At 39.8% G+C, this 64130-nt stretch overlaps 1 protein-coding gene across 1 annotated transcript; it reads right to left on the bottom strand.

Moving 5' to 3' along the window:
* Positions 1 to 10524: 10524 nt before the first annotated feature.
* On the bottom strand, positions 10525 to 58367 carry LOC121023329 (pregnancy zone protein-like). The gene is made up of 36 exons (XM_040465147.1): positions 58218 to 58367; positions 55749 to 55932; positions 54886 to 55039; positions 54675 to 54727; positions 53602 to 53622; positions 52960 to 53128; positions 51615 to 51699; positions 49379 to 49502; positions 47078 to 47192; positions 44872 to 44981; positions 42379 to 42540; positions 41099 to 41326; positions 39279 to 39342; positions 34801 to 34943; positions 31190 to 31339; positions 28402 to 28566; positions 26102 to 26201; positions 22701 to 22860; positions 22092 to 22320; positions 21659 to 21785; positions 21351 to 21472; positions 21082 to 21133; positions 18800 to 18883; positions 18101 to 18277; positions 17724 to 17811; positions 16934 to 17090; positions 16474 to 16548; positions 15995 to 16178; positions 15349 to 15572; positions 14294 to 14512; positions 14010 to 14140; positions 13545 to 13635; positions 12792 to 12860; positions 12358 to 12460; positions 11940 to 11981; positions 10525 to 11292 (listed from the first exon to the last, which is right to left on the bottom strand). Exons 1-36 carry the CDS (start codon positions 58298 to 58300, stop codon positions 11270 to 11272), a joined length of 4467 nt encoding a protein of 1488 aa, XP_040321081.1. The 5' UTR covers positions 58301 to 58367; the 3' UTR covers positions 10525 to 11269.
* Between the last annotated feature and the right edge of the window lie 5763 nt (positions 58368 to 64130).

The following is a 64130-nucleotide window of genomic DNA, read 5'->3' as shown; positions in this document are numbered from 1 at the left end:
GGAGGAGAGGGTGGGTGATGGGTATTGAGGAGGGCACCTTTTGGGATGAGCACTGGGTGTTGTATGGAAACCAATTTGACAATAAATTTCATATATAAAAATAAATAAATAAATAAATAAATAAATAATTTCTTATTATCCCAACCCTCTGTTTTTGCTTATAATACTTTATTTTAATTTTTTTTTTAACATTTGTTTATGTTGGAGAGACAGAGAGAGGCAGAGCACAAGTGGGGAAGGGGCAGAGAGAGAAGGAGACACAGAACCTGAAGCAGGCTCCAGGCTCTGAGCTGTCAGCACAGAGCCCAACGCGGGGCTCAAACTCCCGAAACCATGAGATTATGACCTGAGCTGAAACCAAGAGTCAGATGTATAATTGACTGACCCACCCAGGGCCCCAACTTTCATATCTTTTATAGCATACTCTGGTTTACTTCTCTGTTTTGCTTGCAAACTTTTTCTTGAATAGTTTTCAGGGTAGGGCTCTTATCTAGCAAAACTTCCCAGGCTATATACACACCTACAAAGATTTTTATGTTCTCACATTTGAGTCACGATTTTTATGGGCATAAAATTCATGATGTGAAGTTTTTCCTTAGTGGTTTAACCTGTTATCCCATTGTATTCTTGTGTCCAGTGTTGTTGAGAACCTGTACCTAGTCTTTTTCTCCTGAACGATTTAGAATTTTTCTTTATCTTAGATATTTTAAAAGCTTAGTATGTGTCCAAGTTTTTTTTTTTAATCTCTTTTGTGTAGTTATTTACTTTTTTTGATGCTGGGAAATTTATTTTCATTACTTCTTCATATTTTTTTCCTTTTCCTTTTTACTTTCGTCTCATGAAGTTGAAGATGTAAATGTTCAGACTTTTACTTCAATCTTTCGTATTACTTAGCTTTCCGTTTACTTTTTCTATGTGTTTAAACGTTCCTGTTGCTTTCTTGCAAAATTCCTCAACTTCACCTTCAAGCTCATTATTTTTTGCTTCAGTTCTACACATCAGGATAGTAATCTCAGAAATTTCAAATACTATGTAGTCATATCTAATATTTCCACTTTTTTGGTGTTATGATTTCTTGTGTTTAATTTACATTTTGTATACCTTTTATTGTCTACTTCATTAGGCTTATTTTATATTGGTATTTCATTCTGATAACTTTTCTTCAGATAATATATGTTGATCAGTTTGTTGTGTTTCTTTAAAAAATTTTTTTTAATGTTTATTTCAGAGAGAGAGAGAGAGAGAGAGAGAGAGAGAGAGAGAGAATGTGAGCAGGGGAGGGGCAGAGAGAGAGAGGGAGACACAGAATCTGAAGTGCGCTGCACAGGCCCATGTGGGGCTTAAACCCATGAACCCTGAGATCAAGACCTGAGCGGAAGTTGGACGTTTAACCGACTGAGCCACCCAGGCGCCCCTGTTGTGTTTCTTTTATAGGACTTGAACAGCTGAAATCTATTGTTATTTTGGCTGTGAGCCCATTATAAATGGGATACTTCGTCTCGCATCATATATTGGGGAAGAGCCAAGGATCAGATCCTGTGTGTGATCTGGAGAGTGAGTGTAAAGTTTGGGGAGAGAAGGAGTCCTGGGAGGAAATCCCCAGTCATCAAGGACCACCACTGATCACTTTTACTTGTTACATTTTGTAAAAATTTAATTTAATTTTTTTAAAAATTTAAACCCAAGTTGGTTAACACATGGTGTAATAATGATACTTTTTACATTTCTGTATCTTTAAGGAGACAGCAACGAAAACCGATCCTCTCGGGGCGCCTGGGTGGCTCAGTCAGTTAAGCGTCCGACTTGGGCTCAGGTCAAGATCTCGCCGGTTTGTGAGTTCGAGCCCCGCATGGGGCTCTGCGCTGACAGCTCGGAGCCTGGAGCCTGCTTCGGATTCTGTGTCTCCCTCTCCATCTGCCCCTCCCCTGCTCACGCTCTGTGTCTCAAAAATGAATAAACATGAAAGAAAGAAAAGAAAAGGAAGGAAGAAAGAAAGAAGAAGAAAGAAAAGAGATCGTCTCCCTGGAGCTCTGAGGGTTCAAAGGGGGACAAACCGGAAAAGCAAACGCCCGAGGCCGCTGGTTATTCCACATCTGACTTCATCTACTCTTTACACTTGCAGAGCTTTTCGGTGAACAGGATTTCACTCTAGGCTTTTGCTGCCGATTTCTGTGAAGGGATAATGACCATCCCAAACCAACTTGAAAGAAAAGCAAGGGCAGCATTTAAATAACTTTTTCAATTTATCAAGTCAGGCCGTTTCCAGCTTCCTTTCTCCTTGATTACCAACCCCCCCCCCCCGCCCCCCTGCCAGTTCCTCAACAGTTCCGGAGTGCATTCATTTCTCCAGGTTTTTCTGATACTTTGTTGGTTCCTAAAACCCATGTTTCTCTTTTGCTCATATCGTTTGTCCCGGGTTGTTTGGAAGGAGGAAGAAACAGCCTGCGCTAGTGTTTCATCGTGTCGGAAATAAGGGTTGACTCCCCTCGGTGCTTTCTGTCCTTTAACGTGGTTTTGATATTTTGTGTCCCTTTATTAGTCTCTTCTGCCTTGGGAGTGATTTCCGCCCATCTTACTATAAAGTTGTTCGTTTCATTTTATTTCTGTCAGAGCTACGGCTTCAACCATTAGCCGATTTCTTTTGTATTTCCATGAGTTCATTTCGTATTTCTTGAGTTATTTATAGCTGGTCTCTTTTCACATCAGCCACGTTTTCCTTGCCTGTTTCCTATTCCTTGTTTTTACAACTCCAAACTTTGAAACGTTGTAAAAAGGATATGTGTGGCCACAGAAAATTGTATTATATGGTTCTCGAGTGCTTTATTAGCCAGTGAAAATGTGAGATACAGAAGATAACTTAATGATCTCTCTTGCCCGTTGTTTTTCCGTATATAGGGCTAAAAGTCATAATCGGGGATGGTTTTGACTATTGTGGGAACATAACGCAATTATGCAGAGTAATGAGCTGCGTGTTTGTTTTCCGAGGGAAAAAAAGAGAATATTTTTTTGTTTTAAAATGTCTGCTTCTTGGGGCGCCTGGGTGGCTCAGTCCGTTAAGCGTCGACTTCAGCCAGCTCAGGCCATGATCTCGCAGTTCATGAGTTCGAACCCCCGTGTCCGGCTCTGTGCTGACGGCTCAGAGCCCGGAGCCTGCTTCAGATTCTGTGTCTCCCTCTCTCTCTGCCCCTCCCCTGCTTGTACTCTGTCTCTGTCTCTCAAAAATAAATAAAACATCAAAAAAATAAAATAAAATGCCTGGTTCTTTCATAATGTGAAATAGAACAGTGAAAGAAAAAAAATCTCAATGAATGTAGAATAACGTCTGTAGGAAATGATTTTTTTCACCCTCATTTATAACATTGAATCTGGAAAAAAGCAACGTAACTTTTTCCATAGCTGGCACATTTTTTAAAGATTTTTTTATTTAGACGTAACTCGCATAACACAAAAGTCACCATTTTCCAATGTACAGTTAAATGATATTCGTGGTGTTAGGCAATCTTTGCCACTATCTAATTATTGAAGATTCCATTACCCCCAAAAGAAATGTTGGACCTGTTCCCAATTTTTTACTCCTCAGTGTCTGACAACCACTAATCTATTTTCTGTCTCTGTGGATTTGTCTGGACATTTCAAATAAATAAATGGAATAATGCCTTATGTGGCTTTTTGTGTCTGGCTTCTCAGCACAGTATTTTCAAGGTTCGTCCGTGCTGCGGTATATATCAGTATCGTTTCATATGGATGAAAGATACTCTATTGTACAGCTGTACCATCTTTTATTTATTCATCCATCAGTTGATAAGACATTTGGGTCACTTCCACTTTTTAGCTGTTATGAATAATTCTCTGAACAGCTGTGTAAACGTTTTTGTGCAAATATATGTTTTCAATTGCCTCTGGTATGTAAGTAGGAGTAGAATTGCTGGGTCACATGGGAACTCTCTGTTTAACATTTTGGGGAACCGCAGAATTGTTTCCCAGACAGCTGCATGTGGTTTTTTGCCTTGTCTCTTTGATAAATGAGGCTTCCGTTTTCTCCACATCTTTGCCAACACTTGTCATTCTCTGTTTTGTTGTTGTCGTCTTTTTTTTTTTTTTTTTTTATACCTATTCTACCAGGCGTGAAGAGGTATCTCATGGTGGTTTTGATTTGCATTTCCCTAATAACTAATGATGCTGAGTGTATTTTCACGAGCTTATTGACTGTTTGCATATCTTCTTTAGAGATGTTTCTACTTAACTTCTTTATCGTAGTTTAATTTGATAAAATAAATTAAGTAAATCATAGTTTAATTTGTTTTCTTACGGATGAGTTGTAAGAGGTTTTTATGTGTTCGGGATCCTAGACCTAGTTTTGAAAATAGTTTTGAAATAGAGAATTTCAAAGGTCTTTCTTCTTTGTTCTTTTTTTTAGATATTGTTTTGGCTAATTTGGGTTTCTTGCATCTCCAAATGAATTTCAGGGTCAACCTGTCCATTTGTTAAAGAAAAGCAGTTATAGTTTTGGTGGGGATTGCACTGAATCTACAGATCAGTTTGGGGGATATTGCCATCTTAATATCAATAAATTAGTAAAATACAATTTATATGTTAATATTTTAGTACTGTATACCATATATTTTATATTAATATGTAAGTCTTTCAATTCATGAACATTTGATATTTTGGAGTTCCTTCCTCCGCCGTTTTGCTGATGTTATTCTTAGCTCAAGTTTGATGGCTTTATTAGTTTTTAAAAACTTGTAAAACATTTACTGCAAAATTTTAGATCAATGCAAAACTAAAATTAGGTTTTCTCTGTTAATGGTATAGTGGTCCTAGAAATTAAATCGTGATTATTTATTTGGAATATAGTAGGCATTATTTTAAATATTGTGTTTTTAACGAATATAAGAAAAGTTATTTTTATTTCTTTTTATGCTATATCTAACCCTCAATTTAGTAGATTCTGTTTTCAACAATGGTTGAGACTATTACTTATTTTCTGTTGCAACGTGTCTAGATAGCAGTTATCCAGTGTTGCACCGGAATGTTTTTTTCTGTTTTGTGTTGACTTTGCAATCATGTTATCTTTCTTCTTCTATGTTAATTTGAAAATATTTTCACTTTGATTAGGTAATAAGGAATAATGTATTCCTTCCCCTATTTAATTTAGTTTCCCCTATTTAATCAATCTGGCCACTTTCTTTTGCTTGCCTCAGATAGCATCCTGATTTTAAAAGGAAATTATAAAGTCAGGATATTTTTCCTTGTCTTTATTAATTAGCTTAGCAGTGTTGTTGTAAGACCTACTTGAGAAGAATGATCAAATTGGAAGATATCCTCAGCCTTCTCTAGGTTAAATGTGCACAGGCAAGACGTCAATATCAATATTTCAGAAACTGTAGCTTTTATGTGACGATACTGGAGATTTGTCAATGCCTTCATTGTCCGTGTATATTCTCACTTTTATGAAAACATCGAGCAAACCTGTGTGAAATAGCGATGTGAGGTATGCCTATGAGAAATTTTCTCTCCTTCACTATGACATTATAAGTTACTGTAAGAAACTAACTAATCTCACCATCAAACAGTTGTCTGCTGCTTGATGCTTGCCAAATGCTTCTGGAAAGTTCTCTACCAGATACTATGGACATTGGTACTTCAAAGAACAGACTCTTAGATTCAGTTTTCTAAGCTGTTCTTCCTTAGACAACTTTCAGACTGTCCTAATGGATCAGGCAAGATTTCTGGGACTCTTTACTCTTTTCAGTTTAGAAACAAATATACTCCAGGAGAGAACAATGCTTGACTTAAGATCAAGCAGAATGAGAATTACTAGGATTGACTAAACCAAAGAGGGAAATTAAAATGTGGTTATCTCTTTGGAATATGGTAGGTAGGTATTATTTTAATGTTGTATTTTAAACAAATATAGGAAAAGTTTTTTTTTCTCACTCTTTTTACCTTATACCTAACCCCTAATTTAGTAGATTTTATTTCCGTGGATGGAAACAAAACATTTAAAGATGATAGCTGATTCCCACTGATACCCTTAGAATTCAAACGCATACTTTGACTGAATCTTTATACTTTGCACGGCAAACATTGATTGCATAGTTTAATAAGAATCTGCTGTTTTCTTTTAACGTGGCTATAGTTGGACAGGTTGATTGTGTAATCAAGTCATACTTGGAGCAATAATATTTGAAAATAATTCTCATTTAATCAGACATGATACGTTCGCTACTGAGAAATACCAGTGGTGCCTACAAAGTTCTCTCGTGAACCTGACCTGGTACCTGACTTATAGGGCTTCAATCTCACAAGAATAAATAAGATCATTCCCTGGCAAGCCAAAGATCTTGGAATTTGGGGGACTTTTAGGTGAGAGGAATTCATCTAACGTTGTAGGTACGATAGGTGAAATAATAAGTCACGGAGGTTTTTAAAAGTCTAAGCCAAGATTCCTTATGAAAGCTGCTGGACAGAAGTTAGTTATGTGGCCTTAATAGCTGTTTAACACTGAAGGCTCAAGATTTTCAGACAAACCCAAGGAGGCCTACATGGCTCATTAACCTTCCCAGGCACTTGTGAAAACAGAGTACGAACCTGATAAGATGGCCACTTCTTTTTTTTTTTTTTTTTTTTTTAATCAAGAATAATTTTGTAGAGGGGAGACCGTCAGAAAAACTATCAGAAACTCAGCAGCAAGGCAAAAATGGGGAGTAGCACATTCTTTCTATACAACTTGGGGTCAAGGACCACTTAAAGATTATCCAGGGGCATATGCTCAGTTCATTTCATTATTTACTACAAATGAAAGGCTTTAGACTCAGTGAGGTGACTTGTTGATATTTGTTAGGTACACACGCAAATAACTTCTGCCCAGTGGAACAGATAACCCCTAAGATTGTATGGCTTATTGTGCATTATTTAGTCTTGTACGTAACTCATCATTCTTCTCCTGGCAGTTTTTTAAAAATTGTAAGTTTCCTAGCTTTTTGGACTTGTTATAACATTTTACTGGTTACTTAATGAATAGGTTAAATAAGATCTTAGACACTGTGGTCAGTTTATGGTTGTCTCAGAATATAAGTTACAAGTATATGAATATATATTTTCTTTTTGAAAGTTACACTTTGACAGTTTGTAAAATAAGGAGATAGCACAGAGTTAATAATATCCATCTATGAATTTCCAGAGAGGGTGCTGTTTTATTTTACACAAATTGGGAAAAGCATTCCCTTTTATTTTTAATCTTTTCTTTTTCGATAGCTGATAACCAAGAGGCAGTTTAATTTTATATTCGGCTGCTCACTGTCTTGGAAGAGAGAACCTTTAGGCCAAAGGATAGCTAAGCCTGCTGAGGATGAAAGTCTTTTGTGTGGCTTATATATTAACAGAGTTTGGGTAATCAAAGATCGTTTACTGAACACGACAAGTTTCATTTTGTCAGATTAAGTACACATTACATCTTGGTACAGATTTTTTCAGGCAAAGCTGTGTCCAACCGTAACGTGAATCCTTGCAGAGCTTGTGCATTTAGTGGCTTGAGTGTTCTTTAATGTTATCTCATGAATTCGGATTCCTCAATGTTATAAGAAAAATGCCTGAAGGAATTAAGTGAAAAGCATAAGGATATTTTGCACACTATTACCCTTTAAATAACAGTGACTTCTTTATATTTTTAGGATCACGAAGAAGAAAGGTCTACAACAGTACTTCTGTGTTGTATTAAGAACCAATCGAATATTTCTTGAGGGAGTGTACCAGAACTGATTAAAACCTGCCAGCATTTTCACCCAAATGTGCCTTGAAGTCAAGTAATATGAATGACCCATGGGTTCCTTTATTTTTATTTCGGATCATTTTATTTTCCTTATGACCACGGGAGAAATCTACAAGAACTTCCTCCTGGAGAACTTTAATAACAAGAACTGATTCATCTTTTATGAGAGAAGCTGTCAACATGGCAGAAAGCCACACAAACTACCACACACTGGGTGGCTTAAAACAATGGTAATTTGTTCTTTCGTAGTTCTGGAGGCTAGAAGTCACGAATCGAGGTATTGACCGACCGCGGCCATGCACCTTCCAAATGCTTTCGGGGGCAATCTCTTCCATGCCATGGTCTTAGCTTCATTGGTTGCCAGCAGTCCTGGTATTTGTGTCCCTGCTCCATCACCACGTGGCATTTTCCCTGCAAGTCTGGCATCGTCTTCCCTCTGTGCACGTTTGCCTCTGTATATCGTCACCTTTTCTTATGGAACAACAGTAGTATTGGATAAAGGGTCCGTCCTACCACAGTCTGATCTCCTCTTAATTTCCACCTTTCTTTTTTAATGTATGTTTGTTTGTGTATTTCTTTGAGAGAGAGGGAGAGAGACCGCGAGCAAGCAGGGGAGGAGCAGAGAGAGAGGGAGATACAGAATCTGAGGCGGGCTCCGGGCTCCCACCCGTCAGCGCAGAGTCCCATGTGGCGCTCGAACTCACAAACCGCGAGGTCACGACCTGAGCTCAGACGCTTACCCCCGAATGAGCCACCCCGGTGCTCCTCGTCTTAACTTACATCTAAATCACATCTGCAGATGTATTTCCAGATACAGATATTCCCTATTTCCAGATAAGGTCACATTCACAGGTACCGGGGATTGGGACTTCAACGTATCTTCTTGGGGGGACACGATTCAACCCACAACAGAGAGAACGTGTCTTTACCCCTTTGATGATTGCTGACAGCTAGTTTCGTAAGCCAGAGGCGCTAATTTTCCTCTTTGAGCTCAGTGAATGCATAACAAATACTTTTAAGGTGTTCATAAAGTTTGAAGGTGTTCATAAATAAGCCAAATTCCTTGTTCTCCTCATCTACTTGACTTGGGAAAAGTATGAAAATCTTTCCCGTAACACATTTGTGACACATTAAGCAATTCAACTCAGCTTGGGGTGAAATGATCTTTCTAGTGCATTTTCTTTCCTGATGTATTCCAACACCTTTGTGTTACTCCATTCTCTTGCACGTACCCACGTTTGGGAACAGGCTCACTCAGTGACCTGTTCCGTCACACTTTTGTTTTGCTGAGAGCCTACGATATTCACAGCACTGTGTTAAGCGAATAGGCCGCAGGCATGATTAAGATACAGGTTTCGTTTTCAAAGAGATCTGATACGGAGATGAGAGGAAAATAATCTTTTAGTTTGTTTTATATGAAGTGTGTAGAAGTGTGGAAGAGAGATATGTGTGCTAAACCATGTGATTAGGCGTGGAGAAGATAGCCTGGCTGTGCACAATGGCCTGTGTATTTGGACATCAGCAAAAGCTCCTTTCTTCCCTTTGCCAAGGAGGTGAACTCTCAGAATGCAAGTCTGAAATATTCTGTCGCTTTAAAATCTTTCAACGGTTTCTAGTCTTTCATTATCTTGTAATCGTATTCTTTTTTTTAAGTTTATGTATTTTGAGAGAGAGAGAAAGCATGAGCTTGGGGAGGGGAGGGGAGAGAGAGAGTGAGAGAGAGAATCCCAAGCAAGCTCTGCACTCTCAGGTGAGCCCCATGCAGGGCTCGAACCCGCGAGCTGTGAGATGACGACCCCAGCCAGAGTCAGACTTAACCGACCGAGCCACCCGGGAGCCCCTCGTAATCTTATTCTTGCATTTATCTTTTAATTTGTCTCCATGTATATACATTGTTTTATGCTTTTATTTTTTATTTCTATTTTTATTTATTTTTTTTTTAATTTTTTTTTTAACATTTATTGATTTTTGAGACAGAGAGAGACAGAGCATGAACGGGGGAGGGTCAGAGAGAGGGAGATACAGAATCTGAAACAGGCTCCAGGCTCTAAGCTGTCAACACAGAGCCCAACGCGGAGCTTGAACTCACGGACCGTGAGATCATGACCTGAGCTGAAGTCGGCAGCTTAACCGACTGAGCCACCCAGGCGCCCCTATTTTTATTTTTAAAAAATATTTATTTTGAGAGAGAGGGAGAGCACAAGCAGAGGAGGAGCAGAGAGACAGAGGGAGAAGGAGAATCCCAAGCAGGCTTTACTCTGTCAGTGAAGAGCCTGACATGGGGCTGGATCTCACAAACCATGAGATCATGACCTGAGCCAAAATCAAGAGTTGGGTGCTTACCTGATTGAGCCGCCCCGGCGTCCCACTTCATGCTTTTATCTTATCATATATTTATGATATATTTTATGATAAATATATATCTTATATATATTTATGAAGTCAACCTCTAATTTTAACTTTGTAGTTCAGTCCAAAATCAGAGAGTAAATCAAATTCAGACTTCACTTTCTTGTGAATTGAATAAATGAAGACAACCTGCGTCTGAATAGGGAAGGCTAAATACTGTAAAATGTGGACTTTCAGAATCGTTAGAAATCGCTTAATATTCAATGCAACACTAAATGGTACCCAGTAAGACTAGGGAGATAATTAACTTCACAAAGGATTTTAAAGTTTTACCTGGAGTAAATAATAAGCAGTATTGCAAAGAAAAGATGCAAACGGAGAAATGAGACGGACCAGCCGTAATAGTTATTAAAGGCTGTATTTTATTAAGCTCCACAAATTCAAAACTTTTACTTGTGAAGGAAACACACACGGGATGTCATCAACCCAAAGGTGTGTCTAAAGCTAGCCCTTTATAGTCATGCCAATTCTCCCTTGCCTTACCATCCATAACCCCTGGAAACCACTGATTTGTTTTCCATTTCTATCATTTTGTCATTTCAGTAATGTTAGACAAAAGGAAACATGCACTATGACCTTTTGAAATTGCTGTATTTTCATTCAGCGTAATAGTTTTGAGATCCATTCAAATGATTGTGTAAGTCGGTAGTTGGTTCCATTTTATTGCTGAGTAGTGTTCCACGGCATGAATGCACCACAGTTAGTATAACCATTCACCTACTGATGGACGTTTTGGATGTTTTCAATATTTGGAAACATTGCTTTCTTTACCCTACCTTCCTGTGGGTTATCTGAACACTTTTTGGAATTCCATTTTGATTTATCTATAGTGTTTTGAGCGCAGCTTTTTGTAGAGCTTTAATAGTGTTTTTAAAAATGTTATGGGGAATAGATACAGATTTCAGAAGGGAAATGTATCATTGATAAAGAACAAAAGAAATTGTAGATGTGTATATGTCATAAATTTATTCCACATACAAATTTTACGTATTCCGATTCCTGTCCCCTGTTTATATTTTCTGCTGATCATTCTTTGTTCTTCATTGCTAGAGAAGATCATCTGATGAGGTCCACATGTTTCCATTTTTAAGCACTTCCGTGTTCAGATTCTAAACAGTAGAATAAAAGGTAGGAAAATTAGGGAGATTCTGTCATCTACTAAAGGAATAATTTTCATATTTCAATCATAAATATTCAAATGTAATAAATTTTAATTACTTTCAATGATAGGGATGTTCTTGTCCCCCCTCTCCGCCCCCCCCCCACCAATTTTAGAATGGAAAACTGAAGGTCTCAAAGCAAGTGTTATATTGTCAAAGATGAACACCGTTGACCAGCCTAAGGGAAAATCTTGTAGGTCTATCTCTTCTGCTGTGCTATATGGATGGTTACAGGGAAAAATTTCCTGACCTTAAATGGTATAAGTGTAGAAACATCCTAAAAATGTCATAGGTGACAAATATATCACCATTGGGTATACAATGTAAACTAAGTATTAGATGATTTAGTTTTCATCTGTGGCAAATTCCTGGATTCATCTGCAAACAAGTACTCCCAGATTCAGAAATTATACTTTACATGCATGTTTTTCTTACTGAGAAATTCGATAATACATTTGAAACAGTTTGCTTCATAAATGCCACACCATGGACTTTTATAATATAAGGATAGACTCAAGCAACAGCCTTATGCAGACGACAGGTGCTTTTTTTTTTTTTTTTCATGTTGGCACTAGATTTTACTGTTTATACTTTACCAGCACTGCAGGGGTCACTGTACTCTTCAATAGTGAATTCCTCTGAAACACAAAATGGGAAGACAGAAAGAGTGAAGACCTCCAGTAAACAGGCATCTGGGCAGTTACTTATAAATAAGCGGTAAACTAAGAACTTCTGTGCTAAACCATGTAGGATTGGTGGAGAGGGGAGGAAGAAGAAGGTGGGCTTGGATACAGAATTCAGGGCCTGGTTTCACAAACGGAAGGCTGTTTCTCTTTGGACACCGGGTAGCCCTCTTCGCAGCCCTGCTGTTCTTATTGGAGCTGTACCTATCCAATGACCGCACACTCACTTCTTCCTCCAGGGAAAGACTGCGCAGTTTTGTTTCAATTAAAGCGACCCTTTACCAGGTTAGTTCTTTCTTTTTAAGGCTCAGCACGTATGAATCCCACTTACCTGTCTCATAATAATCATAGGCTTTTACAGTAGCCGGTTTTAAATTGTTTACTTGGATGTCTTGTTCCACTGAGAAGGAGAAACTCAGGGTCTGATTGGTTAGCTGGAGAGACAGGAAAACCAAATTGGAATCCAAGATTAACTTAGTTACCAGTTACCATCCTCTCTTCCTACGATATCATCAAATCTTACGGTTACGCTATCCGTCTGTAACAAAACCTTTGGCGAGAATGGCATTTTGGGACTCAGTGACAGATACAGGAAGGACAAAAAAGATGATTCTATGGACAGTGAAATGTAGTGAGCTTGAACTTTGTGGACGGGTTCAGCCTCCTTCACCTGGGTGTCTGAAAAACATTATTCTCTAGGGTCTGGATTGGTGTGTTGGAACCTCTAGTAGTGTTCCCGATCTGGCAGAGTCTACAGAATCTCACCTCTTCAAAGTAAATCAGGACATGGTTGGTGCTCACTTCAGTCCTTTGAATCTGAGGCTTTTCTTGGAGCTGTTGATCAAGACCATAAGGCAGATACATGAGATGAGGAAATTCCAGGCTGAGAGTACTTTTCAGGTATTTATGATCCAATGGGCTGCTCGGAAACATCCAAATTGCTACTTGTGATTTCTTCAGGAATATAGTAATATGTATTAAGCCCTTTCTATATTATCTACCATTATTTATACGTCTGTATCTCTGTATCTATCTGTCTATTACCTACCTGTCAATCTGTCATCTAACTAATCTATCCATAACATACATATTTTCATAATATATGAGAGAGAATTATCCTTTACATATAAAAAGAAAAGGGGAGAGTATCACATTTCTCTCTCTCTCCCTCTCTCTGGCATCTTTTTATATCATATACATGTGTATATATGTGATATATTTTCCCTTTTTAACATACACGATTGGAAGATAATTCAATACCTCTCCACATATCTAGATGTCTCCGGGCCTGCTGGAGCCATGTCTGGGACTTACGTCTTATACCTGATACCACAGAAGAGGGATGATTCACTATTAAAATGACGTAAGCACACTCTAGGGAAGTAAGTTTGAGGGAGTACACCTCTTGAAAATTGAATCAGTAAAATAAAGTAAAACTGAATCAGTAAAATAAAATTGACAAGCACAAATGTCAGTATTTATCATGGCTTTGATATCTGTAAGGGATATAGGGCTTACCCTTTTCACTGATGATTTCACAGGTATGAAGCCTGACATCATCTTCACGTCAACAATGGCCATGTTGGAGCTTGGTCGTTCTCCAGTGTAACTACAAAGTCAAGGCATCGGGAGAAGGCATTCAAACAAAATCCTCTGGAGTTTGTTCAAGACAGAAGTCTCCCCCTCTCTTTTACTTCTGGTGTTTTCTATCCTTAACCACCACGCAGCTTCCCCATCTACTTTATTTGCTTCTGCTATTGTTGTTTGGAAAACCCACCATTATGAACTCACACTCTGCAGGTATGGCAACATCATGTGCTCAGTGTTAAGGCTTTTCAGCAAGAGTGAAGAACATTTTCTCGCTAGTAAATATTGCAAGAATTTCACATTCACAATGTGTGATCTTGGACAACGGAAGTTCCCCGCACAAGAAAATCGGTTTCTCAATATTCTACGAAAGGTCTTACCTACACAAGGATTTACCTAATGTTGATGTGAATCTGCAGCTTCCTGTGAGCTTCTACGCCATCACAATTCTTGGGGAGAGTATCAACCTTCAGAGCGAAGGGAACTTTCCCTTCTTTCTTGGGCAGGACATTATATCTCAGGGATGTCTAGAACAAATTTAAAAACATCCCTTATCTTTGCACTTCAAGAGTCTGTCTCTTCTAGATGATTCATATCTTTCCTTAGCCCACATGCCTTTTTCCATTTGGAGGTTCGTATCTAATTCTTGAGACTTTTCCCTTACGCCCTGGTAGTCTCACCTGGAGGTACACACATCCTGATCCTGACACGGTCGTGCTGTACTCCCCTGGAATCTCTGGCAACCTGATTTCCTGAAGCAACAGGCGGTTGGCATCGTGTACTTGGAATTTTTCCGAGAAGGTCTCCGAAGACTTGACAGTGACTACAGCAGCTTTCTCCATTTTACTGAATGTTGCGGCTCCATATTTGGACAGGGCTTGAAGCGCGACCACCGTGTCCTGAAAAGAGATGGGGCAGAAATCACGGGAGAGAAGGTACCAAAATCATACTGGATGTAAATCATATCAACCCTACTCTCTCTCGGAGTTCTTTAGTGACAAACGCAGACCTGTTATTAATCATAAACTATTCTATGTCCTTGGTGGGGGGGGGGGACATTAAAAAGTTTCCCCATTCAGGTAATTTACACTCAACACATGGAAATTCGACCCAGATATTTGACATAAAGCACAGGTTATCTCGATAATTTATAAATTTATATAATAATACATGTGTACACATTCGAAGAAAGGGGAAGAAATCGGAGCTAGATAGTCAGAGGAGACTGTGAAGAATGTTAGACATAAGAGTATGGATGAATCATGAGAAGGGTTTATATAGACAGAAGCGGGGCATCAGGGACTACCAGGGTGGGAAGACACAGAAAAAGGAGGGAGCCGATTCCAGAAAAAAGCAAAGGGATCAGCCCAAGCGGATAGGGGTCTTCGTGTTTACTGGGGAGAGGAAATGTTTTGAATAAAATATTAGACGATTCTAGTCTTTGGGTGAAAAAAAGATTTACTTTAACGAGGAAGTAATTTCATGAAATACTGCGTTAAAAAGATTGATCTATTTTACAGTTGGGGGTCCACTAAGGAGAGAAGATAAGAAAGACTGTACAAAGGGCAGCGCAGTAATGAATATATTAAGACAGGGGGCTGGAACCCTTCTGCTGATGGAGGAATGGAGAAAGTATGAATTAGAAATATTATCCAATTATCCAACTCCTAGAATATGGTTGTGTCTACATATGTAGTCAGGTATTTATTTTTCTTCCCAGGGTCTCTCCACAGACCTGAGTGGAGGAGAAGCCCCCATTGGGGTTTTGTTGCTTGGTGATCCATTTCACAATACGTGAAGCCACAGACAGATCTTCCGAAGATGGGGTAGGCCGAGCAGTAAGATAGGCAAGGAGCAAGTAAGAGGTCATCTCCACTTCAACAGAAGGAGCCCGGGGTTGATAATAGAGCGACGGAACTTCTTGAACTTTCCCAGGACGCTGCCAGTGGATCGACTCATCTTTGAAAGGGAAGAGTATGATCTTCAACCTAAAGAATGACTTTTACATCTGATTCATGAATATTCGTTAGCGTTAGAGCTCACGTAGTAGTGAGCCGGTGTAAAAATAGTAATCACCAATCAAGCAACGCTTTGCCAATTTACGTTTCCAGTAAATCACAGTTTTTTTTCCTTGTGTCTGTTACATACTGGTGTGATATTAGAGGTCGGGCTGCAGAGTCTATAACGTGTGAACTGAAAGAATATTCCATGTCACCTACAGAATTGAAGCGTTGGATCAATGATAATTATTCTTATCATCATTATAATAATATAATGTGATATATGTGATATACTCTAGTCATGATAGGTTCTCTTCCTTCTTTTGATCACTGGTGATTCCGGAGGTAAATTCTACCTCCTTTCACCGTAGCAGCTCTTACCTTCTTTCACAGCATCTTTGTCCAGTGATTCAAGCAGCTCACTTCGCTTGGCCTGGTTTCCTGCTAGGGCAAAGGCATAGGCCAATAATGCTTTGGTGTAGACAAGATTTCCTTGGGCCTCTGACTCTGAAATGGATCTCCAGGCACTTTCCAGGCAGAATAGAGCGTTGCGGACAACAGGGTGCTGAAACAGAGGAGAAAAGATCTTTATCTAGCACAACCAGGCTAATGAACGGTCTCCAGGCTAACACCGGATTAAAAGGTCTCCATGTGTCACGTGACATCACGGTTCTGACCCGAGAATAATTTCCTCCGCGGCTTCCAAAAGTATCTAGTCTTTTATGTGCCTGTGCCAGTGAAAATATACCAAAATTAAATAACATAAAAACCACAACTCATTGTCCTCAGAGATTCAGAATTTCGTGATTTGTATTCCTTATATTTGTGAGACAGGATATAGGGACTGTGCTGGTACATACAGTGACAGGCAGTGGCACCTCCAGCAGAGCAATGGTGATGTAGGCAGAGAGCGTCACTTCGTCGTCTACCCCGCCCTGTAAAGATCACAGGCAGAGATACTCAAACATTCCAATATTCATTAGCCGGAGTTGGCTAACTCTACTTTTCCTCTTGCTCACTTTTCACCAGAAAGCATCTTTTCTTGTGCAGTATGATTGACTTTCCCCTCTTTCTCCTCCACCCTAAAATTCTTGAATCAGTTCCAAATCACTCACCCTCACTCTTAGTAACATGCTGGGGCGTTTCGCACACTATTTTAATTCCCTAAAAAACTACTGATGTGTTGTCAGGTTGCAGAAACTTTTAGAACCTACCGCCCTACCTCAAATCTATGTCACCGAGACTTGAGGAATCAGTAGGAGTATCTTTGTCTCTACATGTGACTAGTTCCAGGGACCAGAACAAAATTAATGGCACCACCTTCATAGCATTGTTTAGCAGTGATCCGGAGCGTTGGAAGCAACCATTTTCCTTCTGCTTCTGTGAGAGCCAAGTGAGGGCATCCATGATGTGCGAGTTCTCCACAAAAATGTACGACCGGGCTTGAGCAAAGGACTTGAGCACAAATGCAGTAAGCCTGTCCAGCACAGAAGAGACAGACATGAGGACCATCTCACGTTCAAAGCTCATTTTGGGCAACGGCATTCAGACTTTGGTCTTCACAACTCAACCATTGGGGGAATTGGTGGGGACAGGACACGTGCACGCTACATATTCTTTTGTTTGTGCAGCAACTCTCTGAGTTCTTTCTTGAATCTCTCGACTTAACTGGTTTCTTCAGAGTCGATGAAGAACTTTCCACTTTTTTTTTCACTTTTTTTTTTCGTGCAAAATGTTTGCCCGACAACGCTGTCCGTCACCCAAACTGCCATTTCCTAAGTGATTCTTTATCACGTCACAGTCTCTTTCCGTCCTACCCCTCTTCCTTCCCTTAATACACAGTATAGAAGCTTCTTCTCTTACCATTCACATTACAGTGCTTCCTGCCTTATATTTCCATTTGGGGGGATCTTTATTTTACTGCCATTTACTATTGCAACAGGTGAGCGTTCATACATGAATTGGTGAGATCACACGATAGCGATGACAGGCTTGTGGAGTTTTAAAGGATAGCGCATTCCATGAAACAACTCCAGGTATCAGAGAATCAATGTCTCCGATTCCCAAATAGAATGAATCCACAGTGAGCATATGGAAATAATTATCTTACCAAGTGTTTCCCTGACTTCTACTATCATAATCCCCAAAGGTGCTGTATGAACCATCTTTGTGCTTATAATTCAACTGCCTTTGGTACCCTGAAAAGGAAGTATTCGTAGGTTTAGGAAATAGCAGAAACATTGGAGAATTAATCAGTCTTTTCCTCAAAACTTGGTGAGGAATCTTAGGGAAACTACTGTGTTATCAAGATATCTCCAAGACTGGATAATGCCATTGAATTTTCTGGAGGTACAGTGGGACATTTGATTGGTTATCGTAGCAACGGTGATTTTTTTAAATCTTAACCAAGGAGAAACTGATTGGAGTTCAGTGAAAGAACTGTTTAGGGAATCAGTTAAGATTTCTCCTTTCGGGGTAATCTCTCACCACTGACAAGATAGCTGATGGCTTTGGACTTGATATCCTCCGTCAGCTGTCCTGTCTCATTCAGATAGTTCAGAACATAGATGTTAGGGACAAAAAGGACCATATTCTGCTCTCCACAACCATATGGCATCCGGAGAAGATTCTGGAGATTTCGCATTGCAGAACCTAGTATGTCACCTGGGGAATGAGAGACATAAAAAAAAAAAAAATCCGAGGCACTCAGAGCTGGTCTATGTTGGGATAGGAAGATAGATTACTAGCAAAGCGTGAGGTCAAATCACTTCTAGAGAGAAGGACAGGAAAGCATAAGAGACGAAGGAAAACAAGAAATAGAAAGGATAGAGAAAAGTGGGAAAAATAAAGTCAGTGGTTCAAGGATGGAAAAAACTGAATGGCAGGAACCATCTTTTCTGATGAACAACTTGTCCGGTGAAAACCGACTTTTAGGATGCCTCACCCCCTAGTCAGTCTCTTGAATTTGAGGGCACCGAGAGGTGACCCTTGGTACTTTTTAGAGTGTGTCAAGGTAGCACAACATCTGTTCAGCCCCCCTTCTGACTAATACCCAATGCGATTCTGAGCTTAGCACTCTTTCTCTCAAACGAATGCCTACAGCCAATGTCTAAACTGTGGATAGTGAGGCTGCGTGCACGAGAATAGTGAGATGGAAAGCGGTTTGCCTCGGGCTGGCAGACTCACCCAAAACCGAATATGTCGCCCTGGCAGATCCTTCAACCACATCTGAAGGAACTTTGAGTGACAGCTTTTCAGACACTCCAGTTTCTAATGAAAGAAGACAAATGTGTATGAGGGAGGGACCACAAGAGAGCAATGTCCTACTTTTGTTTCAAGTTCTTCCCCTTTTTGATCAAATTCCCACCTGTCCTTTCTCTGGATCACTGTATAATTTCTTTGATGCCGTCCAAGTTTCTCCTAAAGTCATGGTTCATCTCGCAGTGAAGTCCATATTAACTAATATATGTCTGTGCTAAATTTGTACCGATTTCCTTCTGAGCACATGCCTTATGTTATGAATGTTTTCTTCCCCTAACTGTTTATGCTGATATATATGATGAGTGTTTTTTTAAAAATACCTCCATTCCATAAATATGCATTAAGTGCAGGCGATATACCGGCTTCTGCTTCAAGTGCAATGATATAACAATTTTCAAAAAAAAAAAAAAAAAATTCCTGACTTCCCAGAGTTTTCATTTTAACGGGAGGAATCAGATAACAAACCAATATTTAGTATGATAGGCGTTAAGAAGTTCTATAGTGGGGCGCCTGGGTGGCTCAGTCGGTTGAGCGTCCGACTTCGGCTCAGGTCGCGATCTCGTGGTCCATGAGTTCGAGCCCCGCGTCGGGCTCTGGGCTGATGGCTCAGAGCCTGGAGCCTGCTTCCGATTCTGTGTCTCCCTCTCTCTCTGCCCCTCCCCCGTTCATGCTCTGTCTCTCTGTCTCTCTCTGTCTCAAAAATAAATAAATGTTAAAAAAAAATTAAAAAAAGAAAGAAGTTCTATAGAGAAAATTAAAGCAGAATGTTTATATGGGACAGCTGGTAAGACAAAGACAGAGCTGGTGTGAAGTAAGCTCCTCTCTTCAATAAAATCATAGGTGACCGGAGATTTGAAGGATGTCAAGGGATGTTCCTTACACATATCTGGGGGAAGAGACTTCCAGGGAAAAGGAACAAAAAGCGAAAAGACTCCAGAGATTAGAGCATGCTGGCTGTGTTCCGAGACCAGACTGGGAGTCCACTGTGCCCAGAGGAGGGTGAGTGAGGGAGAGAGTCACAGGGTACGAAGTCATGGCAATCGTGAGGGTTTGGAGGGGACATTGGAGGAATAGGCTGTAACTTTCAGGGACATGGGAAATTCTCGGAAGGTCTGAACAGACGGGGCACATGATCTGAAGTGTGCTTTAAATAATCCCTCCTGCTGTCCGGGATCAAGGGCAGGTGGCCAGGCGACCGGTTAGGAGGTTATTGACATGATCCAGGAGAGAAAAGACTAGAGTAGAAGTGCACATGGTGAGAGGTAAGAAGGTTCTGGATAAAATGTCAAGGTGGAGCCGATCATAGTTGAAAACAGATTGGGTGTGGAATGTAATGAAGTGATGGTGAAGGATGATTACGAAATTTGTGCTTCAGGCAAGTAGAAGCATGGGATTTTTATCATCTGAGATGGATAAAAAAAAAAAAAAATGGCAGGAGGAGCAGGTTTGTGGGAACCAGGAGAAGTGTAGTTTTGAACATGCTGGCTTTGAGATACCGATGAGTCCACAGGCCCGTCAGTGGAGTTGATAAGTGGGCAGCTGAATACACGAGTCTGAATTAGGAAGGCAGTGTGGACCCAAGTTGTACATTCTGCTGTCTCCAGTGCAAAGCTGGAGTCATTCAAGCTATTCAAGTTCTGTGACTGAATGAGATTATCAAGGGATGCTCACGTACAGGAGAGATCTGCACACCGAGCACTGTTCTCAAGATGATGCTAGATGGTGCAGAGTTGAACATTTTCATGGTAATTTTTATATCGTTTCGTTGATAGTATTAGTAAGATATTGGTTTTCTATATATGCTAGTGACCTGAAGTTCTTCTTCAAATGACTTACATGAGTAAGTTAAATTTGAGTACACTTAAACCAGTCATTGAATAATGACTACTCTTGCCACACAGGTATTTCGATACTCTGAAAATTATTTAGGGAGAAGTTTGATAAACGCAGGTGCATTGGAAAGAATCCTGTTCTGCGGTCATCAGCTTTGGTTCTCCTTATTAGCCGGAAACTTTTAGGTAAGTCTTTTAACTTCTTTGAGTCTTCATCTGGAAAAGACTGTTCTGAATCAAATGCCCTGAGGTTTGCCCTTGGGAGAGTATGCTATTTTCTTTCTCCAGAGGAAACCATAGCGCATATGGCATTCTACAACCCTACACTTGGGCGAGTGGCTGAAAGTGAGAATTTTGTCTACTTTTGACCCTTACCTGATGCACAGAGGAGTGTGTTGAAAGTTTCCTCCTGTTCTATCCCTTCAGGCTTTTCGTTGGGGAAAAAAAAAGTGAAAAAGTAAAGTCATACTGAGTGTAGAAGGAAAAAGACCCCAATTACTCTAACGGAGAGGGGAAAATGTTAGTAAGACACTGAGCTGCAGATCCATTTCTATTCTTGGGAACGAAATGGCACTCACATACATAGTAGGTAATGCTATATAATATAATAAGGCCTCTGGGACTCCGGAAGTTTACCCACGTACCTCAACTAATAAGGGCTTGACTACAGTGTCCTTCTGCCCAACCACCGGGACTGTAGGCACCTCGTTGCCGCACAATTCTTCAGACTGCAGGGCCTCCACGGTAGCTGTGAAATTCACCTTGCCTGGAAAATAAGATCCTTAAGGAGTTAAACAGTGATTCCATATTGAATATGATGGTTTTCTTTCAGTGCATCATGGTTGAAGGAGGAGGGAAAAACCCCACGTATCCGGGTCAGGGTCAGGGTCAGGGTGGAAAGCAAATCACTACAACGCAGGAAGTGGGAGTTGCCAACAACCTTATCACTCACCCAGTGACTTTGGAGTCACAGTCCAGGACACCGTTTTCTGCCTGCTTCCACAGACGCAGTGATTGGCTTCATTCTTTCTCACTAGGTCGGCCGAGTTGTCAGGGAAGGCTTCTAGCTGCACGCTGACCTGAACCCCGTACCCGCCCACAAGTGTCAGAAAGAACACGGGGCGGGGGGGGGGGGGAGAAGGAATCAGGTGGAAATAATATCTGAATTTAGGAATACACAGAAAATATAGAACCCCAAGCAAATATAACGTTACCACCTTGGACGAGTCAGGTAGCTTTGCTCTTAGCACCTATTCCATTCCAAAATTAGCCTACATCATTATTCAGCTATGATTTGCCGGGGGATTATGTAGGAGACCGGGATAATGAATGGCGATTGGGTGCCTTCCTTGTACGCTTGCTTGCTCCCAGAGAAGGGCCCTTACCCGAATGCAGTGGGACAAATAATTGAACACGGTGGCTTTGAGGGTAAAGTCTTCTCCTCGAACCACGGAGTAGGGGAGAGTGAGTTCCACGAAGAAGGGCTGGAACACTTGAAGAGAGATGATGGGGGAGAGACCCAGCCCTGTGGTTCCAGACAAGCAGAATGCATGGGCCTTCCACTCAGTGATGGTGTCAGGGACCTTCGCTGCCAACTCACTTCTACCCGATAAACTGGAGAAGGAAAAAAGAGGAACGCTGTGAGTCAACACATTTTTTTAACACGGGCCGTAGCTGATTCTAGAGCGGGGCAACTTAGTAACCCAGTGTGGCCAATGCTAAACTTGGGACTCCTCAGGAGGTCTCTGGAAGTTTTTCTTTTCTTTTTAGAGGCAAGGGTAGCTTCCCACTTTCCATTGTTTTAGATATCTCAGGATGAAATTAGAAAAAAATTCGCATTGCTGATCTATGAGATCAATGAACTATGAGCCTAAATGTGTACCGGAAAGAAATGCAACAGCACTGAAGGGCTCAGGAACCAACGCTAACACCAGAATCAAAGAGGAGGAGTCACATCTTTTCCTAAACTAAATTCTGGGCAACACACAACTTACTCGAGGGGTACCAAGTCCCAGATCCAGGTCTCAGGGAAGTACTTTCGGATTGTCTCTTTCATGGGACGTTCTACTATGGCTGGAACATTCTCATTCATTGCTATTGATTGAGCTCTTCCTCCAACACCAGGGGCTACTTGTGGTAAGGCTTGTATACGGGCTGTGGAAAGACAATACGAAGGGCCCAACATAAACCTCATTTTTATCATGAATTTCTTCGCGTTGCCTAGTTTCGCAAGCAGAATGAGGTCGTTTGCTCAGGGAATGTTCATTATCAGAGCAATTTAACTTATCAGCTTGTTACTTTGTTCACTGACCCATTTGTTCTCTAGGAAAGCTAATCCTATCTCCTTCAAAGAGTCTGGAGGTAAATGTATCTGTCTCCAGAAATGAAAACAAATGGAGCTCTCTGTGGATTATTCAACTAGCAACGGGAGGAATAACACACCAACTAGTGCCTTTACACTGAAAGGATGATCACCTGTTCTCCACTGGCAGTGAGAACTGAATGCAAAGAGTGAGTAGTAGCTACAGAAAGGATTTAAGAAACGCTTTTTTTCCTTGACAGTGAACGAGATAGGGACACAAACACTAGAATACAGTAGAGGATGTTATAGACCCCAGAAACTCAATCAAGGACAGAAAATGAACTTTTGAGTGACCAGGAACGACTTTACCAAAGTAGAATTTTAGATGATCACTGAAAGACGAGAAACAAAGGAGAATCGAGGAGATATTTGAAGGAAAGGGCTCTAAAAGTATGTACACAGAGGTCAGAAGGGATGCTCCCCAGGGAAAAGGGAGTGAGATGTCTATTTTGAGGGTTTGTTGAGTAAACAGTAGGTGTAGTTATATAATGAAGTACCAGGAAGATTAGGGCAAATAAAGTAGATCTGTTAATGCAGGAGTTAGCTTGATTTAAATAAAAGTGACACTCTAGAGGGGCGCCTGGGTGGTGCAGTCGGTTAAGCGTCCGACTTCAGCCAGGTCACGATCTCGCGGTCCGGTCCGTGAGTTCGAGCCCTGCGTCGGGCTCTGGGCTGATGGCTCAGAGCCTGGAGCCTGTTTCCGATTCTGTGTCTCCCTCTCTCTCTGCCCCTCCCCCGTTCATGCTCTGTCTCTCTCTGTCCCAAAAATAAATAAACGTTGACAAAAAAAATTAAAAAAAAAAAGTGACACTCTAGAGATCAGAAGATCTAAAGATCACAGGTGTAAATATATAAATATAAATATGATATATATTTTACAGACACATAAAATAATACAGTGGAACATGCCTTTCTAAAGCCTTACGTACAATAATTCTATGAATTCTGGAAATGGTGACCATCTATGGGAAATAAGTGACATGATAAGAGCAACGTTTAAGGGTGATAGTGCCCTTCACAGTATCCAGGATAGACCGACGTGAAGAAGGACCGGAGGCAAGAAAAGTAAATTAGGGTGGTTTGTAAGTAATTTCGTTACGAAATAATGAGGCACAAGAATAAGGTGGTATAACTGAGAAGGAAAAGGAAAGAATGGGTAGGTGACAAATACAAATGCAAAGTTTGCATAGAGTCTTACAGAATATTTGGGGTAAGAATGTAATGACACTACTCTGTTTTTAGGTTTTCTGGATCATTCTATGAGCATGTTTTCTCTTATGTCTGGAAAGAAAATACACACTTGGTATTAAGAGGGATAGGAAAATAAAGTAATAGTGCTTTTCAATTATTATTATTATTATCATTATTATTTTTTAGGTTTATTTCTTTATCTTGAGAGGGGTTGGGTGGCAGAGAGAGAGGGAGAGAGAGAGGAGAGAATCCCAAGCAAGCTGTGTACCGCCAGTGCAGAGCCCGATGCGGGGCTCAAACTTACGAACCGCGAGATCATCAACTGAGCTGAAATCCAGAGTCAGAAGCTTAACTGACTGAGCCACCCAGTCACCCCTCTTTTCAATTACTTTTTTAAACATATACTATGCATGGCAACATGATTATATTTTTTCATTTATGCTCACAACACATGCTCAGTAACTTTGATGTTGTCATTCTGATTTCAGATTTGAAGAAGTTGAGCCTTAGTCTGTGAATTTGGAAAGTCCCATATGACCTACCACACAGATAAGAACACGTCCCTTGGCCCTTAGCACACTGCATTTTTCACGATACAGAATTTTCTTTCTGTTGAGGGAATATTCTGATTTGCTCCTCTGTTGCCAACTAGCACTTTATTCTTTGTCTTCTTAGGTAAATAATGTCTACTGTGGTCAAGTCCGTGTTTATTTTATTTTTAAGGAACACTTTATACTAGAACATCTCTTATTAGAAAGTAGGACTAGTGGATATACAAATGCGTAGAGAAAACTTTCTCTAGACGTGACAGCAATAGAAAAGAATACTCAGCATCTTTTCAAATTTTCCTCTTTGTCAGGTATACTTGAAACACACAAGGAGACCAGTAGTCTAACTGCCAAAAGTCGGGCTATTCTATTTCGTTGGACATATCAAAGTCACTTTGATTTTCATAAAAGAATATGACAGAGACAATTAATGTCCATACGATCTTTCACATTTCTCAGCCTTCCTTGCAGGAAGGGCAGATATCCCACCTCCACAGCAGGACAAAATAATCATTTCCCTCCTTTCCCACGGTAATGGTCTTGGATGGCACAGGGGAAATGGAGTCACAAGATGAAAATAGTACAGGTACCCCTAACGCACTGTTTGGGAGGGAGCCGTTCTGGACAGCTACTGGATGCATACGCAGTTTTGTGTGAGCGAACAAAGAAAAGCAAACTGTTGTCCTCTTAGTTGCTGAGCTGTGGGGGTTTGGTTGTTATTGCAGTAAAATCTGTCTTATGCCGACTAATTGAGGTGTTGAACCCACAGTGGATAGGGAGGATTTGAAATCGCAAGACTACTGAAGGCTAGGACAAAAAAGCAGTCAACTTTGATCTCAGAGACAGAGTAAAAAACATGAAACGACAATTGCTTTAAAAATTGTTTCTTGGGGCGCCTGGGTGGTGCAGTCGGTTGAGCGTCTCACTTCAGTCAGGTCACCATCTCGCGGTCCGTGAGTTCGAGCCCCGCGTCGGGCTCTGGGCTGACGGCTCAGAGCCTGGAACCTGCTTCCGATTCTGTGTCTCCCTCTCTCTCTGCCCCTCCCCCATTCATGCTCTGTCTCTCTCTGTCCCAAATAAATAAATAAACGTTGAAAAAAAATTTAAAAAAAAAATTGTTTCTTTTTGGAGGGGAGGGGGTGTTATTTGAAGAAAAGTCACCAAGAAGTCGCGGCAGATTCACAAGAGTCACAAGATTCAATACTCAGAAAAATAACTTTTCATCCCACCCCACCCCAGCAAAACATCCTTTTTTCCCCTATTATCTTAGCAGGCAAAGGTATCTCCCCCTTACCGTCTTCATAGTCTACAGGATATGGTGGATATGGTGGAGGCAGCCAACAAAAAGACTGACTGTGGAGTTTTGAGTTGGTAAAAATATTTAATCCTGCAGACTGGAAGAAAATGGATTATTAAAGCATATTGGCAATCCAATCCTGAGAATGGAATCTTTTCTTACATTTCTACTGTAGGGGTCAAGAGCAGGCTGCCCAAAGCGAATATAGCATATTGATTATTTTGAATTGAGACTAGTTGGGAAACATTTGGTTCAAGGACACTCAATGCCTCCTCTGTCTTCCTCACAGCGGTAAATAAATCTCCCACATGAAAGGTACCCTTTCATGGAAAGGGTAAGGAAAATAAAAATCCTTATCACCAGAGATAGGAACTTTAAAGCCAAGAATGTTGTAGAAACAAACCCCGTTATTATTTTTTTAATCTATGACCTCAGCCCAAATTCCATTTAGAATTCTAAAGCTCCCGAACATGTTTTCTTTATCCTGTCAGTTTCCCACAAATTTGTCTTCTCTTTGGCTAAAAAGTACAAAAGCTTCCTGTTTGTTCATTCCTTTAGGTCTCCATTTCATTATTGGGCCCCCAGAGCATGTAATAAAACCGTTTTTCTCTCCTGTTAATCTGTCTCATGGAAATCTAATTCTTAGTCCAGCCGGAACACCCCGAGGCGCAGAGGAGGAATTTTTCCTTCCCTACATGATCACACTTTCATTATTATCATGCATATAGCCCATAGGATCATCATGAAAGTGCCACACAAAAAGGAAGAGAGCTATTTCATAAATATGAAAACGGAGTCACAGACAGTCCAGTTCATCCCGTTAGTGACTAGGAGTTGGGATTAGAACCCTGATTCTACTGATTCCTATTTCTGAATTTTGTTGCTATCTGCTGATGCCTCTTTAATTATCTTTTGCATCCAAGAAACTATTTTGCACCTGTATGTTTATCTTCCCTTCCTTTTCTCCAACCAACCAATATTTGTTTCTCCAAACAAATATATATATCTATACACATATATATATATATATATATATATAGTGTGTGTGTGTGTGTGTGTGTGCGCGCGCGCACAGAATAATTGTTTATGTTTCTTTTCATTTGAAATTAGAGGGTTGCACATTGGAGATTTTTCTTCACAGTTAGTTACACTTTGTGTTGTTTAAGTTTTATTGGAAAATGTATCTTTCCCTAAATATCTATGCTCAGCCCATCCCTTTCCTAATTTAGTCTTGCTTCTTTTCTTTCTCATTTTCTTGCAAGTATCTTGAATCTCTGCATCCAAACCATACATGCAGATGCCTACAGTAGTCTGATTCCTCGAGTTCACCTGGTCCCAGTGGCCTCTTTCCTCACTATTAGTCACCAGGAAATATGACTCGCTGTCTTACCTCCGAATACGCGGGAAACTGTGCGAGGCTGAGACACAGTTATCAGTGGTGGCAGTGACATGAAATAGGGAGAAAGAAGTCAGAAGCAAATGTTTAAAGATGAAACAGTTAGCTAATGAGCCCAAAGAGTCCTCTACCTACCCCTCTCTCACCAACTGATTTACGATCCCGGAGGCTCTAGAAGAAGGAGATTTAAATTGCTCTCCGCTACGCTGTGGAAGAAGGGCACGTTTCCTCAAGATACAATAAGGGTTTTAAGCCCTCTTTGGTCGTGTGATAAGACTTCATCTCAAAGCTGGACAAACTCTCCCTTCGTAACACTGTCTAGTTACAGTTAATCTGAAAGCTAGACATTTTATGTAACCTGCCCCAGGCCTGCTCACATTCCGACCCAAGTTTTGTAAATCTTTTCTTTGTGAAAGACTACTTTCAGTTTTCCCGGAAATTTTACTGCAGTAAAGATGATGAAAGCATTATACTTTGTGTATTCAGTCATTTATTTATTCAACATTGTATGTATTGTGCAACAGACTGACAATATGGCCGCCCATAAGGTACTCACCTTTCACTGTGGAAAATGTTTCACTATGCTCACACACTAGAATCTCTGACAATTGCTGAGGGAGCTATGGCAGTCGTAAACAGCTTTGGGATCAACCTGGTTGAGGCTGTGGGCCCTAAAAGCATACCACTTGCACTAAAGAGTGCAAGATACATTGATGATTGAATATCCGTATGTGCACAAAGTTCCCCGTGCTTTTGAGGTTTCAGTGTTTTTCTGTTAAGCTTAGCTTTCTTTTGGGGGGGGGTGCAGGATCAGATTCTAGAGCTTAGAAGCCCATTTGTTCTCCACTTCAACAAAAACTTAAAACTCAATGTTGTTTATACTTTTGGGACGACGAATTACCTCAAAAACACTGTAAACGTCATCCTCTTTTACGGCCCACCTTGGTGTGTAAACAATTCCATTGTGAACTATGTCCACTGCCTCGATACATTTTTCACCATATGCATTCATGGGACCTCCGTGTGCAACGCTAGGGACGCTCTTCGGTGGCAGCAAATCATAGACCTGCAAGATTGAGAGAACAAAGGGAAAATTCTTGTTTTGTCTTGCCTTTTAAGTTCATTTTTAGTGTGATAATGTTCAATCTGGGATTTAAAAGATTGTGGTGTTTACTGAATACTCCCATGCCAATGACACAAAGAACCACAGACAAATCATGGGGAGATAATAAATGTTAGGGATCCTAATCCTGTTGTGGTACAAAAGACATTAATACATAGAGAAATGAAATTAATTGATCAAAGTCTCAGAGCCCATTTTGGTTGAGTAAGAATAAACCTCGTCTCCTGTCTCCTAGACCAAATGCCTATCTTTTTTTTTTAAGTTTATTGATTTATTTTGAGAGAGAGAGAGACAGACAGACAGGCAGAGAGAGAGAGAGAGAGAGAGAGAGAGAGAGAATCCCAAGTAGGCCCCATGCCTAGTGTGTAGCCCAACATGGGGCTTGATCTCACAACCATGAGCTCACAGCCTGAGCCGATATCAAGAGTTGGATGCTTAACCAACTGAGCCACCCACGTGCCCCCCAAATGCCCGCTTTTAAAAGGAAGCCAAAAATGTGGACAGCATAGAGAAGTGTGACAGGAGCACAAAAGCCACTCATAATCCCAACAGTCAGAAATAATTTCCATACATTCCCAATTCATTCCTTTTCCCATTTTCCATGATTAAGTTCTTTTGAACTCTTACTGAGTTTTTTGTTTTTGTTTGTTTTAGTCTACTATTTTAGTTCCAACTCTAGCTTGACCAAAAACTAGGTGCCCAGGCAACCTAGAAATAAATCAATTGCAGTTCAGGTTTTGCCCAGAGCCTGGTGTCAGGCCACCTGCTCAGTCACATAGTACCCAGGCCATTAAATAAACACAGACCTTCTAATGTGGCTGCATTCACCTCTTGCCTATGCTACTGCGATAACCTACTAATTGCTCCCATTTTTTCATTCTTGCTCTCATTCGCTCAGCAGCAAACAGCATCTCCTTAACAGATAAATTGGAATTGGCACTCTTCTGCTTACAACTCTTCAGATTTACCATAGCATTTGCTGTCACCTCCAAACTCCACTCCAGGCTAACAGAGCTCATCACAATCTTCCTTACGTTCCATTTTACCTACAGTCCCTACCATCCTCGTCTCTCCCCATTACTTATTAGGTTATTACCTTTTCGTTTTAGAACACTCCAGTCTTGTTCTGACCTCAAGCCCTTCGGGCGCGCTGCCCTCATTCTTCGTAATACTTGTCCTTGCTCACCGGTTTGAGCAAGCACCTAGATTTTAGGGGAAGCTTAAAAATCAGGCATTTCTGGGGCGCCTGGGTGGCGCAGTCGGTTGAGCGTCCGACTTCAGCCAGGTCACGATCTCGCGGTCCGTGAGTTCGAGCCCCGCGTCGGGCTCTGGGCTGATGGCTCAGAGCCTGGAGCCTGTTTCCGATTCTGTGTCTCCCTCTCTCTCTGCCCCTCCCCCGTTCATGCTCTGTCTCTCTCTGTCCCAAAAATAAATAAACGTTTGAAAAAAAAAAAAATTAAAAAAAAAAAAAAATCAGGCATTTCACATACTATCTTGATGTGGTGCATTAAAGGTGGCATGGAATGAGATTTGATTCAAACTCCACCCTTAAAATATATTTTATATATATTATATATTTTATATAATATATTATGCATAAATATATATTATATTTATATATTTATGTATACATAAATATATATTATATTATATAAATATAATATAAATATAAATATATAATATATAATTATAATTATTATATAATATATACAACATAGATTATAATATTATTGTAATTATTATAATTATATTATATATAATATAATTTGTATATAATCTATATATATATTATATAAATATAATATAAATATAAATATATATTATATAAATTACGTTATATATTATATAATATATATTTCTATATAATATATACTATATAATATTTTTGTGTAATACATATATTTTATATGATATATATTATATTTTATATTTAAATATAATGTATATGTTATATAATATATATTATGTAATTTTACATAATATATGTATGTTATATTATGTAATATAACATATACATTATATTTAAATATATATAATATATAATTTATATACTATATAATATATATTATATAGTATATAAAATATAACATTATATATAATATATAATTTATATAATATATACTATATTATATATAGTATATATTATAACATTATATATAATATATATTATATTTTAATATATTCTATAGTGGCTTTATCTGTCATAGCTGTGTTTTCTTCATTCACAAAATTAAGGTAATAATGACCACCTTAAGGAATTATTACTCATGTGTTGATTCCCTAACAATGTGTTGAGCACCTTTTATTCATAAAGTACCGTGCTAGGCGGTGAATGCAGTGGGGAACCATATTGCTCCCTCACTGAGAATATATCAGGAGAGAGAATGAAGTGAGAACAGATTAGGTTAAGCACCTGGCGCAATGTCTTTTGTGGAACTGAATTCAAGTCCAATTCATACATAACTAACCAGAGTATGCCTGACCCTCTGAAGGACACGCCCTCTCCGTTATAACTGGTCTTAGCATATGTGCATTTTCTGACATCCAAGGCTCAAAGGGGACTCACCGAATGAGGCGAGAGCTCAGCTTCAGGCTTCATGAGCAGAACGCTCTGGTCAACCGCACGGAGGGCACAGAGAGAATGGGGAGTGGCTGTGACCTCCAGGTTGATGTTTGAGGCCGGTGGGCTCTGGGCTGAGGAGAAGCTCAAATTGACCTGTAAAAAAGATATGATTATGACAGCAAATGTTCTAAGTATTACAGCCTCAACACCTCTACCCCAGACGAGGACTAATTCTTTCTACGCTTGGTTTCCCTTCATCCATTTTGGAGCAGGCTTAAGAGGTGCGGACCCGTGGGGACTACCAGTGAACGATCTCTGGGATAAATTGGAACTGTAGCTCCAGTGCACTGAGGTTTCCTGGTCCTCGTGTAACTGGTGAAATGTACATTGGTTTTGATCACATTGAGACAGATTCCCCGACGGGAAAAAGAGCACACGCTGCTAACAAAGATACGTACTCTGCTGCATTTGACCTATCTGCGTGCGGTGTTTTCGTGGTGAAGGCGCACAGTTTGCACGGTGCCGTGAAAAGTCATGCTCCACCTCTGAGACCAGCCGCCTGAAGCCTCCTCCAGGTCGCAGTCTTAGTCGTCTGACATTCTAAAGGGGTGCAGGGCCGCTTCGGCCAGGAGAAACTCACTGATAAGTGAACCTATCCGTTCTTCATGTTTATGTAAGATTTTGTTTATGTAAGATTATGTTTATGTACATTTCTGGAGTAGCTTCTGAGTTTTATTTTATATTCAAAATAGAGAAGAAAATAATTTAGAATCTAGAGTCTGTAGTAGCACCAGGAAACTTTCCGGGTTCTTGAACGGCAAGGTGATTTGGATTGGAATGAAATGTCAGTATGCTTAGTTAAAATAACATCTAACTCGTGTTGCTGAATTTAACCGTGATCATCCTGCTATGCGGTCTGTGAATTAATGTAACAATTGGATTCGTGTATCATGAGAGCTACACGAAAAACAATTAATAGATTTATTCTCAAAATGAGGAAGTATTCAGCTCTGTAGTTCACTATATTATGAAAACATGGCGTATGGAGAATGCAAACAAAACGTGTTTGTTTTTGTTTTCAGAAAACTTAAGCGTATGAAAACATGTTTGTGAGTGCCTATTTCAAATGAACACATGAATTATTTGGCATTATAATCCACCGAAACGACTATTAATCAAGAAGTGACTACATTAGAAAATGTAAAATGCTTTACTGATATGCGAACAAAGGATTTTAAGGCATAGTTGGAGAGTCTGCACTTATCCATATTAATCAGTGTTATCCTTTAAAAATGTTTGTAGTGTTTATTTTTTAAATTAAAAAAAATTTTTTTATTTATTTTTTGAGACAGAGAGACAGAGCATGAGCAGGGGAGGGGCAGAGAGAGAGGGAGACACAGAATTCGAAGGGGGCTCCAGGCTCCGAGCTGTCAGCACAGAGCCTGACACAGGGCTCGAACTCACGAACCATGAGATCGTGACCTGAGCTGAAGTCAGATGCTTACCCGACTGAATCACTAAAGCGCCCCTTAAAACAAAATTGTTTTGATGTTTATTTATTTGTGAAAGAGAGAGAGTTAATCAATGTTATGCTTCGTAAATAATTCGATCCAGTTAAGAATGACAGGCAAAGTGTTATGTGGTATTTAACCTATACGCTAGCTCTGTTATTGCTAAAGTAAGAAAGAGAGATACGGATTTTGGATAGAAAACAGTTTTCCTCTATCCTAATGAAGATTGAAGAGAATACTTGAAGTATATTATTGGTTTGAGGGAACACACGTCTCAGACCGACTTGGCTCTTCCCTCCCATTTTCTCAGCCTGTTCTTGCCTCTGTTTGTTCATCAGCCTGCCAGGCTGTCTACCTTCTAAGGTCCTCAGTTTTTACTTTTTAATACCTCTTTTTTTCTAACTTCTGGTGGTAAATGAAAATAGTCACCTTTCTTCTAAATACTTTTCTGGTTTTCACAGCGTCTCTCTACTCGTGATGAATAAGTTACGAGATATCTGATACCAAGAGACTGAGAATGATATCCAGGGGCTTGCACTCCTCTGTGGCAATGTTCTGGTGTTACTCAGGAATGGTCACCTGTTTTCTACCAGCAAGAAACCCCTGCTGGAATAAGCAAAGTGTGCCGAAAGCTATAGCATAACATGGCCATTCCAAGGTGTAACCAACAACTGACTACCCACGATTAGCAGTAAGGGCATTGAAGTTTGAGACAGGAATCTCTTCTAGGTTCACATGGAACACAAAGAACATCCAAACAGAGCAGAAGACACTACGCCCTTGGACACCCGTCCTGTTTACTAGCATTCTTTAGGACGATAGAATTAAAATTTTACATCAGAATCCATTGTGTATTTTTCTTAGATCATTACATGTTTTTTAAAAAAGATAATCTAATGTAGTTCGCATTGCAGAAACGTTCACTTGCCATCAAAGCGTAGTTTTTTTTTTTTTTTTTTTTTAAGTTTCCTTATTTATTTTGAGAGACAGAGCACGGGCGCACGCAGGAGGGGTGGAAAGAGAAGGAGAGAGAGAGAATTCCAAGCAGGCTCTGCGCTCTCATTGCAGAGCCCAATGTGGGGCTTGAACTCATGAACCGTGAGATCATGACCTCAGGCAAAATCAAGAGTCAGGCAGCTAAATGACTGAGCCACCCAGGCGCCCCTAAATGTGTAGTTTTTTGTTTGTTCTTCAAAACATTTTTTTAAATGTTTATTTCTTTTTGAGAGAGAGAGAGAGACAGAGCATGAGCAGAGAGGGGCAGAGAGAGAGGGAGACACAGAATCTGAAGCAGGCTCCAGGCTCTGAGCTGTCAGCACAGAGCCTGACTCGGGGCTCGAGTCACGGGACTGCAAGATCATGACCTGAGCCAAAGTCGGACGCTTAACCAACTGAGCCACCCAGGTACCTTGCATAGTTTGAATGTTCATAAAATTCATGTTAAAGAGTCCTAGGTATATTTTTAAAAAGATAAGTGAAGTTGGTGGATGCTCTCTGATTGTTCACGTTAAGCACCAAATTCTGTTGGGATAGAGGCTTCTTGTCACAACTATATATTCTTTGGAAACATGAGAAGACTCCATTTGCAACTATGTTATATTTTTATGCTATAGTCATTATTAGAGTGCCCAGGCTGTGTTTCTCAACACGGGGCACATACATATACCCCTGTTCTGTATTATCAAACTGAATTTAACCTCACAATGAGTTACTGGTTTCTGCAATAGCACACTGAGGTGCATCGGGGGGTATGATGGGATAAAATGGACACATCCTGGGGAGACACCATTTTTAACTCAAAATTTGGGGAACGAAACGTCAAGATTAAAACTATTCAGGTTGCATAACAGAATAGATTTTGAATTGCACGTGAATTTGGAGATAAAACAAGAAACTTGTCAAACATTGTGTGTCTAGGGCCACCTGCTTTGAACTTCTTCACCAGCCCTCTCAGGGTATGGCATCACTCTCGGCCTCTGGATGTCCTCCGGAGGAAAGTTCCAGGGACACTATGTGGCAGTTTTAGAAACGGCCGCGACATCTTTGTTTTCCGTCCTTCAAAAGGGGAGATGAATAAAAGGACTGCTGATACAGGTGACTCACCTTATTGGTAAAACAGGTTTCGATTTCGATTCTCTCCGTGTCGGCAATGATTTCTCCATCAGGCAAAAAAGCATACAGCAGCAACTGGGCATCAGAAGCGATGTCCGACTCCACTCGAAAGGAGAAGGAAAATACCCCTTTCACTGGAGAGGAAGAAAACGTTCAAGATAGTTGATTGGGAAGAGGGAGGAGTTCTCAACTTTACACAGAAGAGACCCTCTAATGACTTAACTCCTTCCAACATTTGGAGCACACTAAAGGAAGAGAAGGCTTGCATTCACACCATCGTGTATGCAGGTGTGTTGAGTGCGGACGTGCTGAGCCAATGACGTTCTTCCCGAAAAGTGTAGGATACATTGTGCACTTCCTCTGCTCAAGTCGAAAAACGCATTTAATGCGCCTTTCTGTTTTTCAATTGAAAAAAAGATTTAAGACTCTACTGTAGAGAACGAACTGAGGGTTGTAGGAGGGGCGTGGGTGGGGGATGGGCTAGATGGGGGATGGGCATCGAGGAGGGCACTCGTTGGGATGAGCACTGGGTGTTATATGGAAGTAAGGAATCACTTAAATTCTACTGAAGCCAGTGGCTCTGCTATATGTTAACTAACTTGAATTTGAATAAAATCTTGGAAGGAAAACAAAAAGACTGCTTAAGAAAGAAATCCAGAGGGAAGAACTTCTAGATATCGTTAATTACCTCTACCTATGATCCACATCAACACAATTCCTGTCATATGCACGAGGAAAAGGCAAAGAACGCAACCTCGTCTGGACCTTCGGGGCATTTTCAATACCGCAGAGATATGGGTACGAATAATTACCGACAAAACCAGGTGTGAATCTGAGTTTTACCGGGGAATTGCCTATATTTATCTTAGCTGCTTCTTTCTGCGTGCATTGCATAGTGCTTCTGAGATGTCCACACTTAATTTTCTCGTAAACGAGCTAAGTTCTGGGTAGCAGGAAATTCTTTCAAAAGTGTAGCTTTCCTGTGTCTTTAGAAAGTTGGAGGGCAGCTTGGGGTGAAGAAGCACGGAAACAGCAGGGTCAAAATAAATTCGAAACTTCTGGCTTCTGTCATCTAGCATAACATGCTCTATGTCCATCCATGTTGCTGCTAATGGCCAGATCTCCTAGGGAATACAGTCGATGATATCGTAGTAACATTGTATGATGACACATGGCGACTATATTTATCGTGGTGAGCGCCGAATAATGTAAAGAATTGTCAAACCAGTATATCGGACACCTGACATTACTACAGCACCGTGTGTTAATTATACTTCAGTAAAGTAATTTGAAACCATAATACTAAAACCATATAAAGAGCACATAAAAAGTGTCACAACAGGGACGCCTGGGTGGCTCATGTGGTTAAGCATCCGACTTCGGCTCAGGTCATGATCTCGCAGTCCGTGGGTTCGAGCCCCGCGTCGGGCTCTGTGCTGACAGCTCGGAGCCTGGACCCTGCTTCGGATTCTGTGTCTCCCTCTCTCTGTGCCCCTCCCCTGCTCGCATTCTCTCTCTCTCTCAAAAATAAATAAACATAAAAAATAGCATAACAACATCTTGAGGGCATGGACTTTTTATCCAAAACTCTTATTATAGAGATATATCAGGACAGGAAGCTATATTATTTTCAAAGTTAGTTCTCGTCAAATATAGTTCAAATATGTAGACTTCAAATAAAGTTTAGCTATCACAGGTTGTAGACAAAGAGATATCTTATCCTTTATTTACGAATTACTTTAAAAATATTTCTTGTGTACCCACTCTGTGCCAAGGACACGGAAATGAGGTTTCTTTTCTTTTTTTTTTTTAAAGTTTTTTTTTTTTTTAACGTTTATTTATTTTTGGGACAGAGAGAGACAGAGCATGGATGGGGGAGGGGCAGAGAGAGAGGGAGACACAGAATCCGAAGCAGGCTCCAGGCTCCGAGCCATCAGCCCAGAGCCCGACGGGGGGCTCGAACCCAAGGACCACAAGATCGTGACCCGGGGTGAAGTCAGACGCTTAACCGACTGAGCCACCCAGGCGCCCCGGAAATGGGGTTTCAAAGGTAAAAAACAAACATATTTTAATTTTTGTAATGGGTACTCCTTCATTTTTTCCTGCATATACTGATTCACCTTGGGTGAATGAGCTTTTTGATTCCTAAATATGCTGCTAATAAAAGTTTTTATTTTTATTTTGTTTTTGTAAAATGATAGCTTATAATTATCAAATGAACAGAAAAAAAGGAAGCTATTTATGAGATTTAGCCTAGGGACATGTAACAAATAAACACACCAAATGTATTTATCTTTTTGTAACAGACCCCCCCTCCCCTTTTTTTTTTTTAATTTTTTTTTTTCAACGTTTATTTATTTTTGGGACAGAGAGAGACAGACCATGAACGGGGGAAGGGCAGAGAGAGAGGGAGACACAGAATCGGAAACAGGCTCCAGGCTCTGAGCCATCAGCCCAGAGCCTGACGCAGGGCTCGAACTCACGCACCGCGAGATCGTGACCTGGCTGAAGTCGGACGCTTAACCGACTGCGCCACCCAGGCGCCCCCCTCCCCTTTTTTTTTAAAGTTAGTTATCCTTCCTGGGATAACAGAAATCGAGAGATGTTGGTGATTCATGAAAATTCAGAAGGAAAGTGCTGTATAAGATATAGAAATGTTGTGAACCAACTTGACTTAAATGACGTTTAGAAAACGCTGAAGAGGAGAAGAATAGAAATACTAACATTTAACAAGATAGACCATATGTGGGGCCATAAAACATGTCTCAGTAAATTTAAAAGAAATGACCACAATGGCATGAAGTTAGAAATCACTAAGAAAAGTTTCTGAAAAATACCTCAATATTTAGACACTAAAAAACATACTTATTTTCTGACTCACCCAGAGTCCAAAGAAGAAATTAAAAGGGAAATCTGACAATGTTTCGAACTGAGCACAAATGAAAATACCCCATGCAAATACTTGTATGATGCAGCTTAAGCGGTATTCTGAAACCTAACGTTGTTTGTCCAACCGGCTTTCAAAATTTCTCGGGACTGATAATCTTTTTGTCCTAGAAAGCGTTACACTTAAGGCCCCACCAATATCTAACGTAGACAATAAGATGATATTTGGGACTTTTGAGATGATGAGACTTACATGAGATTTTGGACTTGAGTTAATGCTATAAAGGATTGAGTCTTTTAAGGCTGTTGGGATTTTGCATATGGGACAGATGTGAATCTTTGGGGCCAGAGGGCAGTTTGTGGTAGGCAGATTAACGTCCTCCCCAAAGATATCATAATCTGAAAAAGTTGTGTACATGTTATGTTACACAGCAAAAGGGACTTTGCAAATGTGATTACATCAGGGACTTTGAGAGGGGGAGATCATTCTAGGTTATCCAAGTGAGCCGAATAGTGATCTTTATTTCAAAAAAAAAAATTTTTTTTTTTAATGTTTATTCATTTCTGAGACAGAGAGAGACAGAGCATGAATCGGGGAGGGGCAGAGAGAGAGGGAGAGAGACAACTGTGAGATCATGACCTGAGCCGAAGTCGGACGCTCAATCGACTGAGCCACCCAGGCACCCCTGAATCATAGTGATCTTTAAAAAGGGGGCAGAAATGTAAGAGAGAGATTTGAAGATGAAGTGCTCCTGGGGTTGAAGACAGAGGGGCCACAAACTGAGGAATGCAGGAGGTTCTAAGGCAAGGAAACGGGTAACTCCTTAGAGCACTAGAAGGCAGCCAGTCCTGTTGTCACCCTGATATTAACCCAGTGAGACTTCTGACCTACAGAAGTGTAAAATGATACATTTGCAGTTATAAGCCAGAAAGTGGGTGGTAATGTATTACGACAGCAATAGGAAACGAATACAAAGACGTACACAGTAAAATTTTTCCTTGGTGATTTTCTGCACTTTTAAATAAATAAGTGAATAAAAATTAACATTTTAATAAAAATATATGCATTTGAAAACATTTAATTATAAAATGAATATATTTTACTTTAGGAATAAAATTTAAAATATAGAAATGTTACAAAAATCAGAGAAATTACTAAATGGACTAAAATGAACCTAGTATGCCATCGTTTTGCATGTTTATTTATTTGAGAGAGAGAGAGAGACAGGGCTAGTGGGGGAGAGGAGGAGAGAGAGAGAGAGGGAGAGAGATAATTACAAGCAGGCTCCATTTCACAGGGCTAGATCTCACAACTGTGAGATCACAACCTGCGCTGAAATAAAAAATCGGACACCTCACCAACTGAGCCACCCAGGTGCCTCCCGCCCCCGCAATCTTTAAAATGTTTATTTGTTTTGTATTAGCTTATCCTCGTCTTTGGTTGATGGAAGAAGGTTGGTGACCATGACCTCGGTAAAATGTAAATGTAAAATGTAAAAGTAGCTCCGTCTTGCTAAAATGTACAGAATTTGAGTATACGAGAGAAAAAAAAAAAAAAAAAGGGAAATCCTGGAAGTACTTACTTTCTCCGTGCTCAATGGACAACACGTGGATTCCTGACCGGGAGATGATTCCTCTTGCTTTGATCTGAAGACGGAAAGATAGCCATTATCGTTTTAAAAGGCACATATTAAACTTATAAGAACCTATGCAAAATAGATAAATAAATTATCTCACTACTGCAACCCAGAAGTTTTGAACACTAAAGTTCTCTTTCAGTAATTTCCTATATGTAGAGTTACATACTTTATTTATTTATTTATTTATTTATTTATTTATTTTTTTAACGTTTATTTATTTTTGAGACAGAGAGAGACAGAGCATGAACAGGGGAGGGGCAGAGAGAGAGGGAGACACAGAATCCAAAACAGGCTCCAGGCTCCGAGCTGTCAGCACAGGGCCCCACGCGGGGCTCGAACCCACGGACCGTGAGATCATGACCTGAGCCAAAGTTGGACGCTTAACCGACTGAGCCACCCAGGCGCCCCTAGAGTTACATACTTCAAATAACAAATATATGTTTTGCAATGTTTTAGTATTTTATGTAGTATTTGCTATTTGTCTTGAATATTGATATTTCAAATTTGCATGTTCGTTCAACAAATATTTTAAACATACACAAGGCAATATATACTAAAAGCAGATAGATATAAAATATATATAAGTATTCTCTATTGTTAAAAAACCAAAGGTATTGACACTCTCTTTGTGCCAGGCATTGAGCTAAATTATTTAGTTATAGGATTTTATTTAATGGGCACGGTATTCCCATGAAGTGGGTATAAATCTCATCCCTAGTATTCCGGTAAGATGATTGACGTTTGTCTTTACAAATGAGATCAGGTAAATTGCCCAACGTCACATAACTAACAAGCAATAAAACTAAGATTCTGACTTACTGTCAACTTTTTAAAAAAACTTTTCAATAGAATTTTTAAAAATATTGTCTACGGGGCGCCTGGGTGGCTCAGTCAGTTGAGCATCTGACTTTGACTCAGGTCATCATCTCACAGCTTGTGAGTTCGAGCCCCGCGTCGGGCTCTGTGCTGACAGCTCAGAGCCTGGAGCCTGCTTCGGATTCTGTGACTTCCTCTCTCTCTGCCCCTAACCCGCTCACATTCTGTCTCTGTCTCTCTCAAAAATAAATAAAAACATTAAAAAAATTAAAAGCAAATATTGTCTATAGTTAATCTTTCTATACAGAGTCTCTTACATGTAATTTGGTTTTTTTTTTTCTCAAAATGACTTATCTGAGTAACTGCCAGTTTGGGATTATATTTTTAATCTCAGGGCACAAATAGGTTTATTGGCCTCAAAAGTATCATATCAATTTATGATATGCCTGTCAATGCCCTTTTTCCCTTCATTTAACACTGGTCATGAGCTTTGTAATTATTTAGAAGCTTTACAGGTGTATTGCTACTACTTTATTGTTTTATTTTTCACTTCTTCAATTAATGTCAAAACTGAATATTTTCCAGAAGCTTGTTTATAATTTTATTTCCTGTTGAATAAGTTCTTGATTTCTTACCCTTTGCTTATTTATCTATTGAGTTCTAAGAAAAACATTATTTTTGTCTAACAAGTCATTCTCCCTGGCTTTTTCTTCTCTCCTTCAATAATTTTCCCCTGGAACTCAGAAAAAAGCTTAGAAATTCCAGTGGAGACCAGAGCATAAACGAGAAATGAAAGCATTGATAATGTATTAGGAAGCCACTTCTCTTCAAGCATAAAAACAAGGACAAGAAAAGGTTTTCACTGATGTCTTACCAAGCGTATCACTTCGGTAAGAACTCAATCTTTTTGAGGTCTTGTAATTAGGAAGAGCTACTTCTATTCTTACCAAATAATAGAAGGTCAAATCTTTTTCATCCTTTAGAATCTGTTCATTCAGGATGTAGTGTGCCCGGATCTCCTGGATTTGTCCACAGGCCACGGTACCAGTAACAGGTTCAAGGTGTAGGTAACTCTTGCTCGGGGAGGAAATACGCTTTACAGTGTGCTGTGCCGATATATGATATTCTTCAAGCCACCAGTTATCAAAACAGTGGCTGTTCTTTTTGTAAGTGACCTAGTGGAAAGAATAAAGGTCTTGAAAATACATTATGTACATGTTGGTCACTCTGTCATTTACTAAAGATTCTTTTTTTTTTTTTAATTTTTTTTTCAACGTTTTTTATTTATTTTTGGGACAGAGAGAGACAGAGCATGCACGGGGGAAGGGTAGAGAGAGAGGGAGACACAGAATCGGAAACAGGCTCCAGGCTCCGAGCCATCAGCCCAGAGCCTGACATGGGGCTCGAACTCACGGACCGCGAGATCGTGACCTGGCTGAAGTCGGACGCCTAGCCGACTGCGCCACCCAGGCGCCCCAAGATTCTTTTTTTCAATGTTTATTTATTTTTGAGACAGAGAGGGAGCATGAACGGGGGAGGGTCAGAGAGAGAGGGAGACACAGAAGCAGAAGCAGGCTCCGGGCTCTGAGCCATCAGCACAGAGCCCGACGCGGGCTCTCCAACTCACGGACTGTGAGATCATGACCTGAGCCGAAGTCGGACGCTTAACCGACTGAGCCACCCAGGTTTCCCTCATTTACTAAAGATTTTATGTGAACCATGTTTATTTGGCTCCATTATAGTTTGTTTTCCCAAAGAAAGCATAATCTGTGAGTGACTTTTCCTTAACTTTATTCATGCTTGTGCCATACTGATTTAGTAGATGATATTCACTCACAGTCAAGACCAATTGCTTTTTCTTAGTACCCTTATGCCTATAAACTGCATAAAGTTATTTGAACCTTCTACAGAAAACAAACAATAGCGGCACATCGAAGAAATCAAGAAAATCTAATCTGTAACAGAATTGCGAAAACATTGAATTTTACGGGGGAAGGTCAAGATCAGCCAAGAAATGTCTACGGCAGGTTGTAAATGGAGTCAATCTAAAGTAAAAGGTTTCTGGCAGATCATGTTTTCTTCTGAGTTAGGTCTCCACATTGCTTAATTTCTATTTTCCTCTGTGTTGCCATTTCTTTTTCCGTAGAATTTACATGCTTCCCATATACCCTTAAATTATGCGGCCTCAGCAATCTTTTTGCAGCCCCAGATGCCCCTTCCCACCTACCAAAACGGTGAATGAAGAAGATGTGAACCTGGTGGTATTAATGGAAATGTCTACCAAACCATGCTCATCCGTGATAAAGTTGGAATGATACGCATTTCCATCCACAGTGACGACTACAGTTTTATTGGGGATGGGCTGATCCTTCTCATTGACTAGAAGAACCTAGAAGTGAGGAAGAGATAGCTGGTGTCAAGGGTTACGTGGCAATGGCGTCTTCCGTTCTTTGTGGCATTCACCTCTTGACCTCGTGGCTGCTGTCATTTACCGAAGATCTTAGAATCTGAAAATTAGACTTGTTTTCTGGGCTCTAGACTATTTGGCTTTTCTATATAGATATTCCCTGAGCCTGAAACTGCGAATATCCCAGAAGGGACTCGTGATATTACCTTTCCCAATTTTCTTCCTCCCCGCTGTTCTCTGTCTCAGTATATGGTGCTTCTATTCATCCCATAGGCTTTTTTTCTTCTCTTTTTAAATCATTTTTCTCTCTTTGACTCACTGTATCTAACCATTGGCCAAATGCTATCTCTTTCCCTGTTGAGCGCATTTTATTCCTATTCATTTCTCTCTAGATTCATTGCTGCCATTCCAGTTAAAACCTGTGAAAGGTGAAATAAAATGAGGTCTCTTATCAAAAGGTTTACAATGGAGCTGGGAGGCCATTAAGGAGATCAGCCTTAGGCACGTCCTCACCAGAAGAACTTCGGAACTGGACCAAACGCAGCCCGAACACCTGCAACCTGCTGCAGGAGATTTTGCTCGATGATATCCTTAGTAACCACTTACATTCAGTCAAGATTAGTCTTCTGCCACCAACGCCAGTCGCAATTCCTCATAAAAGACATGTACAAGAATTCCCCTTTGTCTTGAAAAACCGTTGATTTTTGTTCTTGAGGGCGAGGGGGCACTATTTGAATTGTTGCCCAAATCCACGTTTCCCAAATTGCAATTCTGAAAGCTTGGTTTTTATTTTAACTCTACCTCTTTGCTCAGATGACAGCACACAATATTTTTCTCCGTCTGGTTTCCAATACCATTTTATTGAATCTTAAACAGTTCACCTCCTTCCTGCTTCCTGCTGGCTTCAAACCATTCTCTATACCGCCTGAGCTAAACTGATGATGCTATTCTCCTTAAAACCTTTAGTAACTCCTCAGTACAAAATTCTGAGCTTATTCTAAAAGGCTCTGGCTTACCTACAACTATACAGTCCCTCCAGTTATATCTTCTATCTCAGCCAGTCACCCTGGCTACCTCTTAGCTCTTCGCTCTTCAGTTAAAATAATTTGCTTAAATTAAATTTAAAAAAAATTCGTTTATTTATTTATTTTGAGACAGAGAACACGAGCAAGAGAGGCGCAGAGAAAGAATTCCAAGCAGGCTCCTCACTGTTAGCTCTGAGCCTGATGCTGACTCGATCTCATGAACTGCAGGATCATGACCTGAGCCGAAATCAAGGGTTGGACGTTCGTTCACCTGACTCAGTCACCCAGACGCCCCGCTTCCTTGGTCTTTAAAAGCTATTTGAAACCTAGAGCCTTGGCCATTCTCCCCTCTTTCTTAGATTTCTGGCCAAGTCATATTCATCTTTTAAATCCTCAGTTCGCTCATGTCCTCCTCTTGGTTTGAAATGGTCTCACGCAACCATATCTATGCATTTATTAATTTTTTGCCAATTTGATGCAAAATACCGCAATAAATGAAGAAAATATACAATTCACAACATCACTAAAATAAGGAAATTGCCTATCAACTGTCAGTTTAAAGATTAGTTACAAAGGAGAAAATTTTAAATGTCCAGAAAACTTCTATCTCTTGTATGAAAGAAAACTGATAGCTTACTCAGCAGGATATCAGTCTGAAAATTTACCAATATGATTACCGATACTGATCTTTGAAGCTGAAAAAAATGTGTTTAAAACTATCACTATGAAAAATTCCATCTCAATCATCTAGATGACAGAGTATCTTTAAAAAATTATAAAACAAAATCATTGTTTATAAACAGGTAGAGAGTATGCAGTCAAACTACACAGGGAAAAATGTATTCTAGAGGTGTGTTAGAAGTTAATAAAAGTGTGCTTTATGTTTCTGCATGTGATAGTGTTTGCCTTTTTTTTTTTAATATTTTTTTTTCAACGTTTATTTATTTTTGGGACAGAGAGAGACAGAGCATGAACGGGGGAGGGGCACAGAGAGAGGGAGACACAGAATCGGAAACAGGCTCCAGGCTCTGAGCCGTCAGCCCAGAGCCTGACGCGGGGCTCGAACCCACGGACCGCGAGATCGTGACCTGGCTGAAGTCGGACGTTTAACCGACTGCGCCACCCAGGCGCCCCGTGTTTGCCTTTTAAGTTTGTCATTTGCCATAATTTCTTTCCTCACTCGAAATAAATATTTATTTTTATAACAAATTACACTTTGGGGTACAAAAATTCATTTTCTTAAAGGCCACATCCCCCACATTATGATTCTATTGAAAAGATATTTTACCTGTCCAAAAAAAGGGAGCCCATGTCTGTAATATGTATCCACTTTTGTAAATTTCAATTTGCTTAAGGTGCTTGTGATTGTGCATGATGCATGCCCAGTTAATTCCAACTCTGAAAAAGAAATAAGCGAGGTTGAACTGTTCTGTATATTCAACTCACCTCCTCCCTCCAAGCCAGCTTCACTCCATCATAACAAATCACTGTATTCCATATCTTCTCCTTTCTAGAATTTCTCATACTTAGAAAATACAAGCAACTTGACATTAGCTTCACCTTCGTATAAAAAATTATTTTACCTCATTCCCCAATTCCTCTGGTTTCGCAAGCATCCTACTTGCTCTATGTTCTTAAAATTTTTTCTTCAACGTTTTTTATTTATTTTTGGGACAGAGAGAGACAGAGCATGAACGGGGGAGGGGCAGAGAGAGAGGGAGACACAGAATCGGAAACAGGCTCCAGGCTCCGAACCATCAGCCCAGAGCCTGACGCGGGGCTCGAACTCACGGACCGTGAGATCGTGACCTGGCTGAAGTCGGACGCTTAACCGACTGCGCCACCCAGGCGCCCCCCTATGTTCTTAAGCTCTTCTCACCTCTTCTGTGATCTTGTGCCATTTTTGTTTCCATCTCTCTCAGATCCCTGCCCTCTCCCCATGACTTTCTGCATGCAATGTGATTCTTTACATTGGAATCATGTTTAAAATATGCTTATTTTCTATCACAAACTACTTACCCAGAAAGACTCTTCTTTTCACTTGTATGGCCCTTGCAAGGTATAGCCAACACCTGGTGCCTTTCCATTTATTGAAGTGTAATCTGTGTTTTATCTTCATCATCTAAAGCATTGTTCTATCAAAGTCTAAAGAATCCCTTATTTTCTCCCACTATAGTATTTTCATCTCAGACTTCATCCAAGTGAGTTCTCAGAAATACTTCATACATCAGTACCACTGAAACCCTTCCAGTGTCTTCTAAGAAACTCTATTTTATTATTTTCCCCCATCCCTATGACTTCTAATTTTATTATTCTGACTGATTTGATACTATGTCCTAAATGTAGCTATTTCTGTCCTTGGGCCTCTCCTTGTCTGCCTCTAGCCTCAATTTAGCAAAGCTAAGTGAGTTCTCTTTCAGAACAGTTGCATTTACTCTTAGGAGGGTATAGATACAATAGGAATTGTTTCAGATATACATTTATGGTCCTGATTTTGCTCTGGTTTTCTTTGAAAATTATTTTTGAGGATGAATGAATCATATTCATATTCTACCTTGGTATTCCAGATTATAATTAATTGTCTTTGACACATTCTCCTTACCATAACTTTTTCACATCTACTCCTTATCTTGGTTAATGGCAATTCCATTTTCCAGGCCCCAGATTTGTAATCTTTGAAGCGATTTTGAATAATCTGCTGTATCACACTGTGATACCTTAAAATTGTTTCATCTAGCCTGTCCCCTTCATGTCTGCTAGAATTATATTTTTAAAATATCAATTTATTTAGAACATTCTACTCCAATATATCTGAAGATATCCAAGGCTTTTCATAATAAAGTCTAACCTTTTTGGCATATGATTTACTTTTTACACACCTTAGCCCCTACCTACATTTTCAGATCCTTCTGAGACTAAACACATTTATTTTACGTGAATCATGCTTTTTTCTCAGTCCATTGCTAGCTTTCAAAATATTATCCATTCTGTACAAATCAGCCCACATGCTACTTTATAAACTTTGCCTCTCTATTAGAATTTAGAATTAATTCTCTTCATGCTCATTTGGCCTTTAGGTTTTACATTTCTTTCTTTCTTTCTTTCTTTCTTTCTTTCTTTCTTTCTTTCTTTCTTTCTTTCTTTTTAATGTTCATCTATTTTGAGAGAGAGAGTGCAAGGGGGGGTAGGGCAGAGAGACAGGGGGAGAGAGAGAATCCTAAGCAGACTCCACACTGTCAGGGCAGAGCCCGACCAACTCACCAACCGTGAGATCATGACTTGAGCCGAAGTCAAGAGTTGACGCTTAACCCACTGAACTACTCAGGTGCTCCTAGTTTTTACATTTCTTGTGAAAATGTTATTATGGTTATAAATACACACACACACACATACACACATACACACACATGCACACACATACATACATAACCTTGAAAAAAGGTTGATAAACTAGTAACCTAATGAATTAATCAATATTTAAAAACAATGCCAACCTGTTCCCTCCTCTTTGACCTTGGCTTCCACTTGTATTGCCATGTCATACCCCTTTTGTCTCAGCTGGAATATTTTCGTCTGTACGAGTTGTGTGAAACAGCCTTTATCGTCTGCCTGAAAGGAAAGAAAGAGAATTCCTGGGTCTTCTGATTTGCTGCCACAAAAATCAGTTAGCAATCTACGAAAATTTTGTGCTCAACATTTCCTGCCAAAGGAAATTTTACAAATGTTCTGAACATCTGTCAGGTGCTTATCCCTTCCCAAGCCAAAGATGACATCATATTTCTTCATTAATCGAGTTACTCATTGCCTCTGGCTTCCCTCTCCTCTTCTGAAAGCCTATTCTGCTTCTGCCCAATTAAACTTCCTGGTTTCCTTGGGGCGCCTGGGTGGCGCAGTCGGTTAAGCGTCCGACTTCAGCCAGGTCACGATCTCGCGGTCCGTGAGTTCGAGCCCCGCGTCGGGCTCTGGGCTGATGGCTCGCAGCCCGGAGCCTGCTTCCGATTCTGTGTCTCCCTCTCTCTCTGCCCCTCCCCCGTTCATGCTCTGTCTCTCTCTGTCCCCAAAATAAATAAACATTAAAAAAAAAAATTTAAACTTCCTGGTTTCCAAATGCGCTGCCATATTTTGTAATTCTGCCTCTCTGCGTATGCTGTTCCTCAGACGATGACGTTCTTGCTCCGATTCTTATCCGGGCTAACGGTTCCTACTCTTCTAAACTCAGCTCAGACATAATATCTCTGGGGCGCCTGGGTGACTCAGTCGGTTAAGCATCTGACTCTTGGTTTCAGCTCAGGTCATGATCTCACAGTTTGTGAGTTCGAGCCCCACATCAGGCTCTGTGCTGACAGCGTGGAGCTTGCTTGGGATTCTCTCTCTCCCTCTCTCTGTTTGCTTCTCTCTCGCTCGCTCGCTCTCTCTCAAAATAAATAAATAAAACATGAATTAAAAAAAGACGTAACATCTCCTCTGTGACCACCTTCGTCTAAACATCGACTGAGAATTATGTTTTCTTCACTGTATTTCTCCATGTCTAGGACATTCATCAAAACATCTATTCTTTGAATATATGAATCATTATAATAGATTTCCCAACTAAATATTGGGATCCATACCTTAAGAAAGATTTGTTTTCATTTTTTTATTTATTTCCATGAAGATATTCATTGCATAATAAAATGTACTCATACTTAATTTACGTCTAATTTACTTAATCGTATTTTAATTTACTCACTTGAAAATAAAAATTCATCTCTTATCCCTGATATTTTAAAGGTTTTGTAACTAAATTCCTCTCATGTTTATGTTGCTTATTGACGTTTGTCTTGACATTCATTATCATGGATAATGCCACTCTCTGGGCTTTTATGTACTCTTATTCTGAACTCGGTAATTTATACATTTCTTTTTTTTCTTTAATTTTTTTTAATGCTTATTTATTTGTGAAGGAGAGAGAGGCAGAGCCTGAGCTGGGGAGGGGCAGGGAGAGAGGGAGACACAGAATCCGAAGCAGGCTCCAGGCTTTGACCTGTCAGCACAGAGCCCGAGGCGGGGCTTGAACTCACCAGCTGTGAGATCATGACCTGAACCAAAGCCAGACGCTTAACCGACTGAGCCACCCAGGCGCCCCTATACATTTCTTTTTTAATACGACAGATTCTACTTTCTGATGTTATTACATTCTTTGACGTCATTGAGGACTTCATTGTCCCTGTAGGTCTCTTTCTCTTAAACCGGATGCTGGTTTCATATTCTTCCATATGCCCTTTCGATTCGATAGCATGCCATTTGATTCTCCTACAAACCAAATTCTTTTTTTAAGTAAGCTTTTCACCCCAAATGGGGCTGGAATGCAAAACCCCAAGTTCAAGCATCAAAGGCTCTATCAACTGAGCCAGCCGGGCTCCCTCCTCCCACTGACCAAATTCTTAACATTGGCTACATTTTTTTTTCTGTTATCTGTTTGATAAAAGCCAATTTTGGATACCTTCACATTATTTTATGGCTTTATATCTGGCATGCTGATTGCTGTCAGAAGGAATTACAAAACTGGCCGCATAAATACCAGTATAAATTCATGAACCCAACTATCAAGAAGCCTCCTAACGTTGCCAGGCAATCTTACAATGTTTCCCTTATTCTACATTTTTTCCTAGGGGACCATTTCAAACACTACTCTTTGTTATACCGTTTGCACAATACAATATTGTATTCTATTGTATGATATTCCTTATTGCATTATAATCCCTGAGAAAACAAGATCTGTTGTTAGTGTCCTGGGCAGAGTGGTTTCCATATACCTGTTGACTGAATTCTTCACAGATCTTTTGCGAATATCTTCCATGGCAGTTGGAATGGTATCGTGAATATTTTCTGCATACGTTAATTGTCACCAGACCAGAGACCGGCTTTCCATATGTGTATCTATGACAGTCAAGCAGTTATAGATGAGAATATGTTTAATACAAATAACTCAGATATTGTTCCACATAATTTGATCCATTCGTATATCGATCTTGTTCATCTATAGCTGTCGTAATTCCTTCCATAGCATTTGTTCTTTAGAAGCATTTGTTCTGAAACCGTCTTCATTATCCAAGTGGATACACATCTACAACTCTAAGAGAAAATACTTACTGAATCTTTTTGAAACACCGCCAAATGAAAAATTAACAATGTGGTTTTTCTCAGATCTTTCCTCCTTTCCAGTTGGGGTTTTACTCTGTCTTATTTCCTTCTTTCTCTGCCATCAGATTATCTAAGTTATAATTCCACCTTTGACAATGCCTCCTAAGTTGTTTGGGGGAAAAATTTAAGGGTCTCTAGATGGTGTATTTCTAAGTCATCTCTAATTCGTATATATTTTAAGAAGATAAATGAGAACTTAACTGGAAATTTAAACATTCGAAAGCACTAGCTATCGAACAGAAATGTTATAAATGAACAGTATCGTAATGACTTAGTCTGATTCTGCCAAATCTGAGGGAAGGATATGCTATGGTATGCTCTGAATGTTTGCATCCCCCAAATTTGTATGTGAAAATCCTAAACACCAAGGATGAAGGCATTAGGCGTGAGGTCTTTGGGAGGTGCTTAGATCATGAGGGTGGAACCCTCATGAATGTGATTGGTGCCTTTATAAAAGAGGCTCCAGAGAGATCGCTTGCCCCTTCTACCATATGAGGACATGGCAAGAAGGCAACCAGCCATGAGCAAGAAAGAGAACCTTTACCAGAATGTGACCCTGCCAGCACTTGACCTTGGAGTTCCCAACCTCTAGAACTGTGAGCAACAAATTTCTGTTGTTTATAAACTAACTAACTATTCTGTGGTATGTGTCAGAGCAGGCTGAATGAAGATATGATGTGAAGCCAGGTTAGTCTGCTCTTTCTCAACGTATGCTTCATGGACCATCTACCCTGAAATTACCTGAGATGTATTGTGATTCGGAGTCCTCAATCTTTCCTTAGGTTCATGATTGGAATCTCCAGAGACGTGGCCAAGGAAACTACATTTTAGCTAATCACCTCAATAGATCCAGATGCTCACTTAAGTTTGAGACCTATTGCTTTAGCCAAAACTGTGGGGTAGGTGACAGTTGGCTTCAATGGCCCTGAGTCTCCTCTTCTTATAGTCCTCCCCACCCCAGTTTCTAGCAATGCTGAGAAAGCAATAAATGATTTACTAACTCTCACTTTGGGGAATCTTTAAACCTGACTGAAAGTGCTCCCCCTTCTAAGGGAAAGATCTACGGCATCAAAACTGGCGAGAAAGATGATCCTCACACTGCTTTCAAAACCAAGAGGTAAAGTGTCTCTTCAATACACGTGAAGAGTGTCTTACTACACCAAGAGGTAACCAGGGAAGAAATAACTATGACACATGTATACATCTCTATATATCTGTATATCTATACATTATATATCTATATATCTACTTAAGAAAAGTTCTTAATTTTTTTCTAATTTCCCATAGTTTAGGAAATCAGGAGCAATAAAAAAAATGGGGATTGTATGACACAGAATAACACAGAATTTATGAGCATGAGCATGACCTTGAGTTGGACATCTTGCATTCAATTTCGGTTGTAGAAAGTTTCATGAAACTAGATTTTTTTTATTTTTTTTATTTAATTGCAGAAGCAATATAGGATAGGGGTGAAGAGTTCACGCCCTGGAGCCAGACTGTTGGGTTAAATTCCAGTTTGTCATTTACTACCTGTAGAAACTTGAGCAAGTTTTTTTTTTATCCTCTATGTGTTATAGTTTCCTCATTTGCAAACTAAGGATAACTATCCCCATCTCACAAGGTTAGTGTGACAATAAATGTTAATAGGGGCAAGGCACTTAAAACACGGTCTTGCACATTTTCAGGGGTCAGGCAATACTTTTATTATTAGTAGGATGTCATATGCTGCCTCTCATGCTCCCCAGTTGGAGAAAGTCATTCTCGAATTAAAACACCTTGAAGTCCAGTTACCAATGCAAATAGAGCCGGGAAATAGAATTGGAATGAAAAAAAAACAGTGTAACTCACAGGCCACAGGCGGACACCAAAAATTCTTCATCTAGAAAGCCGATAACCTTGGGCATTTTCACTTGGACCTCAAATTTGGGCAAAACTGTTGTCAACAGAAGGGAGAAAGACATGAAGGTGGGCGGGATATCTCGCAAGTATCAGTAATGATTCTATTGCAGAACCTTATAATGTAAGATCACATGAAATGATGTCAACGGAAATAAGGAGCAGCAGAGCCACCACTGACGAGGGCGATGTGTTTATGACCACGGGTAGTCTGTCCTGCGTTAACTTGGTTAAGCTGGGATTACTTTTCCTAGCATCTCCTTTGAATTTGTTTAAGATTTCAAAGACGGAAGGAAAGAAGCACCCTGAGTCTCTAAAGATCCACATGGTTGGATGTGGTGACAGGTACAGAGAAGCCAGTTGATTCCAATTTGTCCTAATTCTGTCCTTCTCTGTGTCCATTTCCTCCCAGCTGCGAGTCCTGCTGACTGATAGAGGCCCAAGATCTACCACTAGACGCTTGACTACAGAAATACTGAAGCAGTGGATATGAAGAGATATGTATACGTACGGCCTTCCATAGATTCTTCTATGGCGGTGGCCCTTGGGGGTCCACTTTGGCATCTGAAGGGACCCTTGCGGGTGCTAACTTATGTGTCCCCACCCATGCTTCTGGAGAACTGGTTAGTAATTTCCTCTGACTCATTAGCTCCTCCTGCTGGACCCTGACTTTTCCGGCCTCTCTCACAGTTGTGTAAGATTAGCTGTTCCTGCAAGAGACCCTTGTTCTATAATTCCCGCGGCAGGTCTGGTGAATTGGGGGAATCGTGCTTTTGTTGATCAAGTCTCCTCACCCACGTTCAATTGGCCTGAGAAAATCCACATAACTGATAACGGGTAAGGTGGCTTCAACGTCTGACTACTTTGGTTGGAGTGGTATAGGTCTAGGTCATAGGTGCGGCCCAGAGGTACCCTCAGTTATAAGATATAGATCAACAGATGCATGCACGTATTTATTGTATTGGTTACCAATTTCTGATTGAATAGGGTCAAATGGACCTAATAAAATATTTCTTGCCTCTTGTTGGCTCTGTGATTTTGGTAAATTACTAACAGCTCTAGTACTCAGGTGCTCATTTGTAAAATGGGGATAATACAGTATCTGCCTCAGAGGGGTGATGTGAGGATTAAACAACATAGCGCATGAAAAGCACTTAGTGAATATTGAGATACATAAAAAGCTTGCTAATTTTCAACTACTATATGCTAGATTTTTGCTTGTACCTATGTATAAAAACTCTTAAGCTCTTAAATACTCTAATGTCATAAATGTCTCGAGCACATACGGAATTCTTACCATATTCCTTCACCTCAAAGGAGTGCTGTAGTGTTCCCCCTGACTCCTTCTGCATCATAATATTATAGGTACCCAGGGTGGGCTCCACCGAGAGTGGGAAGGAGAGCTGGATGAGTCCCCCTTGCAGTCTGACATTTTGCCATTGGAAAATTCGATTCCTCTTGGGATTCTATAGGTAAAAACATGAGTTCATAGAAACCATTGAAATAGGTATTTTGAGTAGAGGGGCAGCTTTCCAGGGAGGGCACATTGGGAGTCAGATAGTAGACAGTTGGCAAATTGACTACATCAAATCAAATCAAAGGTACTTTGACTGCTACAAATCAAAGGTAGTGAACAAAGTTTTCTAGGAATTCTATGATCAGAAAAGGACATCAAGGTTACTAGCTATGAGATGTTAAAGATTACAACGGGTATCCATTTTGGTTAGAAATACTGGAAAAGTCACTAAATTGTATCATCTCAGGGGATTTTGTTCTTTCATTTACATCGTACCCAGTCTCCAGAGGATTTAAGATAGATAGGGAAAACAGTGTTTAGTTTTGGTGGAGTGCTAGAGGGGAGGGAGGAGGCGGGAGAGGCAGTGGAACCTAACTTGTAGTAAGTTCACATCCCAACGGAGATGCATAAGATCTTACCTACCTCAATATAAACCACGGAGAACTGTAAAGAAAAAAAAAAAGATAGTATGAGTGTGGGATGGAGGTTAGAAAAAGAAAGCCATGACCTCAGCGTTGATAGCCTATCTGGATCAGGGGAAGTGAGTCTGTATATATTTTTTATCCAAACAAGGAAATGTGCCCCAGTTTGGTTCACATGCATTTTACGTGTTTAGTTTAGTTTTACATGTTTAGTTCTCATATATATCTCTTGAGAAGTCATGACTTTCCTTTTATGAAATAATGTACAATGGAGGAAACCTACACTTAAGTAAAAAGGTCAAAAGAGTGAGTTTATTTTGCAGATGAAATTTATCTCTGAGAAATTCTCCATCTCTCTAAGAGAGAAATCAAGTTCACTTACTTTCCTTTGTTTAATAAAAGTTACTGGGGTTAAAAAAATATTTATTTATTTTTGGGGTGCCTGGGTGGCTCAGTTGGTTAAGCATCCGACTTCGGTTCAGGTCGTGATCTCACAGTTCGTGGGTTTGAGCCCCGTGTCAGGCTCTGTGCTGATGGCTGGGAGCCTTGAACCTGCTTCAGATTCTGCGTCTCCCTTTCTCTCTGCTCATCCCCCACTCAGGCTCTCTCTCTCTGTCTCAAAAAATAAATAAACATTTAAAAAAGATTTTTTAAAATGTTTATTTATTTTTTGAGACACAGAGAGAGAGAGAGAGAGTGTGTGTGCACACACGGGAGCGGAAGAGGAAGGGAGGGGGGTTAGGGGGGCGGAGAGAGAGACAGAGGATCCTAAGTGGGCTCTGAGCTGACAACAGAGAGCCTGAGGCAGGGCTTGAACTCAGGAACTGCAAGATCATAATCTGAGCTGAAGTTGAACGCTTAACAGACTGAGCTACCTGGGCGCCCCCAAAATGACTGGGCTCTTTAAAAAGATAATTTCAACGGAATGTTTTATTTTGATAATGTGGTTGATGAACTGATCTCATTCTCCAGCAGTGGTACCACTTAGATCATATTGGTCTCATGTTTTTCAAAAGAATGGGCCTTAAGTTTGTACTTGTTTTCCCCACACTCATCCACTGTCAGGAGACTTACCGTTTCATTCACAGGGTGAAAATTGACATCCACAGAGACGATGCGGAATCTCACTGAAACACAGAGATTTTCCCCATGAAACCCTACCGCGGGAATCCAAGGCAGAAACACAGATAACAGCATGCTTGTGTTTTCATGACTGCAGAATAAAGTAATAGATAGCCACACACCCACCCCTTAAAGTCGCTCTTGCCAGCTTGGTTCCTTATACCTTTTTGTCCTGGTTTGTAGATGGGTTTGTCTGTTTGGGCAATGACAATGCTCTCTGCTCTCCTTATATGTATGATGTTCTTCTTTATGAATTGCTGTGTTGCCCCTTTCACCTCCACAGTAATGAACCCTGAGGAAGTTAACAGCTTTGGAATCTGTAAAACAGAAAAGCACTGAAAAATCTGCCCAGACCCATGTCTGAATGTCTCAGGCTTTCTGACTTTGTTCTTTCTCTGGTTAGTCCCAGAGAATTAGTAAGGGATAAGTCAAGAATTATAGACTCTCATGCTTCTGTAACATGACAGGAACACTTTGTTGATTTAAAGGGAAAATGTCACCGAAATAAAACCAACTAAGTCTTCAAATAGTGATGACAGTGAAGGCAATGACAAACTCTAATTTCCACAGCAGTATGATGGCTTTGAAGTAATTATCAAATGTTATTTTCCAATGGTCAACGTCAACGTTACATATTATCACTGGGAGTAAGCCAGTGTGATTAACTATTTAATACCTTATGTAGCACAAAGTTAGAAGGACAGTACATTAACCATCAACCACATGTGAGATCTTAAATAAGTCACTTAAATTTATGAATTTCAGTGTTTGTAATGGGTAACGGCATGGCCTTTATTCATCTCCGAATTGTAGGAGCCAATGAAACCTATAACTAGCATTACTTTTCATATATTGCACTAGGACTGTTTGTAAATATTATGAAAGCGTATTCAGTAGAAACTTTCACTTTGTACTTCTCATGTGTTTCTTCATTATGCTGTTTTATTGCTGGGGGTCAGAATACAAGGTATGGGCTAATACGCTCTTTCTCTAACGAGCTTCCATATCCCAAAGAGTCCTACTGACAATGAAGGGGCTGCAGGAGAAGTAGTTCTTCTCTGTCACCAGCTCGGTGAGGAGGGTACTGATCTGCATTCCATAGTCCAGAATTATGTTCAGTGTCATCGTCTCATTCAGGTGATTGAGCATGACACAGGCCTTCTCAGGAACCCCAGTGTACAGCTGAGATGGGACCAGCACCAGGTACTGCCTGTGGAGAAGAGGGCTCCGGGTCAACCATGGAAAGGTTAAAAAGACGTCATGATTGTGGCTGCTTTCTAGATAATCTTTTCTGTAATCACCAATCATAGAACTATTCCTAAGCTATGGATAAGCAATCCATGAATCATGTGCTTTGAAATTTAGAAATGGATCAAGAAAATGGGATGATGTATAATGGGATATTATTCACCCTTAAAAAAAGGAAATCCCATTGTTTGCAACAAATGGATGGGCTGTGAGGACATTATAAGTGAAATATGCCAGGGGTGCCTGGGTGGCTCAGTCAGTTGAGCATCCAACTCCTGATGTCGACTCTGGTTGTGATCCCAGGGTGGTGGGATTGAGCCTTGTGTTGGGCTCCGTGTTGAGTGTGGAGCCTGCTTGGGATTCTCTCTCTCTCTTCCTCTCTCTCTCTCTCCTTTTGCCCCTCTCCCCCATTCATGTGCACTCTCCCTCTCTCTCTAAAGAAATATATACACGTGAGATATGCCAGAGAAAGATAATATTGCATGCTGTCACTTATATAGACCCTTTTAAATAAAATCAAATTCACAGTGGGGCGCCTGGGTGGCGCAGTCGGTTAAGCGTCCGACTTCAGCCAGGTCACGATCTCGCGGTCCGTGGGTTCGAGCCCCGCGTCAGGCTCTGGGCTGATGGCTCAGAGCCTGCAGCCTGTTTCCGATTCTGTGTCTCCCTCTCTCTCTGCCCCTCCCCCGTTCATGCTCTGTCTCTCTCTGTCCCAAAAATAAATAAAAACGTTGAAAAAAAAATTTAAAATCAAATTCACAGAAACAGAACAGACAATGGTAGTGTGATTACTAGGGGCGGGGCAGGGTAGGGGGCGCTGTTGAAGGAAATAGGGAGAAGTTGGTAAAAGGGTACAAACTTTCAGTTATAATAAGATGAATAAAGTCTGAAGATATAATGTGTGACACAGTGACTACAGTTGATAACTCTGCATTGTATGAATGAAATCTGCTGGAAGGAGAATTAGACTGTTCTCACACACACAAAAAAGAAGAGGAAATAAATACTCAAGAGATGGATGTGTGAATTAAGCCGATGGGAGGAATCCTTCCAGTATATAGGTAAATTTAACGATCACGTTGTACTTTTTAAATATTTCATAATTTTGTCAATTGTATGCCTATGAAGCTAAAACAATGTTTGTTTGAGCAACAACAAAATATGATTAACCCATTAAATATCATCGAAAGCCTTAAGAACCTGTCTACATGCGGTCTTGGGTTTCATGTGGGCGATATGAATTTCTTTATTCTAGGACACTAAATACATGATATTTAATGGATAAGGAGGAGTGGCATTGCTTCTATTCTTTCACTCTGTGATGAGGGAGGCGGAGTCGATCGAGCCATGCGAGGCTAGTCACCAAATATATTAACATGCACACCCAGAAGAAACTACCACTTTCCAGTTGTTTCGCCCACCATTTACTACCACCAAACATGCTGCACTTTGCAATGTTCTCCTTGCCCACGCCTCTCTCTCTCTTCCTGAACTGTCCTTGTCTATCTGGATAAGTTCTATTTGCTTCATAAGACTTCTTTCCGAACAAGTTTCTCTCTGAAGACTTAGGCGACGTCCCTTCCCTTATATGGCTCACAGGTTCCAGGAGGAGGTAGGTTTTCTCTGCGAGTGTTCTCACAGAATCCCGCAAGGCTAGCTTCTGGTGTTGCACTGTATTCCTTTCCCTGCACACTTTTTCTATTCTCTCTACCGTGAAGTGTTGAGGACAGGGTCCACATTGTGTTAATCTGTGTATTCCCAAGATCTAAACACCAGCCCCTACGGGTTTGCTCGAGAATTTGAGTGATCTAACACAAAAATCCTGGCTTCTCTGAAAGTCATGTATTCCTCTTGGTGATCTCTGACCAGGGGAAAATACAGAGATTGAGTTATTTCACACTGGACGGACACTGCAGCCCTTTTCATGAGCCAATGAAGGATGTATCCTTTTTTTTTTTTTTCTTTTTGGCAGGAGTTCTAGATTATTATTTAATAAATGTTGTATAATTCTGTATTCTTATTCGGTGAATGTTTCGTAAACGTGACTGCCCCATGTCTCAGTGTTTTCTAGAATTAGAGGATGCCTCTTTCCACATGAGCAATAACAACTTATTGACCTTTCTAAGCCCCTTCAACAGCCGATAAATTCACAGGAAATCAGAAAATAAATAAGAGAGACATTAAGAAGCAGATAAAACAATGGGAAAGAGAAAGACAACAGAATTTTCTGAAAATGTTGTTGCTTACGGTTTTGAAGCAGTGAAGGCATCTCTGGGAAGGAGCAGGAAAAGTAGAATCAAGACTGGACTGGGCAGCTGATTTCCTCTCATGGTGTGGAGAGAAATAGGAAACAACAGGAATCTGAGCCCCTTGATTCCTTGAACTCTGGTCTTGTCCTAGAATCACTGGTTTTTATTTTCTCTGATGGGCAGTGAAAGTAAACTGCTAACCCTTTATTTTTGTAACATATTAACTACTTCCAGTATAAAAAAATCAATTCCAGATTATTTCTATGACCATCAGTATTCTTTTATCCACTTTCTCAAATGTTCTGTCCTTGAAAAATATTACTTTCAGGCTACACTGTCTCTGACTGTTAATCAGTACCTAACCTATTTTGAAGAAGAAGCAAAATAAATTATATGACTTGATGAAAACAGTTAATATTCTTTTTTAAAAAAGTTTTTTAATGTTTATTTATTTTTGAGAGAGTGATAGAATGCAAGCAGGGGAGGGGCAGAGAGAGAGGGAGACACAGAATCTCAAGCAGGCTCCAGGCTCTGAGCTGACAGCTCAGAGTCTGATGCAGGGCTCGAACCCGTGAACCGTGAGATCATGACCTGAACAGAAGTCATATCCTTAACCGACTGAGCCACCCAGGTGTCCCTCAGTGAATATTCTTGACTTTCATTTTTTAAAAAATAGCTATTAATGTAAACACATGTCCTAAATATCTTCTTGGTAGTTCAGGGAACAAGCTTTATCCCATATGGTTCTTTATTATTTTTTTTCAAGTTTTTTTTAATCTATTATTATTATTATTTAATTTACATCCAAGTTACTTAGCATATAGTGCAACAATGATTTCAGGAGTAGATTCCTTGAATGTCCCTACCCATCTGGACCACCCCTTCTCCCACAACCCCTGTTTGTTCAGTGTATTTAAGAGTCCCTTCTGTTTTGTCCCCCTCCCTGTTTTTATATTATTTTTGCTTCCCTTCTCTTATGTTCCTCTGTTTTGTATCTTAAAGTCCTCATATGAGTGACGTCATACGATATTTGTCTCTCTCTGACTGACTAATTTCACTTAGCTTAATACCCTCCAGTTCCATCCACGTAGTTGCACATGGCAAGATTTCATTCTTTTTGATTGCAGGGTAATACTCCATTGTATATATTTACCACATCTTCTTTATCCATGCACCCATCGATGGACATTTGGGCTCTTTCCATACTTTGGCTATTGTCGATAGCGCTGCTATAAACATGAGGGTGCATGTGTCCCTTCGAAACAGCACCCCTGTATCCCTTGGGTAAATGCCTAGTAGTGCAATTTCTGGGTGATACATATGGTTCTTTGGTGAAACAAAGAAGTGAAATTTATCACAGGATTTTAAACACAATAACTCTAAAGACAATCTCTCCCTTGTTTTGCAGTTTAAAGCTTGCTTTTTATAGTAACCCTGTGTTTGTTTATAAAGAAAATACTAGTTCATTAGAATACCACCCATATAATACATTCTTATTGTTTCTTAGTTCACTGAACATCTAGACTATAAAGCCAATTAATTCATTTTATTCCCTAAGGAAATGACCTTTATTTGATGAACGTTCTTGTTTAATTTTACCTTGAGCAACGTAAAAATATCTTATCAATAGTGACTCAGCATCCTATTGATTTCCCAAGAGCTATTCCGGTGTTAGAATCTATTTGTAAGAAATCCTGAAAATATGAACGATCCACACTATTACATGAATTTAACACCCCCCGAAATGAAGTGTGCATGTTTTGAATAGAGAATCAATTTAAACTCTAAAATATGATGTGATGAGAAACAGGCATTTCTGTGGATGAAGTATATTTTGTTTTTGACATACATTTTTGTAAATAATCTGAAAGAGTGAGAAGTGAAGATCATTTACATGGCAACTCTTGTGAACCGTAAAACTACAGATATGTAAGATATTAAAACTTCAAGGAGGGTAATAAATTCAATGGGAGATATAATGCCAAGTCAAATAGAATAAACCATAATAACACATTGTCCTGGCCCTTAGTAGTTGGTAAATGCTTGCTGAATGAGTACAAATCTCTTCTGTTTCATTTTGGGTTGTGCCCTCACTAGACTCTTTATGTTCTTTTCTACCGATCTCCTCAGTGCTTTCCTCCTTCACTCCTCCACTGTCATGAATAATACCTTTACACTCTACACACTTCATGTGGGATAAATTAACTTATAATACATAATAAATGATGTTAAGAGGTCTCCATGTTATTTTGCCCAGGCATAATTAAACTTTTTGGATGTGCAACAACCCTATATGTTGGCCAAATGCCTAATAATGGAAAATAAAAATCCATATTGGATGAAGCAAAACTCATAGCTTGAACTTTGAGAATGGAAGGACATAGTGGGTGTCATGAAAACTTTATTATTTTGATTCTTTTTAAGTTTATTTCCTTATTTTGGAGGGGGGGGAGAGAATGAGCAGGGGAGGGGCAGAGAGAGAGAGGGAGAGAGAGAATCCCAGGCTGGAGCTCAGCATGGAGCCCGACACGGGGCTCAATCCCACTACTGTGAGATCATAACCTGGGCTGAAGTCAAGAGTGAATCACTTAACCGACAAAACCATCCAGCACCCCTATCATTTTGATTTTTAATTACAAATTTTATTAGGTACACTTAAAATATTTGTTATATGTTGTAAATAATTCTTTCTCAAGATTCTCAACGATGGCTTTTATACACTTTGGTCTTCAACCTTTTTTCTTATATTCCTTAAAAGAATTTTATTAAACATATAAATCTTCACACTTCTTTCACTTAAAACTTTTTCATCATGTGCAAGATGCCAAGAACCATGTTATAAATAATGATATTTTAAAAATAAAACTGTAATATCGCTTTTCAAATACATGCAGTGAAATGTGAATACCACAGTCATTTATTGGTATAGTCATCATCCATTTAAAACACACATGAACTCCTTTGTTACCAGCTGGAAATTTTACATCAATCTTGTTTCTTCTTGATCTTGTATTTCCATTCTAATTCCCCACATAATTTTATCCTGGTGTTTTATTCTTCAATACACCTTAATGAATACCTTATCATTCATTTCTATAACTAAAGATAATCAGAATTATAAAAAAAAGGTTTTTGTAGCTATACGGTTCTGAGTAGGAATACGATTTTTTGGGTTGAGTTATCATTACAAATATTATCAGTATATTACTTATCAAGATCATACCTATCTACGACAATCTTAATAAATGTTAAACACAAGAGATAAAATTTTGTATGAAAATAATTTCTTAATGAAAGAAATTGTATATTTCATCCATCTGGTTCCCCCAATCAGATTTTTTATCTTTGGATGAATATTACTTATCGCTCGATTGAGACAAGTTTCCACTCTTTATTTACTTCCTGTTTTTTTCTCTTCTATTCTAAAAATCTTTTTAATGTTTATTTATTTGAGAGAGAGAGAGAGAGCATGAGCAGGGGAGGGGCAGGGAGAGAAGGAGAGAGAGAATCCCAAGTAGGTTCCACGTTGTCAGGACGAATCCGATGTGGGGTTTGAACCCACGAACTGTGAGATCATGACCTGAGCTGAAAGCAAGAGTCGATGCTTAACTGACTGAGCCATGCAGGCAACCTGATTCTATTCTACTTCTATTCTAGAATATCCCTGCTCTGTTTCCTGTCATAAAGGTGTAGGCACCAAAGCAACTTTTTCACATAAAGAGACAGAAATGAGAGAAGTTCTATTAGAACAACATCATTTAATTATTTAGGCATCTAGGTTATAAACCAAAAGTCACACTATGATCATAATTAAATACAATTTTAATTACTTTTCAGCTGAAAAACAAACAGCCTCCTTAATTTTGTTGAAAGCAAAGTACTGGAAACTAGGTCAATTGCTAAAGAATTTGGAACTCAGCTATTAGAATCATCCTCATATTCAGTCTCTAGAAAGCACACAAAAAACACTTACCAGCACTTATAAATGGCTACTGATGGTTACTTTCTTACTTAAAGACATACACTGAATATACTCAAGAAATTTTGGAAAATTGAAATATTAATTCGATTATACTTTTGAAGTATAAAACTTTATAAAATTCTTTAACCTATTTTCTAAATGATGACTTACACACTTAGCTGATTACATTTCTAGAAAATGTTTACCGATAAGCTAATTTTGCAAAGCCAGTTCTCATTGTCAAAATAATTGGTCGAATGAAACATTTCTGATAGGACAGATATTGCTTCGTTTTTAATTCTCTTAAACCTAGAAATATACATCCCCGTGGCAATTGTCTGACTTCTAAATTCTGAGATGAGGTAGGGTCTTGCTGGGGATTTGTTGCCTAGATGAAGACACCAGGCTTCAGCATTTCTTCCCATGCTCTCTGCTTTATTCCTACAGAACTCTCAGGGGCAATAGACATTGACAAGAGTTGCAGAAAAGAGGTGGGGATTTACATGAGAGTTGTCATTATTTCTGCCACCCACCCTTATGAAATGTGTGAGTACAGAAAATTCAAAAGTGAGCCTAATTTGCCCATTTATAATGTTATATTTTTTTATACCAGGAGTATGTTTAGGACAGATGGATGAATAAGGTCAACAGTGGGCTCTGATGTCTCAAGGGAGTTTTTGCAAATACCAATATTTTGATTTGTCCTCTTGGAAGAGATGAGCAAGGAGTTTTCCACCGCAAGATAGATCTAAAATACATATAGCCGTAAGTGAAAATTCATATATTAAAATAGATCCACAAATCATACTTGGGTTCTATTATCAACATTATGATGATGATTTTATATAATTACGACCCACAAAGACATTGGATTATTGACCATGCACAATTTGAGGGATCCAGAAATGATGCTGAAATAGGTTGAGGCCGAGGCTGAACCTGAATGGCAGGTTTTAGCCAAATGTCAAGGTCAGAGATCAGTGTCCCAGCATTCCAATTTTTCACAGCAGGTAGCCACTAAACTCACACGAAAGAACACACGGTAACGGAATTCCAAGCATCAGTTTAATGGACACTTAATAAATATTTGTTAAATGCAGTAATAAATAAAAGAATTTGACAGCATTTCCTGGCCAAAATCATGTTCATAGAAGCAAGAAAAGTGTCTGGAAAAGAAGAAATCTGAAATACAACGTGAGAATATTTTAACTGGACTTAAGGTAGGACAGCACAGGGGTTCACACAGTAAACTCACTTGCCGAACCGTCTGGGATGAAATCCCAGGTTCCTCACTTCCTGTGCCGTCTTGGGCAAATTACACAACCTCTCAGTGTTTCTGCTTCGTCACCTGTAACATTGACTTCATGACAATAATTCCTGCATGATTGGATTACGCTAGTTAACATGTAAATTATTACTGCTATTTACCGCTACATGAAAACGAGAACAAATGCTAAGTTATGGCTCTAATAATGGCATTAAATATTTACATAAACGAAGACTAGAGGAGAGTAAGTAAACATGAAGAGTCGACTTTGTATCACTGATCATGCTGACATGATGTTAATTGAACAAATACATTTTTAAAAATTCTTAAAATAAAGCTACCAAAAAAACTCTATGAAAGACATCATTACCTTTGGACATAGCTCTAAACCAATGTTATTTTCAAAGAAAAGTATGTTTACAGAGCATTGAGCAACCGTGAGCGGATGCGAATGAGTGTCCTTGGCACCTTAGTGTACGCGGAGTAGAAGGGTAGAGCTGGAAGCATTGCCAGGTGTAGAATAAACTTGAAACTTGTATTAACACACGTGGGACATTCATAGCGATGTTTTTAATGGATGAAAGAACCAGAAATCCTGGCTGTGATAATTTATCCTCTATAGTAACTTGCTGATTTGGGGTATATATATATATATATATATATATATATATATATATATATAT

This window comes from Herpailurus yagouaroundi, unplaced genomic scaffold, assembly GCF_014898765.1.
Source record: "Herpailurus yagouaroundi ecotype Mexico unplaced genomic scaffold, PumYag 550, whole genome shotgun sequence".
Taxonomy (NCBI): Eukaryota; Metazoa; Chordata; class Mammalia; order Carnivora; family Felidae; genus Herpailurus; species Herpailurus yagouaroundi.
The sequence above is the reverse complement of the archived record's forward strand: the minus strand, read 5'-3'. Positions and strand labels throughout refer to the sequence as shown.

What these genes read in the sequence shown, in the direction of transcription:
- LOC121023329 (XM_040465147.1), bottom strand. Translation starts at nt 58,300, where the DNA reads ATGAGAGGAAATCAGCTGCCCAGTCCAGTCTTGATTCTACTTTTCCTG. An exon ending in TGGGACTTGGTACCCCTCGA is followed by an intron (nt 22,321 to 22,700) that starts GTAAGTTGTGTG and finishes TTCCTTCTCCAG; the next exon opens with TTTATCGGGTAGAAGTGAGT. An exon ending in CAGATTCACATCAACATTAG is followed by an intron (nt 13,636 to 14,009) that starts GTAAATCCTTGT and finishes TTGACTTTGTAG; the next exon opens with TTACACTGGAGAACGACCAA.